Genomic DNA, 72,089 nt, shown 5'->3' on the forward strand with positions numbered 1-72,089 from the left:
ACTTCTAGCCTCCAGAACTATGAGAAAGTACACCACTGTTGTTTAAGCTGCCCTGTCTGTACTCTGTTACGGAGGCCTTAACTAATGCAAGTCTCATTTTAAAACTCATATAATCACATTTAAGATAACAAACCTTTGCAAGTTATGTATGTTTAACTGAAAGCTACCTTCTAATATGCCGTCCATAAGATCCAACATATGAAATGTAATTTCGATAATATAAAAGTTTCACACTTTTTAGTTCATCTGAGAGGGTAATTCATTTACATTTTCTTTCCTTTAGCTTTTTTTATCTGTCAAAGAAAGAGATCAGAGTAAAAATCTGTTTCTAAATTTCTCTAGCTCTAAAAATCTGATTCGATATGTTTTTCTCTGATGACAGAATTAAGCCTTCTTTCTGAGCACCTGCGAACACACACACACAAAGATGCATCACAATAGAGTGAATGTTTTCAGTTGCCAATCTTTTGACAGGTACCTCTAACTTCAATCTATATTTTAAAACATTACATTTTCACTACATTTGTAGCAAAGGCTTACTGTCTTTTTTAAATTGTACCCTTTCCTTCCACTAAAGAGAATGGCTTGGCTAGTGTACAACTAGCAGCTTTCATTACAATAAACAGGGAGTAAAGATAGGAATGTGATAAGATAAAAATCTTCAGTAGGGAGAGTCAGAGAAGAAAGTTCACCCAGCAACAGGGCAAGAAGCACAGTGCAGGACACAAGCTGTTTGATCCTGACTTGGTGTGAATCACTTCATATACATGACATTGAGTCAGTAAAAGTGAATGGTTTTAAATACACAAATAGTCATTGAACATTCACCGAATGAAGTGGTCTTTTTCTTTTCCTTACCTCAATTTTGCTTACCGCCTCCTCAACAAGTATGACGCCAAAGCTGAAGAGTAGGGAGGTGATAAAAAGAAGCGACCAAGAGGTCCACAAATCTGCAGAAACTATTCTGGTTTGATCTTGTCTTACTGCAGCCGCTGCAGATAATGGGAAGTAATTACATTTACCAACTATGTGAAAGGAAAGAAGGAAGGTGAGGGAAAAACTTTAGGGCTCGTCACAGGGGCAAATGAAACAAAAGACCAAGCCAAGATGGGAAGTAACACAAGGAGATCTCTCTCTCATCTCCGTCTCTTCCTCCTCACCCTTTTCCTCCATTCCTTTGTCCTTCCCTCCCTCCCTCCCTTCCACCTTCCAGTTGCTGGGTCACCTGGTCTTCTTTGAAGCTTTTGAGATGTCTCTCCTTCACTCGGGATCCTAATTCCTTAGGGCGCCATTCTTGTTTTTCTGCTTTTTTCATTCTTTGCTAACTGACTCTTAGTGCTTTGGAAGTAAGGAAGAGGGTAGTGGGTAGTTTTTCAAGACAATATCTTTTCATCTAAATTCTTTTAATTGTTAATTGTTTCCTCTGCCATTAACCTGGCCCCTTATTAATCTGTCCACCACACACCACACCTCTGCCAGAAAGATCTTCCTAAAATGCAAATAAATCACATGGTTATATTATTACTATACTGGAAGTCCTTTGAAATGACTCCCAAAGATGCATGGAATGTTATCACCTTTATTACCTCAGCACAAAGTCCATCGCCTCACCTCCAACTATCCCAAAATACTTCTAATTCCTGAATCATTTCACACAGAATTCTGTACTGGATTCCGATCCAGCCTTAAAAATTCACGTTGAGCCACCCTCCTCCAGGAAGTTCTCCTTTATCCAAATGGTTCAGTTATTTCTACTCTACATGTTTCACAGCAACTTTTACATGAAATTATAATTGGTAGATTTATTTGTCCCCTGCCTATAAAACTCCAAGAAGGACAGCAAAGTGTCAGCAGTGAGGAAGACATAGGTATTGGGAGGTGCTATCATGTAGCATTAAAAAATAGAAGCTCATCTCATCACATACTAGCCATGTGCCTGTCCTGACACCTCAATTTTGTCATCTGTAGAGTTGAAAGAGCCAGGCTTAGAGTAAACACTCAAGAAATATTATAATAGTTTTGGAAATCTAAATCTGTGTTTATATCTGGATCTATATCTGTGTCTTTCTAGGTTGCCTAGGAGCTGCTCCCTCAGGGCTGTATTCTCTCAGAAATGTGCTCTAGAAACCAGTGTTAGGTAAATCTATGGAATACCCTTAAAAGTTAATATGTTCAATAGATACATAAAATGTTATGGACTTGAAAAAGACCCCAAGCCAAACTTAATTTTATTCTAACCAGTACACAGTGGTAGCATCTTGTTTATTTATGGCTAGAGTAACCATACATCCCAGTTTGCTTGGGATGATCCTAGTTAATGGCTCTCATTCTAGTGTAACTATTGAGGGTGTCTCATTTAATTCTCAGTAGTGTCCTGTTGTGGAAAATTAATTATATGGCCCCTTTATTTGTGGCTCATGATCATTTTGATTGAGTGTAATTTTTTTTTCTGATTAGTCACTGCCCATGGCACACCACGAATAAATATTTTTAATATTAGATGTGCCTATCAGTAATTAAAACATTGACAGGTGACATGATTTCTTCAACTACAAATTGAATTAAATGCAAATACATTAAGTCCTTAGAATAAGAAAAGGGAGGAGAAGGGCAAGACAGGAAAAAGCCTTCAAGGATGGATCTGGAAGAAGAAAGAAACCTGGGCTCTGCTGAGGCTTTCCTCTGTTCCACCCTCTCTGACCCCTCAGACCTTCTCTTTTCCCTAGTTTCTTTTAGGTCCAGTCTCTTTTGAGAAATTTGTTCCTTACTTTATGCCTTTTCTAACCTTACAGGAACTTAAGATGCTAATCTTGTCATAGCTGCCCAGTTGTCACAGACAGTTTTCATCCAAAAGTGGAAATTCTAGCTACTATCTGTCTTTACCTGGGCATCCTCCACTGACCTGTAGATGATTTAGCTAGAAATGAATTCTACTTTACCAGCCAAAAAATTCCTTCAAAAAGTACATTTTCTTGAAAGGATATCAAGTTCCGAAGTTAAAAAAGCATTATCCTTGCCATATCCATAAGGCTGTCCTCCTAGATTAAAAGGAGAATTGTACCATTCAATCATTCAACAGAGGAAAGGGTTCTACCCCAGAATTTCTAATGGATTAATGCCAACTGAATTCACATAGTAAGAAAAGCTGTGCACACACTGAGAATAAAGTGGTCTCCAAGAATAATATGATCTTGATGTAGAGTATTTTTTACCCTCACTCGGAAGTTTAAAGAATTATGAGATCTAGAGCAGCAAGTACAGATTTCCTGCAGATACAGACAGAGCTACAGTGGTTCAAGTTGGAGCTTAACTGAGAAATTGTGCATAAATCAAAGCTGTTCTTACAGGTTTATACATCTCTGTCTGTTTAAACATGTTCTGATAGATACATTGTGACTTGAGGTGGGAAGAATAATGGAAGAAGTTGAATAATGATGAACAAGCCCAAAGACAAGAAGTAATAATAGCCACTGTATATTTAGCACTTACTCTATGTATGGGTAAACCATTGAATTCAATCTCCAATCTGCAACTGAAGCAGATCTATGTGCAAAACAGTTGCTTTATGGTACAGTGAAGTGTAATGTCAGACAAACAGCATACAAGAAAGCACATAATGGACTGTTTTTAGTCAGTTTTGAAGTAAAAAAAAGGTCAGACATGGCTGGGGTCACAAAAGCCTATGAAACCAAATGTTCTGTAATAATTTTCTGCTGTCCTGATTCTAAGACTAAGATAGTGATGTGGTTATGGGATTACTCAAAGGAGGACTTCTCAATAGCCCCAGTCAATAATCACAGGTTTAAATTTCAGAATGGAATCAACAGTTAAATAAAGGAATTTTTACTTACCTCCAAGTTCATTTGTCTCAAAAGTACACTTTGGGGGATGTATGTCTTAAATCAGTGTCACTGAAGGTGCCACTGCACAAAGTGCTTCCACATTGTGAGATAAAGAGCTTACAGAATGCAAATCAACATACTGCTTCCTTCATTGAGAACATCTCACAACCAAAATTTTTTAAGTCCATTGAATTAAATAGTGTGTTTAGGGAAGAAATTGGTCTATATTCTGGTGTAAGCTTCTGATTTTCTTGTAACTGTAGCAAAGTTTGTGTATTGACAGTAGATGACACAACATGAATTGAGTAGTATATTGTAAGATATCAAGTTTTTGTCAGTTAGAAATTATATTCAGCAGCTAATGTCAAAGACATGACTACAGAAACTTAAGTGAATGAGAGGATTCTTCTGTCACAGAAAAGATGTGAGATAACTGCACAGGACTTACGTGTCTATCACAAGCAGAGTTCTATCAGAACCGCCAAATCATAAGGCTGGGTGGGCCCAGCAACAATTCCAGAACATGGAAATGGTACATCTGAGATTAGGTGCCCCAGACCCTCATGTTACCTCCACTCCCACTCCAGTTTCTCTACCTCACCTCACACCTATGGCTCCAAGAGAGTCCATTACGAATAAGTAATGGAAGAAGAAAATGGTCAAGCTTGTTTCCCAAACTGATCCACTCAATATGGGAGTGCAGGCCAAAAATGGATAGTGCCACTCAACAGCCCCACTCAGAGTGACCCTATAAAGAAGTGGGGAAGGAATTTCTCCCAACAGACAGTGATTCAGGTTGTCCACCTGGTCATCCATTTTCTGTGGGAAGAGAAGGGGCTTGAACCATGAATAAACATGGCATAAAGTGTATATAGTAAGGTTGAAGACATAGAGGTCTGGGACCAACCTGTGGGAGTGGGAAAAACCTGTGTGAGCGGGAAAAAGGTACGGCATGTTATCCAGCAGAGAGCATGTACGTCAGAGAAAATAACAAAGGAGGGGATGGAACAACCATCAGTGGACATCAGCAGCTTGACTACCCCAGTCCTGGCACAGCAGGCACATGAACAGGAAGCCGCTGTGTCAGGATGGAGGCGGGAGCCTGAAGGCATGGGTTCCCGCTCACCAAGGCTGGTTTAAATGCTGTTTCTGCCAAAAAGTCCACATCTGCCAGTAATAGAGACCAGTGTTCGGTCCCCTGTGTGGCACCAACTCTCCAGACCAGTTTGGTGCCAAGCTGACCACATGGACTCCTTTCATCCTGGAAAGTGCAGTCATTTATCTTGACTGACACATTTTCCCAGGTCTGCCTTTCTTGCCTGCAGGACCTCAGCCAGCCCTATTGTTTAAGTGCTTACAGAATGTGTGACCTACTGACCTGGGGTCCCAGATAATATTACAAGGGACAAAAGGACTCATCTGAAACCAAAGGTAGTTAGACAATGGGGACCTGATCTAGGATCTTCTGTCTAAAAATAAAGATGCTTAAATTTTTCCTGTCCCCTGGACCAGTACTCATCGGAGTATCAAACAGGACTTGCCCCATCATTCTCTTTGACTCTGGTTTTCTAAAGCCTTTCTGTGACAATCCAGGCCTCAGCCAGAGTACTTTTTCCAGTGCTCCACTTTAACTTCCCTTGTCCTGTTCCAAACATAATTAAGGTGTCCATTTTCATTATTTCTCTATTCTTTTCATATCTTATCTTACCCTCATGGAATCCTGCCCCTGCTATATATAACACAGTTCTTGGAATCTATGTCCCAACATAATGTTGCCAGCAAGATTGAGTTAAGCAATACCCTTTTGGTTTTCAAAAACAAAATAAAAGGCAGGTTAAGCCAGACAGTACCTCCTAGCAAGTTAGGGTTACAAAATAAAACTCAGGTTGATGTATGATGTATCATACCAGGATTATTTTCCCATACCTAATATTCTCTGATCCCTCTAAATAATTGTTCTCTCTTCAGTTAATTTTTTTTTCCTTTAAGAGAGCTTTTATCTGCTTCTACAAAATAAAGGCAGGATCAAATTTGGATACCTCTGGTTTTTCCCTGTTCTATTTTAATATGTTTCCTTTTCAAATATGTTAAATTCTAGAATTAATATGCTCCTCCTCAAGATTAAGATTTTAAGAATTGAATTAGATGCAATTTCCCAAGATGCTGACTGTATGAGCATAAGTCATCCTCAATTCCTCAAAATTCACAAATTCACTTGTAAAGCTACATTTATTTTTCTCTAGCCCCCATTTCTATGCCTCTTATTCATATTTCCATTGCCATATTCTATGTTATTCAGCCAACTTAACACATCCCAGTGCCTTTTTTATCCACACAGCATTGTCTTCTCATTCTGTAATATGCACTTTTTTTCTTTTAATAAAATCTTGGCCTGCTTAGCTGTGTTCCTGGAACATCAAGCCAGAAGTTCTTGTTATTTTTTTCCAGTTATTTCTTCCAAAACATATCACATGTTACTCTTGAAGCTTACATCATTCTCTTTCATCCCTAGCAAGCAATGACTACAAATTTGCCCAATGGAGTAATTCTTAGTTATTTGATAATCAAAATTCCCATAACATAATCCCCAGGCAGCCCGTGCTGATTTATCTTTTGAATCTTTTTCTGACAATAAAACACTGCTGAAACAATTCTGTGATGTCTGTGTTTCATGGCTTCACATAGGTTTTCCCTTCCCATGTCACCCTTCCCTTTCTGCACTTAGACCTCAGGAAGAACAGAAGGGATCTGAAAAGAAAAGAAGCCCTCACATCCCAGTAACAGATAACCATTAAACTGTCTGCTTTGCCCATTACTGACCCTGTTCTTTCCTTGTTCTCTTTCTTCATTAATTCCCCCTCTTCTGTTTTGGTTTAGTGGATATGAAGCACCCCCTAACTAACGGCAGCACCAGCCAGCCCTCTGTTTTGAAGTCCTCCAGCGTCCATATCTCAGTGATAGAGCAAGCTGCTCTGCTGTGCTGTAGTGATGTTGCTATAGGTGTGTGTGCGGTGGGAAGAGGGGGCAGTTAATGGCTCTGGCTCCCCACTTAACCAGCCAGTTCCCCTTTTGCACCATGCTTCCTGCCTATACAATGCTGGGAATGCAACTATGAATAAGTGCTTGAGGCACTGTATTAAACTCATTGGTACATTCATCTAGCATTTATTGAGCACCTATTCAGTGTCACTCACTACACCAGTGGCTCAGTCAAGTGGTCCCAGCTCCCCTCAGCTCATAGTCTGGAAGAAGAAAGAAAAATAAGAAAACAGTAGGTTACAACATAGATGATAAAATCTGTAAGTATGGAATTATAAAAGAAAATTCCTACATCAGTATAAGAGGATAGAGGGAGAAGAGAGTGGAAAGAGGAGGACTAGTAGAAATTAGCAGGCCAGAACAGAAAGGGAGCACAGTGCTCCAGGCAGATGGCACAGCAAAAGGGATATTGGGGTTTCATGGAGTGAATGGGGTGATGTGCATGGTTCCATACAGTTACAGAGACAAGTTTGGGGCAATGGCTGGAGACACAGCTAAGAGGACAACAAGAGCCAATTCAGAAGGAACCTCTACGGCATGCTGAAGAGTTTGCCCTTTGTCCCATCTCATTACATATGTATGGCTATAGTCACTTTTCAAAAAATTATCCATGGTATACAACACAATGCCTTGAGTCAAAGGTGCTAGGTAAATATTATTGGAGCCTATTAGTGAAGCTCAATTACTCTATTCTCTTCCTCCTCAATGATCATAGTAGCTACTTTATCACCTCAAATTCCTTTACTATTTTATTTACATGGAAGGTAGAGACTGATGATTTATCTCTATTTCATAGAAATAAATATTTGAGTGTTAAGGAGTTCATGTAAGTGTTTAGAACTAGAATCTAAGCTCCTAACACCAATTAGTGGTTTGTTTAGATCATGCTAGATTCAGGACTTTATTCTTTGAGGAGAGTAAAAGGTAAGATTTTAATAAGTAGAGTGAAGATTATTTTTGCTAATATTATCACTGTTAGGAGGAAATAAAATAGAAAAGTTATTAAAAGTCACTAAAAATAGTAAGGTGGTTCCTAATTTTATGACTCAGGGATACAAAGACTTTGTTAAAAGAAACACAAGTTCAGAGGTAGTCTGGAGTGCTTGACATTAATTTAACCTGATTTGGGTTAATTTGCTGAAAGTCAGTTTATTCAAGGCATTGCACCATGATGGCATACCCAGCAAAAGACCATCTGGAGCAACATGTCAGCTCCGTATCCTGAGGTTGCAGGAAGCTTTGTTGCAACCATAGGAGGGCAGTTTCAAGAGTGGGACACAAGCCCACCAACATGGAGAAGGCTATAAACTTGGTTCAAGAAAAAGACCACCCAGTCACAGATAAATCATTAGCATCTGAGAAATACGAGGCATCCAAATTGTAAAATATGCATGAAATTAACATCCAGCTAAACTGAATGGGTAAATCCTTAATAAAGTGGCTGAGGTGAAAAGGCTCTAGTGCACATAAAACTTTCAAAAAAATCTTCCATAATTCATCAGTTTAGACAAATTGATCTTTCGGGAATTGATTTCAGTGAATCGAGCTGCTTTGAGTCTGTAGAAATGTCTAGCTTCTGCTGCTTACATATTCTCTCGAGGTTCTGGGTTAGTGTATGGGCTGGTCTCTGATCCAAGACTTGAGTCTATACTTTAACTCTAGTCTATGTAGTATTGCTTTTTCTTATCCTATGCCCTTCTATTGAGATTTTAAGTTCTATGAAGATTGGGACCGTATACCACATCTTATGACTCTTTATGTTCCTGACCTTCCACACTTATATTTGGTAGCCAACATGTTAGCTATTGAGCTATCAGGTGAAGCCATTTATCCAATTAACTCACCTTTGAGGGGCTGACTAGGGGAACCAAAAGATATTCCCCCTGATGGTGGTTCAGTAGTTCCATCGTCATATATGAAAGACAAAATTACAACTAAATCAAGAGTATTCTGGAGATGAATGAAGTTTTCCTGTCTAATTCTGATCCTATCCAGCTTGACTAAAGTCTTTTCCTTTTCTTACATGGGAATGGAAAAAGGAACAATGTATTACCCTTCAAATCCTACCAATTATTGGATAATTTTCACATAATAAACCTTGAATTACAAGAAGTTTCTGTTATCAATAATGCTTACTTTTAGTAAGAATTTGCATTATTTTAATAACTTTCTCATTTCATTTTGCAATGGCACAAAGCCCAACTAGACAACGGAGTTCTCAGGCTATAAACCTGAGCTTCTGGTTATTTTTATTATTTTAGATAAATAATAAGGGCTCCACCATTATTTGTTGGTTCTACCCTTCCCCCAGATATTATCACCCCTAGATGACCTGCCTTCATCACTGACCCTGGGGGAGGAAGGTCCTCCCACAACTAGTGCCTGAGAATCCTTTCCTAATTTCCACCATCCTGATCTATCCTGTAATTACCTCCTGGATGTTTCTTTGATTCTCAGCCTTGGAAATCTTTAGTCTGGTCCAGTCTTGTGCTGTTTTCTGAAACTCATTTACTAGCTTTTTATTATAGCCTAAGTTTACCCTCTTGTGAAACCTGATTAAAGCCCAATGTTCTAAGCTCTCTTCATAGCATTTTAATATTATATTTTATTACATGTTATATATTATGTATTCTGTTGTTCTAAGCTCTCTATCACAGCATTTTTTATGGTATCTTTTAGTTATACCCACATCTAACTTCCCCACTAGATTCTGGACATTCTTTTTGCCCCTTGTTCTCAAATAGATAGTTGACTCATAATATGTGCTTCCACACTAGGAATATCCACCTTTTCTGGATGTGAAGTAACTAGACTCCCCAAAATCCTAGCATGTAGTCTAATCAAACCCTAAAACTACTGGAACATAAACTGCATGAGAGCATGGAGTGTCCCTTTGTTCCTCGTCAAACCCCAGCTTATAGAACAGTGCCCGAGACTGTCAGGCTGGTCTGAGTAACACTTGCAGGACAGAAGAATACTTAATTAATATGCCACCTTCTGAAGGGAAGAGCCTATATTGGTCTTTTTAGGCATTAGTACATCATAAAGACTCCATAAAGACTCCTTTCACACCTTAAAGACAGAACAGATTTTTATATAACAGTGATTAAAATTTTTTATATCTCTGATATTTCTCATTCACATAGTCTCTCAAGAACACTCTTAGTTGAATACTCATATAATTGTCATTTTAAGAGATTTATAGATTCTGGGCTTTCTGCCTCCAAAATGACTGCCCTACCAACATGGAAACTTAAGCAGTTGCTGCTAACTTGGGTAGAAAGTGTAGAGCTTCCAGTGACTTGAAGAGTTGGGCCACACCGCCCCTAAGGCCTCTGTGTGCTCTGAGCAATCCAGGTTCTTTCCGTGACATGGAACATCCAGAGACCCTAATCTGCGTGCAGCCCAGGAACTCTGAGGGAAAGAACTTAAACCGGCCAAAACTTGGGGTGTGCCCATTATATGGGACTGATTTTCCATAAAAGACACCAGACTGGAGGAAGGAAAGTGAGCACTGAAAGAAAAATTGCTCAAGTAGAAGCAATGCCCGGCCCAGCTCACAGAGCGTGCAGCAAGGAAGCCCAGCTCCAGGCACTGCGTCCAATCATGGGGTCCGTGCCTGGAGGAGGGGGTCAGGGGGTCCGAGGGCTAACAGCAAGTGGGTAGTGAGGATGGCAGCAGGTAAGGGATGCTCACAGAACAAAGGGCTCATGGAATGGCAGATGAAGAGTAGGGAGTGTCAGATGGGGAAGCAGCAGTTCTAGGTGTGCAACCCTCCTGGCCTTCTTGGTGAAAACCTGATGAGGTGAAAAAAACTGGCTTTCCTACCACACACTGCACAGAGTGCTGGTCCCCACCCCACGCCACCTCCAGCAGGAAGAAATGTAGCTTGTATGAGTAAGAAGCATCAAACCGAGAGAAAAGGAGGGCAGCTTTAGAAGTTCGGGTCATGTCACCAGTTCAGCTCCTAACACGTTATTCAACAAAAATGTATACGCTTGGAAAAAGAAAAGCAGCATAATATTTAACAGTCTCCATGTTAAAACGCTTACGAAGGAAAGTGAAGGAGTACGGTCTCACCTAGACTGGAAATACGAGTGCAGTGGCAACTGGGCCGTGCCACAAAGATGTTCCCAGCCTCTGGACGTAAGTCAGGCTCATTCAGCAGGACAGTGGTACAGGAAACTGCCACTGAAAGGAGTGACTCATCAGCTCACTCATGCCCGGACCAGATCTGGTGTGTCCAAGGGCCAAGACTGTGGAGATACAGAGTCCAGACAGCGTGAGCCTGGAGCAAGGGCACAGGAACCCGGCAAAACAAACACAGTACCGTGCCACTGGCTGGGTCTGTCCTATGTTCTCTGAGTATTCTCATTCACTCTTAATCCTCAAAAGCCCCTATGAGGTGGGGCCCGTTTTTATACTCCATTTCACAGATGAGGAGCCTGAGGCACAGAAGAGCCGACTGACTTGTGCAAAGTCCCAGAGGCACTAAGTAGCACAGCTGAGATAAAAACTCAGGCATTCTGGTCCCTTGCCAGAAGGCCCCCCTGCCCTCAGAGGAGGCTTTTTAGTACTTACCCTGTGCTAGGTTCCCTTCCAAGCACTTTGCCTAGGTGAGAATAAGGGTGGAAGAAGATAAAATTCTGTTCTGGGGTAACTAAAAAAAAAACAAGAACTGGGTTTCACTGATCTCCACTACCGCACAACACAACCTGGTGAAGAAATGAACCAATTCAAAAAAAAACATAGCTGCAGTAAACATCCTGATTTTTAAAATCATAGGATTCTAATGTTGAACACAGTGAGAGGATTTGCATCAAGTCATAGAATACTGTAGAACAATGAAAGTGAATGAAAAAAAACATTGTGCTAAATGGATCAACCTGCATACAACCCCCAAAATAAAAATGTTGTGTAAAATATATCAAGGTACAGAAAAATACATGCTGTGTGATATCAGTTATATATTTTTAACAGCTTTATTGAGGTATAATTTAATGTACACGTTTTAGTGAGTTTGGACATACACATACACCTGTGAAACCACCACTACAATTCAAAGTAATAGATAATGTCCATGACCTCCCAAACTTTAAGTCCTTTATTTCTTTCCTTCTTTCTTCCTTTCTTCTTTGTGGTGAGAGCACAGCAGGATATTTACCCTCTTAACAAACGTCTAAGTGGACAATACTATAGGCTCTATGCTATACAGATCTCTAAAATTTACTCATCTTGCAAAACTGATACATTTACCATTTGAACAATTATAAATATTGTTTGGGTGGGAAAAGATATATAGTAACATTTCAAAGAAATGAATGAGAATGACAGCCACCAGATTCCACATGTTGGCTACTTCTGCAGAGGAAGAAGGGAATGTGAATGAGGAGACTACTGAGGGCCTTCAATCTGTTTTTCATAATGTTTTAGTTATTAGGCTGGGTGATAGGTACATGGCTGTTCTCCCTAGGTAAATCATCTTATATATGTCTGAAATATTTCTTAAAATGAAAAATCATTAAGTGATTAAATGCCTCAGAATAAATGGCAATGTTGTATTGAGACTTCCATTCAAATAAAAACCCTGTATCTCTCTTTTCATGTATGTCTTTTAGAAATCATTTCCTTCAGTGGAGCAAAAGAAAAATCTGTTGGAAGGAAAGCTATCATTGCATGTAATGCATCTTCCATCTTACTCCCCGTACTTCTGCACCCTGCTCTGTGCCTTGGAAGTCTGACCTGTACCAACTGCATCAACAGGATTTCCACACCCTTTGGGTTCCGGTTGGGTTCAGCCAATGGTGAACCTACAGGAAGTCAGATGGAAGGGGGAAAGTGAGGTCAAGATATTATCCCTTTGTTTTCCTTCCACTAGATTGCTTTAACTTAGCCTGCTCTTCCACCAAAATTCATTACCCTGCTCTACACAACTCAAGACAATTCTCTCCCTTCTGGTTCCTTCTAGTACCAATTACTGATCTCTGCTTCATCCCTTTGTGCCTGTGAGTGATGAGACTTGAGCTAGTAGTAGTCCTTTGCTCCTACACTATTCCTTGTAAATTGCCCATTATTTAAATAAAATCTGGAGTTGTACCTTATATCTGTCACTAGTTTTATTCTCCTATCTTTAGATATTTTATACCTTAGTTTTGTTTACCTTCAAAAACAATAAGAATCTAATGTTTCTTTATATATTCATGCATTCATTTATATAACAAATATTTATAATATGCTAGCCAGTTGCCTAAAGGTAAATGATTAGAAAAAAATGGTTATTGTTATCATCAGACCACAGGCTATCTTCAAAGATGTCATAATCAATGAAGAAAACAGAATCACTGTCAATTAATTCTTATTTGTATTATCATATTATTATATATTGTTCTTAAATTCTATGTCACAGTATACGCAAAATGATATGAAATTTTGAAGAAAGGAGCACTGAATTTGAATTTATTATTAAAATCTTTTAGAACAGTTCTTCAACCACACGAATGGTATACTGCTTCCTTCACCAAGAAAGTCTTGTTACAAAAATAATAATAACAGTAACTGATGAACTAAGTCTATGTGTTTAACGATGTAGTTGATTGACATTTTGACATACATGTCTTACCTTCTAATGGACCTGGAACAGTTTTTAGACCAGGATTGGACCACTTATTTTATAAAACACAACAAAAATGAAAAGAGTGAGACAATTATCTGCCTTAAAAGTTCATCAATAACTTCTTGTGTATACATAGAGATTTACAAAGTGGTTGACAAACCTTGTATACAATACTTTTGATGAGCTCCTATAATAAGACATGTGGTCACAAAAGGTAGAAATTAATATGGCTCTCAATGGTCCTTTTTCCCCTCAACTTCATCACCCTCAGATAAGAGAAAAAGGAGTCCATATCTGTGCAGTATCAAAGGTTTTCCTAACTACTGGAGGTTCAACCCAAGAATATCCTGATGGAAGGGGGACACTGGCATACCTACAGGAACAGCACAAGAAGGCTAATTCTTCTCACCTTAGTGTTATAGTCACTGGCTTTGGCTTGTCAGTTATACCATAAATATCTCTGTTGCCATAAAAATGTGACACCATCCTGTCTGGGTACCATCATCTGAAAGAAAATAAGCTCTAGTTATGGATCAGAGAAAAACTTCCATAAATTATATTAGTCAGTGTCCAGTCAGGATAACAGAGACCAGCTCATGAATTTCAAACAGAGGAAATTTAGTACAGGAAGTGAGTTACAAAGATGTTGGAAGATCTACATGAGCCAGTAGAGGTAAGTTTACCCAAAGACCAGTAACTGCAGGGGATCACTACCATGCCTAGGACCAGAGGAGTGAAGGGGGAAACGATATCACCCAGAACCAACAGTGTAGGCCTCTGAGGCTGCCGAGGACCCCCTTCTGCCAATGCTGCTTCTGGGGCCTCTGGCACCAGGGCCTGCTTGAACACTCACTGCCACTGTCATCAGAGCCTTGTGGCCTGAGTGAGAATCCTGAGCTCACTCTGGCCAGTGGCCTCTGCTACCAGATGCTCCTGTCAGAAGACAGGAGGAAAAAAATGGCTTCTGCCCTCATCCGAATTCCCAATCACTTGCCCATGTCTCCCACCAGTGGAACTTAACAGGAAAGCAACTGGCAAGGTACTCTGGGGAGAGTAGTTTGCAGGCTTTCAGCCCCACATGTGGAAAGGAGGATAGAGAAGGGCAGGGGTAGAACTGAGAGATCAGATACTCTCAGCAACTAACTAAAGCATATTTTACACTTTCATATGTTTGTTTGCCTTCTCAGTAACAAAAGAACAATTAGCTCAAAACTAATTTTTAGGTTTCTTCTCCCAGAAATACATATATACATGTAGATACAGGTATACCCCACTTTCCAAAAGTTCACATTATGCCTATTTACAAAATCCAAGATACAGAAACAACCAAAGTGTCCATCAGTAGATGAAAGGATAAAGAAATGTGGTATATATACACACTGGAATATTATTCAGCCATAAAAAAGAAAAATCTTGCCATTTGCAACAACATGGATGGACCTAGAGGGTATTATGCTGAATGAAATAAGCCAGGCAGAGAAAGACAAACATATGACTTCACTTACATGTGGAATCTAAAAACAAACCAAACACAACAGCAATAGAATCAGAGACACTGAGAAGTGACTGGTGGTTACTGTGGGGAGAGGGGTTGGGGTGGGTGGGTAAATAGGTAAAGGGGATAAAGAGGCACAAAATCTCAATCATAACATAAATTAATATAAATCAGTTATGGGGATGAAAGTACAGCATAGAGAATATAACCGGTGGTTTTGTAACATCTTTCTATGTTGACAGATAGTAGCTACACTAGTTGGGGTGAGCATTTAATAATGTAGTTAGCTATAATCACAATATTGTACATTAGCTCCCCAAACTTGTTAATCTTACAACTGGAAATTTGTACCCTGTGACCAGTATCTCCATATTTCCTCCACCCCCAAACCCTGGTAACCATCACTCTACACTCTGTTTATCTGAGTTTCTTTTTTAGATTCCACATATTAGTGACACCACACAGTATTTGTCTTTTTCTGACTTATCTCATTTAACACAATGCCTTCAAGCTCCATACATATTGTTGCAAATAAGAGATCTTCCTTGTCATAGCTGAGTAATAGTCCACTGCATATATGCACCACATCATCTTTATCCATTCATCTGTTGAGGACACTAAGTTGTTTCCATATCATGGTTATGGTGAGCAATGCTACACTGAGCATGGGGGTGCAGATCTCTCTGAGATTCTGATTTCATTTTCTTTGGCTATATACCCAGAAGGGACTGCTGGATTATAAGCTAGTTCAATTTTTAATTTTTGAAGAACCTCCATACTGTTTTCCATAGTGGCTGCACCATTTAACATTCCCACCAACAGTATACTAGGGTTCCCTTTTCTCCACATCCTGGCCAACACTTGTATCACTTGTCTTTTTTTTTTTTGAAGTATCATTAATACACGATCTTGTGATGGTTTCACATAAACAGCAGAGTGGTTTCAACATTCACCCTATCACTTGTCTTTTTGCTGATAGCCATCCTAACTGGTGTGAGGTGATATCTGATTGTGGTTTTGATTTGCATTTCCCTAATGATTTGTGATTTTGAGTAACTTACAATTACTAGTGAACATATGTTTTGTTGATAACTAGGTTTTACACTTTCCTCTACCTTCCACCTGATCATGGAACTAAAAAATATCACTATGTGCTTTATTTATTCACATATTCTCCTTTATCTGTTAAGATTAAATCAGTGTCAGAGACAGTGTGTTTTATTGTCTTATTTATTACCTAGAATTCTCAAGACCAGACCAAAAACTTGGTATATAATATCAAAGATTTTACTCTTACAAATAAGTATTGCTTAAGTAATTACATAAGCAATAAAATATAAATATTTAAGAATGCCATAGAAAATTTCCTCCAATAAAAAATACCATAAAATAACATATTTCCAAATTTTAAAATCATTAGCTTTACTAGACACTTTTACAAATTTCTAACATTATTAAATACTAGAAAATTTTCAAGATCTCTTGTTAACCCTTTCATCTTTAGTCAGGGGCCTTTTGGTCAAATCCTAACTGATATACTACATGGTATTTTTATTCCCAAATAATTTTGAAAATAACATTTTTTTTTCTGTCTCTTGCTTGTACTAAACGTCTAAACTATGTGTAATGAGGGGTAATTCAGGAGTGGCTCCTCAAAGACTATAGCCCCTTACACTGAATGCAAGTAAGAGGGCGAAAAAGCTGAGGATGAGGGCTGGGAATTGTTTTGGGAAACAAGAAAGCCATTGGTGACCTGCCCAGCTGCGGGGTGGAGCAGGTTGTGACAGTAGAATGCAGGTTCAGAAGTCAGGCTACCAGAGTTTGAATTTTGGTTCTACCACTTGCATATCTTTGATATTGTGCAAGTTACTTATTTCTCTGTGTCTCATTTTCCTTATGTGAACAGTGGGGAAAATAGCACTATCTCACAGGGCAGGTCGGATACAACAAGGCACTTAGAGTTCTTAGAACAATATGTGGCAAATAGTAAGCGCTCATTAAGTGTTTGCTGCCATCAGTATGAATACAGTGAGTTAAAGAACAGTCATGCACTGCTGGTAGCACTCCATGGAAGGCAGTTTGGCGTTCGCTTGTTATCTCAGGAATCCTGCCTTTGGAATTTAACTGCCAAAACTAAGGGCCTCAGGGAAAGGTCTTATTTGCATGTTCTGTTCATTTCTATGCTGAACAGAATTTTGTTCTCAAATCTGGTGGAAGGGATAGTTTTAAAGAACAGGTTTTATGAAATGGACCAAATCTTAGAAGAAAAGTCGTATCAGCCCCTTATCATTCATTAGAATCCCTTCATATACACCCAAGGAGTAATACGAAGCACAGAAGATACTAATAGCCAACAAGATTTTTCTTAGCCCCATAGACAGTTACCAGGAGCAGTGCTTGCTCATCTCTATCATATTCAGTACAATTTTTCATACTCTTTTTCTAGAGGATTATAAAAAGATTTATATTCTGATTAGTGGGAAGACAGTCAAATGTAGTGACTGCTAATGCAGGTTTTGGAATCAGACTCACAAGCTACACGATTGCATGAATACTACTTAACTTCCTTGAAACTAAGTTTCATCTCCACAGGGTTGTTGCGAAGATTATAAGAATAGGTCAAGTACTCAGTATAGAACCTGGCACATAGTAGACACTTAAAATTAGCTGTTAATATTACTATGACATTTTACAGCCAAAATTGGTGATTATGTTCATATCACTGGTGATTGACAAAGTCTAAAATGCATGCTCTGCCACAGCTCGTCTCTGGGGCAGAACTATATGCCCCTGACCACTTGTAAGTACTGCCACAGCTTACGTCAAGCCTGGTATCTTCCTCTGTGTGCTTATCTGATAGCGAACTACTAGTAGAGCCATGCAGGAAATGAAGCAGCCCCTACTCTCAAAAGAAGTTCTAAAAAATGAAGCTTGTAATACACATTTACTGAAAACATGATGGTCTCTTATGTCATCATTAAATTGGGTTCCATACTGCCTAGAAACTATCAGACAAGTTCGTCTGTAAATGTTTCAATAATAAAGTTGTAACAGTCAAAGAAGGGGGAGGGGGCAAAACGAAATAGCAGGAGGAAGAAAAAAACACCAGGGAGGAGTAAGAGCAAGAGAACAACAGCAAGAGGAGTAAATCCATTTAAAACGTCAAAACTGGGAAATGAAAGGAAAAGCAGCTTTGCTGAGTGTAATCTAGACCTGTGAGTGCATCACAGGAGGAGGAGTGAGATAAACCCCTCAGTCAGGCGCACGTGATGTTCTGGCCCTGGCCAGATCCTCTGTTATGCTGATGTGTTTACAAGAAATTGTACAGGTCTGCGTTAGTTCCTAATTAGGTTAGGATGGCTGCCAAAGAAAGTAGTAGTATTTTTAAATGAAAGGTTATGCTTACAAATGGACATCAAAAGCCTTGACACTTAAGTGGCCATGACAATAGCTGTCAGCTGAAGCTACATAATTGGTCCCCTAGGGTTGAGCCAGTAACTTGTGTTTCATTCTCACTGGGGCTGTGTCTGAAAGAACCACAGCAGAGAAAACATGGTCTGATGTTAACTCATGAAATTCAGTGATGCTATTCACTTGGGGTGGGATGAAAGTTGATTTAAAGTAATCATGGACTTCATTTTACTATTGACCCCAGCACTCACCTGGAAAGAAGGTTCTTTGACTGTGGTTTCTTTACAAATCTCTGATTTGTATGTACCCTGGGAGGAAAAAAACTAACTGCCTTTATATAAAACATATAGGGCCACTTTTTTTCCCATACAAGCCATTCCAAGAAATAAAGTAACTGACTGAATTCTCCAAATCAAAGTGTTTTTTCAGTGAAATTTGCTCTTATTAACCAGGTAAACAAATAATAGGAATAGACCATTTGGAATCCTCAGTGGCACTGTCTCCTGTGAATGGTGCAGATGGAATTCTTGCAGATCACAAATCTAAAAGCAATATGCCTTATAATCCAACAAAATGTCATCAAGAGGCTCAAAGAAACCATTTTTACATTGCACTGCCAGGGAAAAATGGGCAAAGTTCAAAGTGTCTGGACAGCAAAGAAGTCCTTTGGAACCACTCTTGCCAATTAGCCCATTTATTTTATGTGAATAACATTTTTCTACCATTTGTTTTCCCTAGTTCAAGGTTTTGCTTTTAATGAGCCCTAAAAATATTTATTGAGAATGGCACTTACTGTTAATGAAAATTCCTTCTTTCCTCCTGCAGAATTCAGTGCTGGATCAAAAGTAGCAAGTGAAATAACATGCAGATGCAATGTGTCATTATCCTCCACTCCAGATTATACCAGGGGACCCACTGAAGGGCTGCATTTGTCAGCATAGGCATATTGTCAGCATTGTGAAAACATTAATCTCATTTCTAAAGAACACACCCACTTAGAGGTTGCAGGGGTCTAGTCCATTAAAGCCAAGGGGATTCCTTTAAACTCAGTTTCACAGCTCTCAGGAAAGACTCAGGGAACTGTGTGACCCTTGTGCAGAAGAGAGTGACTTACGATCATTCTTTGCCTAGAACAGTGCTTCTCAATCAGGGGCTATTTGTCCCCCATGGGACATTTGGCAAAGACATTTTTTGAATCACAACTGGGAGTAGAAGGGGTACAACTGCCATTTAGTGGCTGGCATCTAGGAATGTTGCCCCATGACCTACAGCGCACAATGCAGAGCCACCACCCATCAAAGGGAAACAAAACAAGATGAGGGAAAGTCATCTGGCCCGAAATATCAATAGTTCAGAGACATCCCCGAGACACTGTTAGAAATATTCTAGAGCTGTTTTACTGCAATCATGGGAATCCATTAGTTTCACTTTCATTTTTGCCAAAAGCTACATCATCCAAATCCTCCACGCATTATCTTAACTTCAACAACAAAACAGCTCACCCTTGCTGGACAGAGTGCTATCCTAAGCATTTTCACACACTGTTCATATCCTCCCAACAGTTCAATGAGGAATAAACTGTTGATTGTTACCATTTTACAACCAGGAAAAACTGAGGCATAGGGAGGCTGTGATGTGCCCAGGTTACACAACCACACAGCTGTGGGATGCAGACCCAAGCCCATCTGACTCAGATGCAAGCCCTCAACCCACAGAGCACCCCTGAAATAGCAACAGAAATAGAAACCAGAGGAGAAAACTTACAGGCAGTTCCCAAAATAAGAATAAGATTTTTTTAATGATATGCTGGATGAGACTAAATCATACCGCATCAGCTCTTTTACCGCCTCCCCCCCATACCAGTGCTCAACCATGAGGAGCCCAGCCTCCTTTTTTAACACATGGGAAAGACTAGAAATGGCCCCCAGTGCATATCCTGAATTGTCCAATTTCCATCTGGGTGGTGCTCCAAATCTCTCTAGATTCACTTAATGGTTTAAAAAAGAAAAAACTGTTTCTAAACCAATTCAGAGCTGACTTGTCTATATAAAAATAACTAACATTTTCCATGGAATCTTGAAGCAAAGTTTTTGGCCTGAATGAAGATGAATGGGTGGGGAGCAGCAGGCTAACAGTTCCTCCAACTATTTTGCTTTGTGTGGGAGATCCAATTAGAACTACTCTAAACCAGCTTTAGCACTGTAACCTAACTTAGGCTAAACAAGATAGTAGGGTGGGACGCTAGAGCCACTATCATTTAAATGGTACACACACAAACACAACCGTAATTTGAAGTGAAAACAGAGCTAATTGCTGCCATCTGTGACTAAGTGAAACCTCCTTAGCCATGGGCATGGGGCAGACCTGGGCCATGAAGGGAGCACAGATAAGTTATGTAAAAAGAAAAGGGTCAAAACTATTCTCCACAGTAAGTGGTTGTTCCCATCTAGCTGGTAAGAACAACCAGACAAGATAGAGTTAACAGGGCCGGACCATTGAAGGGCCTTCAACTTGATGGTTAATAAAAACACAGGTAATTTTTAAAGTGTAGAATAAGAGTGATAAAAAGAGTTTGCAAGATTAGACCTACATGAGATGAGTGTTTCTAAACTATGTAGGTCTGCTGCACCCCAAATGGATTTTCATCATTCTATGATTATTCTACCAATGTCCTGATTCTACCACTATGCTACCTCTTTTGTGTCCCTCATCACATAGAATTGCATGTGTCTACTAATTTGTTAGTCTTCTTCATTAGGTTATGAATCTCTTGAGAGTAGGGACTAGGCCATGTTCATATTTTTATCCCTGGGATATAATATGGCATTTGGCACACAATGGATGCTTAGGAGAACATTGGCAAATGAAGTAATGTCATCACGAAGGAAGATCCTAGGGAAATGCAACAAGCCTATTACTGTTAAATATTTTTTATTAATGACTTGGATGAGGGTATAGGATGCCTGGTCATATCTTTAAATGGCACAAGGACAGAAAGGTTGGTTAGCTAAATATGTTGAATGGCAGAAATAGAATTTTAAAAATATCTCCATAGGCATGATGACTGGGCCAAAACTAACAAGATGCGATTTAACAGACATAAATGTAAATCCTACACTTACGTTCAAGCACTCAATGACACAAATATAAGCCAAATTTGTCTTAGTTTAGTAGTACTTTATGTGACAAAGAACTTCAGGGATTTCACTGACAGAAATTTTAATATAAGCCAAGTCCATGCTTTGGCTGCTAGAAAAGCTAGAGCAATCTTAGGCTGCCTTAGCAGAAGTGAGTTATTTACAATATGCAGCCCATTTAATGAGGTAACAGTTCGGTGTGGCCATTAGCAGCAGTGTAACACATAGAGCAAGAGATGGAGAGGGCCCGCCGCCTGCAGTGCAGCCATGCCACATCAGTGCCCTCTGCTCGGCTCTGAGGGCCACATTTTAAAAGGGATATTGACAAACCCAACTGTCTCTAGATGACTGCCAGTTGGAAAAAGCTCCAGAAACCAGATTTTATGCTCCTATGCTGGGCAGTGGAAAAAACTCTCAATTTTTTTAAACTGGAAAAGGAAAGGCTTTCTTTGAATATTTTGAAGATTGGGTGAGGAAATTGCACCCTGTTCCCTGCCTTGCAATCTCCACTGCTAGGGCCACCTAGGCACCATTTTTATTAACTCAGTAAGTATCTCTATTGTGCAACATGTGAAAACATGAACCCTGTCCCTACCAAGGGCAAACTTAAAGAGCCCTGATTTCGGAACTCAGCTGTCTCGTGGTCAAGTGAAATTGGTGAGCCCATGCTGACTGTATGGACTCCTATCCCCGGGACCAAACTCTAACCCATTCCCCATTTCAACATCTGAGTCCTTGCTTATTCTGCATGCTTTGCTCATCTTCTTGATGATGTTCTCACCCGGCTGCCTTCCTACCAGGATACCTGTGTTTATTTCATTCACAGACTCCCTGTCACTGTGCTGGAATAGACATCACCTGGAGGACCTCCTCTGTAGGTAATGGTTGACCCTGGAGACCATGCCACCTGCCAGGCTCATAAACACATCTACTCTCCAGTTCTCATCTGCTTGTACAAGTGCTTTCCTGTTGTCTTCCTGCACTTAAAATCTGTGTGACTGAGAAGGCTGGACAGGTCATAGGGAGAGAAAATAAGGTGGAGTTTGTTTGCTTGTTTTTCATTTCAGTTACATAGGAAAGGTTTCTAATAACCCAAGCTTTTTAAAAACAAGATGAGCTGTCTTGTGAAAGAGGAAGCTCACCAATAGCAGAAACACCCAAGAAGCCTAGCCTGAAAAAAACAGTACTATGAAAGGATTTCTATATTGTTACCAAACTAGGCTGAATTGATTCTAAGGTAGAGTCTCCCAAGTTTTGGTGTATCAAAAATCAGCCAGAAAGTACATTTTTTTTAAATGTAGAATTCCCAGAATCTAGTAGGTCCAGGTTGGAGTCCAAGAATTGGCATTTCTGACAAATCCATCCCATAGTCCCAGGTGATTCTAACACATGCAAGCGTAGGTCACACTTTTTAAAACACTCTTCAAAGGAAAGTAACCCACTTTTACTGAAAGTCCACTTTGTGTTAAGGGCTTTATATATTTTTTCATAATTAACCCTCAACATAGTTCTGTGTAAGCTGTGGCATAATTATTAATAATTATGCTCAAGAATCAGGCTGCAAAGTTTCAGATTCCAGCTTCTCTATTTCCTAGACTTTTCTGTGTCTTAATTTCCTTTTCTGCAAAATCGGGCTCATATAGTAACAACCTCATAGGGTTGTTATAAGGATTAAACTCTTCAATTCATATAAAGTGATTAGAACAGTGCCTGGCAGACAGTTAGCCTCCACGTTATGATTACTCCGAGGTGGTCCTGTAGTTCCCCATATGGGGAAACTGAGATTCAAGGAAATGAAGTCAGTTTGCCCTGGATCCCCCAATTAGTGATGACTTCAGTCTGTCTTCAAAAGTTGTACGTTATGCTGCTCTTCTCAACTCTGAGATTCTGTGATCCTACCAACCAAAGAGATCACTATTGATAGGATTGAGTGGGAAATTGATTCTAAAGATGGGGAATAGACAGTATTTCATATCCCACCACAAATGATTTTACAAACGAGGAAAACTTTGGCTCAGAGAATAATGTGATATTGACAGGGTCTCAAATCAAGAAAGTGACAATAGTCTAAATTTGAACCCATGTTTCTTCTGCCACCTACCCTGTGGCTGTAACCTAGAGTGAGTCACTAACTGCCTGGAATTCCTTTCAATCTAATAAACACAAATGTTTTAGAAACAAAGGTAGGAAACAAAGTGGATTCAGGGTGGAACTAGTACTTGTATAAAGACACTGTTACCCACAAACATGGAAACGGCATGTTTCCTGAAAAATATTTATTTGCTGTCACACAGCCATAGCCTAAGAGACTTAACTACTGACATCTCAAGAAACCAAAACACAGCCATGTAGGGAAAGAACTTGAGTCTGAAAAACAAGGCAAACTTAATAAACTGGCTTGGCTTTGGAAAAGGATTGGCTTGGAAACAGGTGACCTTGTGTTTGAAGCCTTCCCTCTGTCACTTACTAACAGTTTATTTGGCCTTTCTGAAATTCTGTTTTCTCATTTACAAAAATGGGGGTGATCATGCCTACCTTGCAGAGTGGGAGGTTTCCAATGACATTTTAAGTAAAACCTCCAGCCCAGTACTTGTCACTTGGAAAACGCTCAATGATGGTGGCTGCTAATCCAGACCTCTAAAACTGTGATGATAAGTAATCAGTGCTCATCTCTGGAGAGAAGGGAGCTCATGTAACCAGTGGGCAGAAAAAAGGGAGTCCAGGATGCTGGTGCAGAATGTAAAGAGAAAAGTTCACAATCTGCGGGCATGCACCAAACCTTGGGATGGAGCTCTTCATAGGAAAGAACTTAGTGGACCTAAAATTACTGTGGTCTTCTGCCCAAGAAAGCATTTCTTTATAAAAATTCTTAGCATGGCTGTCTTAATAACATGCAATCATTTCATATAATCACTTATGGGACAAACAACTTGTCCTACACATCTCTCTATCTCTAATAGTTCAGTGGCAATACTCAAGAAATGTTTTATAGAATGAAAGAATAAAAGGATAAATAAATTAATAATTAATTAATTACTGGAATTCAGCCTACCATAAAGGAGTCATCACATAACAATACTCACAGCAAATACACTCAAGGATTTCCTTTTTTTTTAAAATTGAAGCATAGTTGATATATAATATTATATTGGTTTCAAATATACAGCACAGCAATTTCAACAGTTATATATACATTATTAAATGCTCACCCCAACTAGTGTAGTTACTGTCAACATGGAAAGATGTTACAGAACTATTGACTATATTCTCTGTGCTGTATTTTCATCTGCATGACAAATTTATATTATAATTGAGATTCTGTGCCTCTTTATCCCCTTCACCTATTTCACCCACCCACCCAACCCCTCCCCCATGGTAACCACCAGTCACTTCTCAGTGTCGCTGAGTCTACTGCTGTTTTTTCATTTTGTTTTTAGATTCTACATGTAAGTGAAATCATATGGTATTCTTTCTCCACCTGGCTTATTTCACTGAGCATACCCTCTAAATCAATCCATGTTGTTGCAAATGGCAGGATTTCTTTCCTTTTATGGCTGAATAATATTCCACTGGGTATATGTGCCACCTCTTCTTTATCCATTCATCTATTGATGGACATTTTGGTTGCTTCCAGATCTTGGCTATTATAAATAATGCAGCATAAACACAGGGGTGCATATATCTTTTTGAATCAGAGATTTTTATTTTTCCTTTGAGTAAATTACTTTAAGTGGAGTTACTGGGTCATATGGTATTTCTATTTTTAGATTTCTGAGGGACCTCCATACTGCTTTCCACAGTGGCTGCACCAATTTACATTTCCACCAACAGTGTAGGAGGGTCCCCTTTTCTCTACACCCTCTTCAACAACTTGTTATTTCTTGTCTTTTGGATAGGGGCCATTCCAACTAGTGTGATGTGATATCTCACTGCGGTTTTGATTTGCATTTCCACTCACGGATTTTCTAATCCAAGAGCCAGCAAACTTTTCTGTAAAGAGCCATATAGTAAATATTTTAAACTTTGAGGGGCATAAAGTTCCTGTCATATATACTCAACTTTGACACTGTAGCAAGAAAGCAGCTATAGACAATGTAAAAATGAGTCAACATGTATGAGTGATTGATGGACACTGAAATTTTAATTTCACTTTCATTTGTCATAAAATGCTCTTTTTAGAATACTTTTCAACCATTTAAAAGTGTAAAAACTAGTCTTAGCTCATGGGTCACACAAACACAGGCCGTCTGTCCTAGAGTCTAGCCACAAGCAGCTGTGAATTTTTTCATGCAATGCTGCTTCCAATTATTTCCAGTAGGACTGACCTTAAAGCCATCTCTCCAAAGCACCTAAATTTTTTTTTTGGATACATACAAATGGAAACATTATTCTAGTTTTCAATCTCTAGTGGTTGATCTGATATGCCTGCAGAGAGACATGAGAGTCTTTATTGTGAATGAAAGTAGAAGAATATACTCTGTTAAGAGATATATTCCCTTAGATGCAAACATTTCTTCTTCTAAGTGATCACTTATTGGAAAAGAATCAATGGTTATTCCATGAATATAAGCGTAATCAAGTACCCCTCAGGATCTTCCTGAGGGAAACTAAATTTTTTTGTTGTTATTCATTTTAAACTCATGCACAGAATCTAAGTGAATTAACTATATATGTTTACAGAGTTCAGATAAGCATCCACCTTGTTATTTATATTGCATTTCTGTTATCTCTGGCTCTGTCTTCTGTAAAATGTCAACACAGGAAAACACAGGAACAGGATATCTGTGAGATTTAAATCTCTGCTAACTTACTAAGTTTATACATTGGCTGTAGAAAGCAAACTGAAAATCAAAACTATGAATAATGAGACAACCTTTAGCTATTTTAAAAATCAAACAAGCATAGTCCTGTGCATTCATTTTTACTTTAAAACAGCATTATTTATGGTTTTCTAGGGGGAAAGGCATAATCTTACAAGAGCTAATCTTAGTACCCAAAATTTAGAAGGAGAGGGAGAATTCTATTGGTTGTCTGGGGCCCTTAACTTCACCACTGACTCACCTGAATTTTGGCAAGTTGGAATCTTCTGAGTCACAATTTCCTCATTGCTAACGTCTCATAATTATTTTGGTTCAGTTCTGGTGATTCAGAGAATACTCCGATGCCTTGTCTTTATATAGAGAGCAAAGCTGGATGACAACCTAGAGCACAGAAGGTTGTGTTTTTGATGCAAGCATCCAGGACTGACTCTTTCTGATCCCTACCATTAGATAAATCTTGAAGAGTCTGCCTTCAAGGTCCTTGCTTGCCCGCTGCTTATTCATTTTTTAATACTAATTCAAGTTGGCCATGAGTGTATAGACTAGTTATTAAACAGCAGAGAGGTGCAGAAAAGAAAAATTTATAATCTCCTTTGACACCCAATAAATCCCATCTCAAGAGATTACCAATGTTTTCCTGTATAGCTCATCTTCCATACCAGTCTCTGAACTCATCAAGGCATAGTCCAACATATATATATATCCATATATTGATTTTTGTTTATTTCATTTTTTTAATTCAGATAATTTTTTATATGTTACTCTGTAATTGTTTTATTTCATTTAAAAATGTATCTTGGACATTCCTGTAGGTGAATATATAATTATATGTATGACATTCTGTTTTGATGTCTGCCACAAAGTAGATTTATTAAGAAAAATATTTTCAGTAATTCTCTAAATGGATGGATATTCGGATTTTTTTCCAGGGGTTTCCGCTACAAACATCCATATATATCTTTCCTTAAGCACTTATACAAGTATTTCTCTAGGTCATAGTTCCAGAAGAAGAATTTGCTGTCAAATAACCTTCCTGAAGAATTAAATGAGCTCACTCCAGGTATGTGTGAATGCTGATGTTATCAAGCTCTTTAATGTTTTCTACTATAAGTGAAAAACTCTATTTATTACTTGATCATGCATTTTCTTGTCTACTAGGAAGGTTGAACAGATTTTCAAATATTTATTGGACATTTGACTTTATTATTCTTTCTCTTTTAGGTTTTTTTGTCTTTTTGTTAATCAATGTGTAGCAATACTTTAAATATTTGTAATAAAAACCCTTTATTTGTCATTAGAATGGAAAATATTTTCCCTGAATTTATCATTTGACTTTTTTGTGATACAGTTCTATATATAGAAAAATAGAGTTGTTTCCTCTAGTCATCCATCAGTTTATTTCTTTAAGGGCTCTTTAGGGGAAAAACTTTAAAAGTTCATTTACTTAATAAATATTTTAAGAAAGCAAATGTTTTTAATAAGGAGATCAATTTTAGGGCTGGTTTATTACTACATATAATGGCAACTGACATTTCCACATAATAGTTTACCAGAGCCACTGCAGAAAACAATGGATTTAGCTAATGTATGTCTTGGTCACTTTCAGAAACAGAAGTGAATAGATCCCCATGGTGTCATATTATTTTGCATTTTATGACAGTTATTTTTCTATGTGTATAAGAAGAGTTATAGTAGTTATATCCCTTTTGACTTCAACTTTCTTTACATGATTTAAAAATTCATGATTACGTTAATACAGATAAAGTTTTCTAATTCTATTTGCTAAATTACTGCTGAATTCAATATCTATTTAATGGTGAAGGCTTCTTCACCAGCAAAATAAGATATGTAATTTCTTAAAATAGAAAGTCACCACCTGAATTCCAGATCTTCCAGAATTTCTGCCCCTATTCCTGAGGTTTTCATAAGCCAGAAGTTAAGGTCCAAAAAGAATATCAGACATTGCCTGGCAAACATTTTTTCTTTAATTTTCTCTCTTCCTTATTTTTAGAGCATTGGCAGAACTAGTCTAATTCCTCCTTTTACAAAACTGAACCACAGAAAACACTTTGTGTGTGATTGTGTCTTTACATATTTTTATTACTTTTTTTAATGGAGATAGCTCCATTGTAATGGTAAACTAAACTAGAAATTGCCATCCTACTAAGTAAATAAGCTGTTTACATATGATGTTTCACAAGGAATCAAATTGTAGTATTTTTTGACAGTCCATTGTTTTGTACTTTTAGTGGCTGTATGGCTCTAGGCAATCATGAAGTTCTACCTGTCTCAGTTTCTTCATTTGTAGAAAGGAAATCATAATTCCTCTATGTAAAGTGTTAATTCATGGGACCAAATGGGGTCAACACAACAATGTATGCAAAAGCACTTTGTAAATGTTTTTTTAAAATGTTAATACAAATACACTTTGCCAGAATACATATGACAAGCTTTGGCACAGGGATTGCAGAGGAAAGAAATTTAAAATTTTTAAAAAATCAAATAAAACTAATCAAATTCACGGTAGCTTCTTTGGTAGCAGCTTAGAAAATTAGTCATACAGCTGCTATTTTGTTAACACTATTAGTGAGAAAGAATTCAGAGAGGGGGATACAAAAATTCAAAGATAATTTGCATTAGGTTTATTTTTTACTCCAAACAGATATGCATTTCAGGAAATATATAGTCTGTATTCTTGGAGTTCTGATTAAGAGACATTTTAATTCATTTTATACATACTCCCCACCAGTAGTAATTATTTTATTTTTATTTCATTTTACTACTGTCTCAAATTTATTATCATACCAAATGCACCTTTATCAAATTCTTCCTGAAAAATTCCATGATTTCTTTCTCAGCTTCCACTGCATGTTTTTACAGTTAAGTCTGTGTCTATGTCAGCACTTCTATTATACATTTGCTTTTTAGGAGTTTAAAACTCATCCATACAAATTAACTAAGGCTGAAATTTGGCAGACAACTTAGAAGCACATTTTGTTTTTACCAACCTTCAAGAAAACCCATATGGCTGTTTCTCAATTCCTGTGCATCAGGCTTAAATAAAATAATTCCTGGCCAACATGAGACACTTATTTGGGCTAATCCACTTCAAAAACAGGTTTTTTTTCTAATGCAATTATCCCATAATTGGCTCTCATCTCTCCTCCAAGTCCCTCAGGCCCCTTCCTGAGTAGATACCCTGTCACCCTGGTGGCTGGCCTGGCTGAACACCTGTAGTCCAACACTTGTAACCATAAGATGCATAGCTTATGTTGTCTTAGGACTGGAAAGTTTTCTGGGGCTGCCAGGTGAACTGTTACATCAGAAATTTCTTTGGCTCAGCTCTGCTTCCCCTCTGCCCCACCCAAAGATATGTCCCTTTTAGTACTGTGCTCACATCCATTAGCCCCCAAAGGCAGTAGATGAAAAATTACTTCTCACCTGTGTAGGTAGAGTTGCCTCTACTCTAACAAATCAGGCCATTGCTTTGAACTGTTGGAAAAGAATTCTCCACAGGTTTTTCCTGTTTCTACACGTCTTGCAAATGAGGCCCTGACTGCTCTTTGTCCAGACCACTTTTTCAAAGATGTTTGTGTAGTGAATAGCCTTGGAAGACAGAAATAGGGACTTCCTTGGGGAGAAAAGGCAGGCATGTCTCCTCTCCAGTATTAAGAGGGACAATGTCTCTCTCCAAAACAAAATGGCAGATATGCTTACCAACCATATAGACTCTGGCTGCTAAACTAAACAGGAGAATTCCTCTTCTGCATATGCCATACATATCGGACCCTCTGCACACTCATCCTGTGGGAACTAGAGTTGAGGGAACTTGCATATAAATGCTGCCCCTCTGGTAAGTGTTATTATTATGAGTAATGAGCTATCTCTGACCCACGTGTCTCATCTCCTCTAATAGCGTTCAAGAGACTGTGGCAGACTAGCCTGCTTTGCAAGTAGGGTGATACTCAGAACACACAGGCTGTCTCTTCTATGGGCATGTAAGCTCCTTGCAAGCTGAGACCACGTTTACTGTATTTATCACTGTGTTCCCAGCACTTAGACCAGTACCTGGTAAACAGATGGTGTGCAATAAATATGTTTTGAGTCAATGTCAAGTAGAGACCTAAATTTAAAAAATGGGGCAACAATTCCTGGGGGCCCCCTTGTGACAAAAGTTTTCGTGAAAGAAGTGGGATTTAAGGTGAACCTGATCTCTCCCAGCAAACAGTCTCCCCTCTACTTGGGCTGTGAGAATTTGAAAGTATCGTTCGGAGCAAAAGCCTCTCCAAAAGCACTTTTGTCTTTTAGCTTTCTAGTGGAAACATGCCTTCCATATTTACTTCTTTGCTTCCAGTGGGTCACAGAATGTCGCCTCAAAGATTCTGTTTCCTTTAAGTGAGAACGTGTGTGGTTTTGCTTCTCTTCAACCTCAGCTTCTTAACCGTTTCTGCTCTCACCCGCAAATGGCAGAGTGGGAGCAACGAAGCACATGGTCATTTACATCTCACCTTAAAAGCTGTCTGTCAAGGGACAATCAGGTCGTGCTACTTTAAAATGCTGAAATTAATTTTTTTCTGAATCTTTTTTTGCCCCCAAGTTTAAAAAAACCTGATAGTTCTTTGGTCTGACTTCATGACAATGTGTAATTGACTACACTATTGTCAGAGAAAGGCTTTAAACTCCAATGAAGGTTTTAGGAAGTTTGAGGCAAATATGGAGACCCTTTTAAAACTGAAGGAGTCAGTGTGCTTATGTTCGAGAGCAGCAGCCAAGTTAGGCAGAGGCAGGAGAGAATGGCATGGTCGGTGGTTTCTCTCCCACAAACAGGAGGGACAGAAAGTGAGGGCCTGGCTTGGCCTTGGGCAGAGGCTCTGGTGTGGGACAGCAGAAAAGCCTACTAGGGAAGAGAGATATCTTTCGTCTCAAGTATAAAACCTTGCTAGATGCATGTTGTTATTGGATAAGAAAGCTCCTAAGGATTCATGGTACAGAGAGAATAGAATTTATCAATATCCCTCAGTCTTACAGAACTTATCATTCTATTTTCCACTTAAAGCTGTTTCAAAAGCCTTCCACTTTTCCCATTACCTTGAAAGTCTCAGATGGGAAACCTTTAACATTCACACCTTACTTCCAAGCCGCAAAAAAATAACAGTAACACACAAATGGTCAACCAGTCTGTGAATACCCTCGTGAGATGAAAATGAAATGTTTTTAAAGGTCAGACCCCATCCCAGTCAGCAGTTGTACTTACTGATCAGCCTCCTGTTTTAAATCTTCACCAATTCCAACTTCGAAGAGCAAATACCTAATGAATTAGTTTTAAAATAAAACAAAAATTTGACGTGGATTTAACGTTCACAACAGAGAAGGATTAATGTGGTTGGCCTGCAGAAAGCTCTCGGCCAGGCAGGTGGCCGGCAGGATTCCATCGGCAGAGCCGGCGCACCTCAACTGGGCCCTGTTTACTCAACCCCTGGCCTCCTCTTCAGCAGACATGCCAGTTAGCGCAAGCAAGCCAAATGCTGTGGTGGTTTTCTAATGAGGCCAAGCAGGGAGAGAACGAACCAAGTAAATTTCTCTTGTGGCCAAAGCAAGGCTAAGTTATGAACTGAGACCTCCATAGGCGAGAGGCTTACGGACTCACCAGCTGCCGCTTCGCTGCTCTTCACACGCAGCCCCGTAGTATGGTCATGCACAAAATACTCTTAAAAGTGAGGCCGGGAGTTCCCTTGAAAAAAGCTTTTCTTCTGGGCAGGGAAGAAATCTCTGGGTGTGAAGTCACGTTTGAGGTTTACAAGCTATTGCTGACATCAATAAAAGGCTGCATTTGTTATCTCCTCTCAGTGTCCTGTAGGCATACTGGCACTCATTAAATGCTTCCTAAAAATAACATTTGGCAAACTTTCATGTGTTCATAAAGGCGTACGTGCTTCATTGAGGGGGTCATTTTAGGAAGCTGCTGTACACATGTAAGCACATGCATTCACTGAACCAAGTTATTTCATTTTGATTAATAGGCAAAATTCTTCTCTCTGCCCTAAAGCACAGTTTATGCTCCCAAGGCCTGCTTTTGGAGCTTCCCCATGCCTCTATGTGACTTCACGGCTCTTTCAAACTGAGCCGAAGTTACAGGTCAGTGTACCAGGTTTCCTCAGATAATGCTTGAAACATAAAGTGCAGGACACTTAAGAATTCGTCAGCAGGATGTTTCGCCAATTAATTTGTCAGTTAGACGTGCTTGCCTACTTTCCCATCTGTGTGTCATAAGAGTCCAAAGCTGTCTTTTCCAGCTACAGCTAGAGAACAAGAACTTTTTAGCGCCAGGCTAAAAAGTAACCTAATGACCATCTTGTTTAACTAGTATGAGTAAGTACTAAAGAACATTGATCATTATAACCCTGGGGGTCCACAAGAAAAGACATCAGTGGAGTGGAAGGATTACCTCATTGCTGAGCTCTCTTTCCAGCCCTATGTCCACCCAGACAGCTGATAGAGAGAAGGCAGAAGTAGGAATAAACAGAGTGAGAGTCGGGGAAAAGAAGAGTGAAAGTAGGGTGACTGGTTGAAAAAATGTTTGCGGAATACTTGCATTAGCTGACTTTTCCACTCCTTCATGTGCAGCAGGTCATTTGCACCCAAACTAAAGCAGAAAATACTGTGAAGAAGGGGCTGACAAAACTGGAAAGATCCATTGGCATAATCATAGTATATAAATGACAACATCATCTGGGTAACAGAAGAATCATTTGTCCATTAGACCCTAAATTGTTACACCTTTCTTTTCCCTATGAAAACGAGATGCAGAAATACTTTTAGACATTAACATGAAACTATCTGGAACATTATTAATATTTCTTAGACCAATCATGCTTTATCAACAACCCAAACCCATGTTTTCAGAGTATGCTAACATTATGTGCAAATACATTAATATGCAGCTCTGCACCGTCATCTTTTACTTTTGGTGCAATTTGGTAAGAAGTGGGTATGTGCGTATATATAAATGCTAAAGGTGAGCAAAATTAATTTACCCAGATTCTGTTTAAAAAGAAAAGAAAATTATGCCATGAAGAAATTGAGCTATCTGCCTTAAAGGAAGTAGGGGACTAGGGCCACATAATGGGTCTTCATTGTGTAGAGGAATCTTATGGGACTGGAGATGAAGACTTCTGCCTTTGTGTCCCAAGCCTATACAAGCTAGAATGAGATCTAGCAGTCAACAAGCTGTTTTGCTACACAGCACTTAGCCCACCCTCTCATTCAGGACACAGCCTGGTAAAAGTCAGCACCTATCAGTCTGAGTCATATCAATTCTTCATTCACAAATATGAATAGTAAACCAAGGTCATCAGATATGTGAGGAAGACTAGCAACACTAAAGAAAAGGATAAGGCTGAACAAATAGAACTGATCCCAGAAGAAAGAGAAATAATTCAGATCCAATCAAGGGAATTTTTAATTATTATCATCAAAGATACTAAGGAAGATTTTAGTAACACATAAAGAAAAGGTTTGAAAAGGAAAAAGAGAAAGAAGGTGGTCTTAGGAAAGAATAACCTGACAGCCAAAATTAATTTTCAATAAAAAGTCAGAAGAAAAAGTGAAAGTAATGTGCAAATAAAGAAAAAACGTATAATTACTAAAAATATGAGAGAAAAATGACAAAAGATAGAGAATCAATCAAGGATTTCCTCCAATTTCCTCTTAATAAGAGTTGCAGAAACAGATAGAAAGTAAAATTGAGAGAAGGAAGTAGTAAGAAATACTAGAATAAAATTTTCTAAGAAGTGAAAATAGAAGTTTCAAACGAAAACATTTCACTGGTAGCAAAGGGGGATAAATTAACTCATGTCCACACCTAGGCACATACAAAACTTCGGAAAAATGAGACAAAGAAAATTAATGAAAAGCCACAGGAACAAAAAGTTACCTACTAGGAAGCAAAAAAAGAAAATAATATCACATTTCTCATCAGCCACTCTGGATGTTGAAAACTAATAAAACAATGCCTTCATAGATAAAATCATTTTCAGGGAATCATTTTCAAGTTAGAATATGGTACCTAGTCAAATTGTCAATCAAAATGTGAAGAAGTTATAAAGACACTTTTGCGCACACAGGTAATCAGGAAGTGTATTCCCTTTCTGTAAAAGAAAAAATTATTTGATGCACTATAGCTAAATTAAAAATGAAACCAAAAAAAAGTCATTAAAATCCAGGAGAGCCCAGAACAGTGCCTCTGCAGCAAGCCTGGGACACATACTCATGCACCTAACAAACAGTATACTTAAGAAACTAAGTTGTCTTAGGCATGCAGGGTGTTTTTTTTAAGGCATAAGTTCTCTCTGGAAAAAATACCATTTTTAATATAATTTGTTTATATATAAATTGAGGCTCAGGTAAGGTTAGCTGTGACAGACTGAACACAGAAGCAGAGATGAGACCCCTCCAGTCTTGTATTAATCCAGACATTAAAAAATTCTACAAAAACACAGGAAAATACCACTCCCCTCACTACCATGGAAAAGCTTTTTCAATATTTTAAATAGCATTTTTAAATACCAACATGTAATGAGTTTATTATTGTTGTTTTTGAATTAATTAATAAATGTTATCATTTTCTCAGTTTAAATTTCTAATATAAATATTCATAGATTAGCAAAAGCTCTTTGGGGTCTTCAATGACTTCTGAGAGCCTGAAAGGGTCCTGAGACCAAAAGGTTTTCTCTGAGGGGTAAGATGAGGTGCGGAAAGGAAAAACTCCCCATTCCCATACTTACATATCTAGATCACCTTACCTATTTGCATGTGCATACATTCCTTTTTTTATATATATATAATTGACATATAACATTATATGAGTTCCTGGTATAAAACAATGATTTGCTCTATGTATATATTGTGAAATGGTCACAATAAATCTAGTTACTTTTTAATAGCAATTGTTGAACGTACACACAGAAGACAGTGGCACTTAGAAAGGAGAGGCCCCAAAATAACAGCTAGATACCAATGATGATGAAAAGAGAGCTCAGATGTTCAGGAAGTGGAAGCAATTTTCCAGAAAAGATTATTCTTTATTGAAATAAAGCAACAATTTCTATCGGTGGAAAGCCTTTAAATGAACCCAAATAAGCAATCTCCTTGTAGACTCTTGGTATCCTTCTGGGCAGAGGAGAAGATTTGGCTAGACGACTCTGGGGGTTCCTTAGGAACTCCAGGATACAGTGTTCCCCAGAGTGCTAATCTAATGCCCTTCATGTTCAATAACATCTATTTAATATCTCTCTTTAAATTTTTTTACAGCATATTGATAGGCGCCACACAGTCACGTATGAAGATAATAATGCTGTGTTTGTCACACCGTTTTCTTTCATGAGCTTAAATTGCCTCACAAACAGCACTTCAGTCCAGTTTTTCAGCCAAAAATGATACTCATCCAGAGCCAGAACATATACTCTCCCTATCTCTTTCCCGTTCTTTCTCTGTCTCTCTCTTCCCCACCCACTTCCTAGGTTTTTAAATATACTCTTTTAGATACTGTTAAAAAATAAATCACAATTCTTTTGAAAATGTCAATATTTCCTAAGCAAAATCTATTATACTATTTGTTGCCAAAGTCAGGAAACACCAATTAAACTGCGATTTTAATTTTGGATTTAAGATGCCAGAAACCATAGCCAAGATTATATTTCAGCAATCTAAATCAATTGAGCTTTAAATGGTTGTTCTAAAGGAAAGTAGAGAGAATGATATTGGTAACTTTATTATGTTATCTTGTGTTATATGCATCAGGTTACAATCGTTTCATTTTCATATTTTAATGAGCATTGTTTGTGCCATGGTTGATGTTTATACTTATTTGTCTTCTCTTTTCAAAAGATCAAAGACAAATGGCAAGAGTGACAACAGGCATATTGAGAAATTATATAACCTAGACTTTGTGTCATGAGGTGTGTCTACTCTATTTCCAAAGACATAAAAGAATTACACAGAAAGCTTGCTTTCCAGCTAATATTTGATATGAAGATATCATGATTCATTGGAGGCTTGGAATTACAACAACAACAAGTAGCTTTTTTTGAAAACCTACTAAGCACTAGACATTGTGCTAAGCACTTTATATTCATAGTTCATCAGTCCTCACAACCACTCTAGATTAGATAAGAAATATCATGCCCCAATTTATATATAAACTTCCCCAAGGTTTCATAACTTCTTTGTGGCAAAGCCAGAACTCAAACCTGGATCTACTTAATTTCATAGCCCATGTCTTAACCACTTTGCTAAACATGAAGACTTATGGATGACATCCTGTAAATACGAGCAAGAATTGTGAATCTCCAATTGTTTATCATCTATCGTTTAGAATGGACACTTTACTCTGAACCCAATATACACAACATATGCCATCTTAAGGAACATTTATTGAGTATCTTTTATAGTCAAGACACTATAGTAGAAGATGCTAAGGAAGGCTCTAAAGAGGGACAAGTAAGTCAGCTGATCTCAGTGGGGTTTGTAGTCTAGTGACAGAGAAAGCCACCCTAACACGAGATAGAAGTAAATAAATGGAGAAAGAGGCATGCATCCTCAAAGTGCAGAGGGAAGCTTCATACTAGATGTTTAAGTGGGATCTCAAAGTGTGAATGGGATTTCTTAATTGAAGAATCAAGGACAGAGACGCAGACTGAGAGCAGAACATGATTAAAGGCACAGATGAAAGAGGTGCAGCAAGAGTCCAAGGGACACAAACTGTCCAATAAGCTGGCTGTATAGACACTGTAGAGACAAATGCAGCTAGAAAGATATTTTGGGGCTGGACTCCAGGAGAATTCCTATACCTTCATAAAGAAATTGGCAATTTCTCCTGGAGAAAAAAATGAGTTTATAGAAAGGGAAATCAAGTGATGCCATCAGAGACATACAGAGAGAAGCCTTGCCTGTGCTGCGATAGCCAGCATGGGAAATGAAGACAGTCTGAACTGCGCGATGACTGAGGAAAAACAAGGAGGAGAATAACAAGACAGCTAGTGAGATGCGGTGATAAGAAGACAGCTCCTTAGATGCCTAGAAACTAAAATGAGAAATGCAGGAGAAGAAACGATGTAACAGATGTGGTTTGAGACATAATAATTTTGAGGTGCCTAAAGGAAAATCCATGCAAAGGTATCTAGTAACTGTTGGAAACTACGGTCTGGGAATTGAAAGAAAGGTCGATGTGAGAAGCATTATATTAAGGATCAGCAGAATCAGAGCAGCCTCCCCTAGGTGGAATTTGAGGAAGAAGAGAGGGTAGGATTCTAGTGAACACTGATTTTGAAGGGGAAGACTAAGGAAGAGATGCTCGTTAAGTAAATAGGGCAGGAGACATCAAGAAACTGTAGTATTTTAATAGAATACTACATAGAAGGGAAGAGTATTTTCAAGAAATAGTGAGTGATCAGTGCTGTATACTCAAGACAGAGAAGAAACATAGACCCGAGATGTCCCGGAAAGCTTTATGCAATGTCTTGCCCTTGCTTTCATTCACAGACACCACCGGCTTCCTCCCTGTTGCCTGTAGGTATCCTCAGAAGAGAGGTAGAGTTTCACTGTTCAATAAACATGTGTTTGGGTGGTGATGATGATGACATCGATTGCCTGCATAGGAAGCATTACATCCAGGATCTGCTTCTGATTTAGATCTTAGGAATTTAGGAAGAGATTCATTTTTTTTTCCCCAGTTGGGCCTTTGTTCTAGTACAATTCACCATCAGGTGTCTATTATAAGCAATTTGCAATTTCTCACCTGATCTTAGCATATGTTAAAGCCAGAACTAGATTCTTTGTGCTTCTGAATTGAAAAATAAATATTCCTTCTTATAGTAAAAGAGCTATATAACATTGTTGGCTTTACTCTCAATTCAACCATTCATTCTCCGTCAAGCATGCATCGCGCACTTGAATGTGCATACAGCTGTACGTGTGGTCATAAGCAGGACAAAGCCCCTACCCACAAGGAACTCACATTCTAACGGCAGAGACAAAGAAGGAATGAATGGATGGATACAGATGTGCAATCTCAGACTCTACTCTCTAGAGGCTCTAGTGCCCTAGTGAAAACAGTAAAGCAGACAGTGTGGCCTGCAAGACAAGACCTCTCTGTCTGAGAAGACATTTGATCTAGAACAGGAATGAAGAGAGTGCATGGTCCAGACCGGAATTTGGGGAAGGAGCATTCCTGGCAGAGAGATCAGCAAATGCAAAGTTCTTGAAGCTTAGCACGGGATACTGGCACATTCAAAGAATAGCAAGTCCATTTCCATTGGATACATCCCCAGAAGTGGAATTCTGCATTACTACGGTAGCTCTAAGTTTAATTTTTTCAGGAGCCTCCATACTGCTTTCCATAGTAGCTGCACCAATTGTAGCACCAATTGTAACTCCACCAGCAGTGTAGGAGGGCTCCCTTTTCTCCACATCCTCATCAACACATCTGTGAGGTGACAGCTCATTGTGATTTTGATTTGCATTTCCCTGATGACTAGTGATGTTGAGCACCTTTTCATGTACCTGTTGGCCATGTATGTCTTCTTTGGAAAAATATCTATATTCTTTGACCATTTTTTAATCCAGGTGTTGGGGGATTTTTGCTGCTGAGTTGTATGAGCTCATTATATATTTTAAATACTAACACCTTATCAGATACATGTTTTCCAAATATTTTCTCCCATTCCATAGGTGACTATATTTAATAATATTATATGGTATACTTGAAATATGCTAAGAGAGAGATCTTAAGTGTTCTAACACACACACACAAGGTAACTGCATGGTAATGGATGTGTTAATTTGATTATGGCAATCATTTCACCATGTATACGTATATTAAATCATCACATCGTACAGATTATAAAAACCCTGTTAAGAAACCTAAATATATGCAGCTTTTATTTGACAATCTTCCCTCACTGAAGCTGGTGGGGGGTGGGGGTGAAGGGAGGGACAGCATGTTCTTGCACAGCCTCAAAGAAAAGGTGAGGAGACCTAAAGGACTCAGAACACATCAGGTGGCATAGTGCCCTGTTGGTACCACTTCCTCCAGCTTGGCCTTCTTGTTCTTTGTTAGCTCTCCTCTCACCAATATGTCAAATTCCTCAGATTTTCTTCCCCAATACCAATTATCAGAAAAAGGGACCTTTCTGATCTAATTCATTTATCTAACAAAATAAGAAGATGACTCAAAATCCTTGCCTCTGGGCTGCTCAAACACAGATGATTAATTTGCTTCAGTAGTAAAGTCTGGTGAAGGACTATGGCCCTGTCCTTTGAAATGGTATTCATGGAAAAAGATGCCTTCAGAGAAAGAGGCAATGCTAATTTATTGTCTTTTTTAGACCTTACTGATGCACAGCCCTGACCCCTAACTTCTCCCAGCACTGGGACCTGGTCACAGGTACTCCATTGCACATACTATATATTCATGGTTGTCCAGGAGAACAGCTAATGATTGGCCACTCAGGGGCTCCCCCATGGTTCCATTTGCTAAACAGTTAACAGGTGGGAATAAATAATTTAGCACATGTGGCTAAGACACAGTTTGCTGGAGACAGAAAAACCCAGAAGATGTTCTAATCCTGAACTAAAACAATGTGTGATTTACACTTGTTAGGGGTAGATAACTTGCTCTACATTGTGTAGGACTGTAGGGAAAACTATTAACCATCCAAAAACAAAATGGCCCAGAAGTAAAATCTTAAGGATGGTCACTAGGGATTAAAATTCACATTCCCTGGTTTTCCCATTATCATCCAAAGAGAAAAACATAAATTCACTCTTCAAAAGTCAAAAATAAAGAACATTTCTCATGGAGCTGTCAGGTATGAAGCTTGGTTAGACAACTGAATTATTTAGGCGGGGGAGGCAGCATGCACTACCCAGCTTCCCGCCCTCACAGAAGATGATCTGTCTGTTTCACATAGATACTATCTATCCTTCAGTTTCAGACTCAAGGAATAGACTGATAGCCAGATCTGAAAATAGAAATTAATGTCATGAAGAGGTATTTGTGATATAATTAAAATGTGTCTTTTTCCAGTGGAAAATATACATAAATAAAAAATGAATACTAAAAATACCAAATATACTAAATACCAAAAAAACACTAATGTTTTAATATAATCAAATAATAGTTAAATACTAAAGTATCAAAAATATAATTAAATGACTTAGATAGACAGATTCCACAAAGGACCCACAAAGGAAATGGTACTAGTTCTTCCTGGAAGCAGAATTTTACCAGATACTTAACAGAACATTCAAATCAACTCTTGGCCCTTTTTTATGCAAGGGTTTGCTCACTGTTAAAGAATGAACAGGAGTAGACGCCCACAGATGGCATCTGAGGCCCTGATAACGTGCAGTTTGGCAAAACATCCCATGAACTACACAAGGAAAGGAAAAACAGGTACAACATATTCTGTTATTTTATATAGCCACGTGTTAGCATCTCCTGCCACAGAACATTAGACCATTGATTCCTGTAAGTTCCCAGAGAGTGGGATCAGACAGACTTTCTATTTGCTCTCACTTCTTTCAGGAATGAAATGGGCATTGACACATTTGTCATTCCACATCCCATCAGCAGGAGTAAATGAACCAGTTAGATATGTCCATACAATGCAACTGTTAGCTATAATCAGAGTGAATTTGTGTACTTTTATGTCATGTTCACTATTATGACCCACTTTACTCCCCTAGGATAAAATTGATTCTTTGCAACTTTGAAAGAAGGAAAGCGCTTCAGATTAAAGTTTAAGAAAGGAGGGTCATTTTACTAAGATTCTTCCTCCAAACTCAAAGTCTCCAGAAATTTGATAGGTGTTCTTTGCTCCATATGCTGTCTCACTAGAACAAATCTTAAAGTATCCAATATTGGGATAGTTTAAGCTCTGTGGAGTTTTGAATTTGCATTTCATGAGGAGGAGTGGGGTCATCTATAAGAGAAAGTCAACACACTTCAGGTGTGCTTTACAAACCAGAACTTTGGGAAAACAGGAGCAAGGAGTGTTGTCAGAGACCTATTTTTCAGCCAGGTAAACCTGGAGTGTCTGATTCTCAGCAAAAACAGTACATAGTATATAGGAACTTTATAATTACTCAGCTCTAATTTACAGAGGAGTAGAAATATGTTTCATGATCTCTAAAAGTAAATTTCTCAACATCAAAAAATAAGCAACTGGAAAATAAACCATTAAAAAAGATTTCTTAATGAAGTTCTTCATCTGCAATTTCGCATGTCTTACTGAAATAAAACTAAGGAAGAATATAGGAAGGTAACAAATTCTGTATTTTGAACATACTAAAATCTATCAAGGCCAAATACATAAATAGATGAATTATATTTTTAAGAGTCAGAAGTGTCCAATTATCTCTTTGTTAAAATGATCAGTAATTAAATAAGTAGTATTTCAAAGAATGAACTCACTATTAATGGCAATCCCTAAAAAACTGAAGACCTGCCATGGTTATTTATTTCATAATTAATGTTATACTGCTGTTTAAGTATTTTTCATATAATTAAAGTAAATTTTTAATGCACTACGATGTCTAACTGTCCCAGCTTGCAGAGAGAGCTGTCCCATGTCCCAAGAAACCCCTCAGGCCTGGGCAAACGGGGATGGTTTTCTGACTACAGCTAAAATTCCAGAAGCTCTATATGATCTCAATAACAACTTTTATAACTCTCCATAAGAAAACTAGGTTAAACAAATATTTGGGGCCTGCATCCTCCTCATGATAAATATATAGGCAATTATCTGTGATCGGATAGCAGAAGTAATTTAAGTTGACAGGAGTTTAAGGTAAACTTGGAAAGTAAAAAGATAGATAATGCAAGCTAAGGAAAACAAATGAATTTCCACATAACATTCTTTCCATCAGTATTCATAAACTATGCTTTAAACTGAGAAAATGTTAGTCCTAAATTCTTTAGAATAGAAATCCTAGTATTAATAATGTGGAAAGAGCAAAGAAAGCATGGAAATTTCCATAGGAATATCAAATTTTCCTCAATCATATTGATTTATTGAAATGCTTAACAATGGACTTCTAAAATATATTCTTACCACAGGCGATTCCCTAAAGGGAATTACTTAAGAGATCAAGGTTATCCATTTTAAGTGAATTTGACAATAATAAACTGTTTAGTAGTTTTATGGTCAACATAGACAATAATTTCCAGAGAATTTTTGGACCCCCAGCTAAGGAGCATAGCCAATTTTTTGAAAAGTCTAAATAATGTGCAATTCCTTCAGTACCTGATGCCAGTGAATCTATTATTTCTCAGTTTAAAGCCTTTGTTGTATCTGCTTTTCATTTAAACTCAGGAGAAAACATTTTGTTTCTGGAATTGTTTCTTGGAAAAAGGAGTAAGTCATTCAGTACACTACCAAAACTGAAAGCTTTATTTCCTTCCCTTGCTGCAGCACCATATATTGCTGCTTGAAAATACCCCACACATGTGGCCCTGTCATTTGGCAATAAAAACATCTGATTCAACAGTGACAAAAGATCAATGTTTGAAAGAAAGCAATCTAAGATAATTTCACTGCTGACACTTAAAGAAGATCCAAATAAACTCCACAACACAGCCAGTATAGGAGGTACATGAACAGGGAGAGAGTATCAGTACCACAAGACACATTGTGTCCAAGTACTTTTCAAAATGAGAAATTTATGCCAATGAAAGTGATGAACCCCTTTCTTATATAGAACCAAAGGGAAATCAGGGGTTGATGTGAAGGACACTGGGCTAAAACACTAATCTGTTTTTGATTATTAATGTGTTGCTCATTCTAAGGCAAACAGACATGGCAACATTCAGAAAGGAAGGGAAAAGCCTTCCAAACTTGAATTGTTTTTCCTGAATAAATAATCTAACAGATTATTCCTTAGGTGGTTTCTACTTTTTCTGCTCCTCCTGTAATTATTCATATATTTTTTTTCAAATACCTGATGAATACATTTCCATGTGACTGTCTGCTATGCCCAGAAAGCAGAATGGATCTGGGAGTAAACACTGCATTTCAGCTTTCCTTGGGTTCCAAGGGGAAGAGACATATGATTCCATTTATCTCCTATATGTAAATAAAGTTTGTACCAAAGCCTAACAAGTGTGGGAAAATACATGTTTGAATACAGTCTACTGAACTCTAAGTAATTCCAATAGCATTATTAATATCTTACATTATAGTTTTATAAAGCACTCATATATATATAATTTCATTTGAACATTACAGAATCCTTCTAAGGAAATGGAGTAATACGATCATCCTTCATTTATAAATGAGGAAATTGAGGCTCACAGATCCACACTTTTTAAAACCTAATTCAACATTCATGCCACTACACAATGCCACCTCTTTAATTAAATTAGCATACATTTTCTGAAGGTTTCGTATGCCCTAGGCACTGTGTCAGAGAGCTATGAGGACAGTGGTGAACAAAAAAACCTCAGACCCTGTCCTCAATAGAGTTTAAATAAAAATTATCATTTAATTATTTACACAAAATAAGTTATATGGCAATTAAGTCCTTTGAATGCATACAAAATTTACTGGGTTAGCTGGAAAACAGAGCACCAGAAAATCATTAAGGTTAGAGAGGTTTCTTTATAGTTTGAAATTTATTTACCAGCCTCCATTAAGAACAGAGGCCTATATAAAGTAACATGTTCTTACACAGACATAATTCAATGTCATTAAAAGAAGTCCGTCTCAGGATGTCAGTATCAACATCATGTAGAAGTATCAAAACTGCTTATGACACTTTTTAGAGACTCACAGAGCATACTGGCATGGTTTCAAGAAGTCTTACATCAAGAAATTGGCTCAACTAAGTGTTCTCCAAACTTCTTTCACCATGGAAACCTTCATACAGTATAACACCTGTTAACTTTAAAAATGCTAGTTAGGAAGGTAGGTTTTGAAATTAGAATGACAAGGTCTGAACCCCAGCTCTAGCAGTGTATTCGTTAAGGTAACAGAATCTATTTGCAACATGTTAATCTCAAATTTTCAGTGGCTTGACACAATATAATTTCTCTCCCCCTAATGGAAAGTCATCCAGAGACTAGAGAAACTGGGGAAAGGAAGGTAGCTCTATTCCACATAATCATTCAGGAATCAAACAGGCACAAGTTCAGCTGATTTAACAGGTGGCTCCCAGGGTTGCCAAATGGGAAAAGGAGTGAAGAAAAATGAATGTTTTCTATAGGTCCAATTATCTACCTATAGTCCATTGTCCAAAGCTGTGTTTCCTGCCAAACTTAACTCAAGGGAATTTGGAAAAGGTAGACCAGTGGTGCACAGGGTGAAAAGGAAAACTGATTTTCTCAACACATCATTTTTAAGCTGTGTTATTATGTTATATGCCACTAAGAAATACGTAGACGTATATACATATATATACATAAAACACTAGACATACACACACCATCAATTGCAAAAGACATCCTGACTTAGCAATGTTAAAATATTAGGGGGACGAGGCTAGATTATTGGAAAATTAAATAAAACAATGTCCTAAATAATAGGTCATGCTGCAGAATCACCGTGGGACTCTTAAGTTATCAGTCAACTAAAAAAATGTCACACCTCAACCAAAACCATACCCAACCTACATAAAAACAAATCTTGGTTTGGAAATAAGGAGCAGATACTGAGGCATTCTTCCAACTGTCCGAGTCATGGCAGACAGGCCCTGAGTACCACCACTCCCTTTCCAGTCTTTCCTATGACCACCACTCCCTGTTGAACCACCAAGACTGAGGAAGAGGAGAGGAAACCAGCAGACTGCAGCAGACAATAGTTCCCCTTCTTGTAATGTTTGCTGCAGGAACGCTCTCTGACCTTGATATGGCTCACTTGAAGTCCTAAGTAGAACAGTGCTTAGCTTGTGTTAACCTTAAAAGTAAAACTGTCAGTTATTTTACTAGCAAAATGCATTTACTTGGGAATAACAAAGGCTTGCAGTTAAGAACAAGCAAGCTACAGCAAAACCATACAGAGAAGGAAGGAGAGGAATGCTCTTTTATAGAGGAAAGGGGTAAGCTGGGAGGGCTCTTACAAACAAAAAGTCCATTGGAGTAAACTACGAGTTCGAAGTATGGTGGTTTTCATCCGCTGAGTTGTGACAGTCGCTCCTTGTCTGGGCTGTTGCCAGGGGAAGAGAAACCTTTCTTCCTCCTGCTGGGGTGGTAAAGTAGTATCCATTTTCAAAGATAATCTCCTAGGAGTTCTGCAATTGAGGACGATTGGTAGTGTGTGGGAGAGCTCCCCCTTCTGGCCTCCCCACTCCATTTTAGTGAGGTTTCCCCTTATTAATTTTCACAATTATGCAATGAGGATTGTGTTTATACTTCGAGGCAGAACAATGTAATGGCCCACAGAAGTTGCCTCTAAAGTCAAATTACCTGAATTTGAATTGCAGATCCTCCAAATTACGTACCTTCCCAAGGTCTCACTATCCTCACTCGTGGAATGGGGATAGTGATGGTACCCATAGCTAGATGTGAAATGCAATAATCTATGTGAAGTCCTTTGCACTGCATACTGCTAAGAGTAACTACTTAATTAGCACAGCTGCTATTTGGACCTACACTTCCGGTCCTCTCCTTCTGTGCCTTAAGTCTTCTTGGTTGTAAGTTACCACCTATCAGGAATCACACAGACTTGCAAAGAGCCACTGAAGCACTGCTCTCCACATTCTTCTCCACTTCTCTATGTGAACCCAACAACTAGAACAATAGCACTGCTTTCTCTGCAGTCCTGGGTCCACCATTACTTTACCCCTGTAGGCTTTTCCCAGAATTGCTGGGAATGAGATCCTATGTTCCTGTGTTTTGTCTCATCAGCATTCTACAAGTCATGACAATATTGTCTCATTCCTTAGACCAAAGTAAAGACCTTGAAATAACCATCAAGCAAAAACTACACCCCATAAATCACTAGAACTTTTGTGGGGTTTTGTTTGTTTTCCATTTTAAAACCGTTACTGACAACATTTATCCATCAAGGAGCTAGAAGATGATGATAGATGATAGATAGATAGATATAGATAGATAGATAGATAGATAGATAGATAGATAGATAGATAAAATGTCATGATGCAAGGCCACCATAAGATTCTAAGCAGTTACTCAACCTCAAAAGATAAATTCATCTACCAACTGAAACCACACATATATGCACACATTCTCTATCTATAGAGTAATAATATACGATCTACTGATCATTGGATGGAACGTAGAAGGAACATCTGGTGATGTGGTTCTGTTGCCCAACATTACTCACGTTGATCAATAGGCTCATTATTTCACAGGATGTTGGTTAGCAACATTAGGTCAGGGGGCCCTGGGTAAATAAATTGCATCCTATAATTGCTGATGACATGAACTATAAGTAGTTTAGTAACTAGTCTATTGGTGTTTTCATTAGTAATAACCTCACAAATGAATTAGTGCACCTCAGGTGTGAATCCTGCTTCAGGTAAAGGGAGACACCACCTAAAAATCAGATGATCATTGCTAATTTTCATAATTTTCATAAAATATTCATTTTAGTGGATTAGTGTTTAATCTCCTCTGGCACAAACAGCATAATCCTACAAATAGGCAGTCACACCCCCTAGTGAACTATCTGGGTATCTTTTCTCCACAGGACAAATCCACAAAATAGTTGCTTCCAGTACTTCATTACTAGTGAGCCTACCACAGAAGTATTTTTTTAAAACACAGTACTTTTCTATTACAAACATTCTATCTCAATTTTTCTGATGATTAAAGGAGATTTTAATTATACAATCAATGAGAAAATAGATAGAAACCATCTGGACATTCCTCTGTTTTCTGCCAAAGAATTTTCTTTTGTTTTACATGTGAATGACTTAAGCTAACAGAAGAATTTCAGTGCCAGTCATTTGTCCTTGGCAGGGCTAGATCTTTTTTATGTTATGAAAGATCTTTTAAATTTACTGATTGAGAGTCAAATTATCCCACATGGTCAGTGAATTAACCTCAACATTTTCCTACACATAAACTAAGAACAAAGGGTATTTCTAATTACTTGATCTTTAGAGCATACAAACTTTAAATCATTTTGTGCTTCAATGTTTTTACTAATCAGGGTGGTCAAAACTCAAAAACACATTCTCTTTTTTTGAGGTACTGATGGGAAATGCTTAACTAGTAAGATACTGAGAAAAATACTCTTGGTTTTAAATGAAATAAGAGAATGGAGAAGGGGATGGCACTCAAGAAACAAAGAAAGTCTTCCAGAAGTTAAATTGCAATAACGCTGGGTGGCCAGTCTGTACAAATTAAACCCCTAGAACTCTCGCATAGAAGGGTCTTTGGGAGGGACTGCCCAGAAATCTAGCTCCAAGTGTGAAGCATAAGTGTGAACTACGCCACAAAGAAAAATCACATAAAAGCTCAGAAACCAATATCTCTTCTGCTGTTTGTCCTAGAATGGAAGAAAAGAGGCATAGTAGCAATGGACTTTGCTTAGAACTTTGCCACGTTTCTTGGTTGAACTCGGTAATTCTTACTTTGAAAGGTGGGTTTTGTTTCTTAACTCCACTCTTTGTAAGGAAATACACAAAATAGAAAATAGGTCCTTCAATGAAGGCAGAGAAGCAATAAGATTTGTTCAACATTCTATAGTGGCATCTCTGTAACAGGCAGGATTTGTTGGCTTAATAGATGGGTCTAGAAAACCAATACTTTCTGGGACTTGGAAACTTAATGGCCAAAGAATTCTAAAGAATTACATTATTTTTTACATCGGGGGGAAGAGCCACTGGTATGAAAATTCTATTCACAGCAATATATTTTAGAGATAATTTGTGGGACTGACACACAACAGTTTCTCAAAGATAGCTTGAAGATTTCAGAGGAGAGAACCAGAAATTGGTTTGAAATTCATTGAATTGTCAACAGCTCTGCACAAAAAATCTGACAGAGAAACATTTTCCCCCTTTGGGATCTCTTTTTAAAAGAAAAAAACAAATAAAACAAACTATGATCTGTTTTGGGCTAGGAACAACTGTGGCAACTTACAGCAAAAAAATATATATATATATCAAGGAGAGAAAATTACATTTATTTTTTTTTTAAATAATTATTTTTTATTGAAGGGTAGTTGACACACATTATTACATTATATTAGTTTCAAGTGTACAACACAGTGGTAGAACATTTATATACATAATTCTAGGTTCCAGCTATCACCCTACCAAGCTGTTACAATATCTTGACTATATTCCTTATGCTATACATTACATCCCGGTTACTTATTTATTTTACCATTGGAAGTCTGTCCTTTTTTTTTTTGTGAGGGCATCTCTCATATTTATTGATCAAATGGTTGTTAACGACAATAAAATTCTGTATAGGGGAGTCAATGCTCAATGCACAATCATTAATCCACCCCAAGCCTAATTTTCGTCAGTCTCCAATCTTCTGAGGCATAACAAACAAGTTCTTACATGGAGAACAAATTCTTACATAATGAATAAGTTACATGGTGAACAGTACAAGGGCAGTCATCACAGAAACTTTCGGTTTTGCTCATGCATTATGAACTCTAAACAGTCAGTTCAAATATGAATACTCATTTGGTTTTTATACTTGATTTATATGTGGATACCACATTTCTCTCTTTATTATTATTATTTTTAATAAAATGCTGAAGTGGTAGGTAGATACAAGATAAAGGTAGAAAACATAGTTTAGTGTTGTAAGAGAGCACATGTAGATGATCAGGTGTGTGCCTGTAGACTATGTGTTAATCCAAGCTAGACCAGGGCAATAAAACATCCACGTATGCAGAAGATTTCTCTCAGAACAGGGGGGGTGAGGTTCTAAGCCTCACCTCTGTTGATCCCCAATTTCTCACCTGATGGCCCCCCTGCGACTGTGCCTGTCTTAGGTTGTTCCTCCCTTGAGGAATCTTACCCGTCTCTGGCTAACCAGTCATCTTCCGGGGCCATACAGGGAAATGTAAAGTTGGTAAGTGAGAGAGAAGCCTTATTGTTAGAAATGGTTAGCTTTTTATTTCTTTGCATATTTATGCCCTGTAGCTTCCATGCCCAGCATTTGTCTTGAGGTGTCTTTACCACTTGGAAGAATTATGATACTCGGTAAATTTGATACGAGGCACGAATTCTATTTAAGGGTTGTAATTAGGAAGGAAGAAGAAAAGCTATAGAAGTAGCAGGCGGAAGAAAACATGGGAAGATTGATTATTTCTTTGGCATATCTTCTTGTAGAGTACTTCAGCATGAATAGAAAATTACATTTAATTTGTTACTATGTTGAGATCACTTTACTATCCTCATTTAAAAAAAAATTAACCTCCCAGTTTACTATAGTCAGATGAACTTGTTTGATTATGTTATTGCTTTCAAGAGGTGGCTCCCAAGTACTTCCTCAAGTAAACGGAGGGCAGAATTTAATGACTCTTTAGGGGGGTCTAAAAAACTGATCTCAATCTAAAGATATATATTTTAGTATATTGTAAGGGTATTTAATAAAGAGATTCAAAATTAAATTAGTGAGCTCCTGATTAACATAACAAAGTTATTTTGTCTTCACCTTAATATTTACAGAGACTTGACGATGGCCAGATTTTAAGTTGTACAACTCCCTGCAAATACATACAACATATTAAAAGGGATGACGTAGGTATTTTAAAACAAAAGAAACACATTTCCAAAAAGCTACATGATAAGGCATGTTTTAGGAATATCTGCTGAAGGGATACTAGAAATGTTAATATGGGAAACTAAATAGAATGGAAATGATGGAAGGCAAGGATAGGATGTGGCAATGTTAAGGGAAGAGCATGGCCTTCGACCATAAAGTGCTTGGTGCTGGAAACCTAGCCTGGGCTCTTGCCACCTTGGACAAGTGGCTCTGTGCCCTTTAGTTTCCTCCTTCTTCTTAGCACTGTTTTGAGAGTTAAGTAAGGTTATGTATGTGCTCTTCCTACCACAGTGCCAGGCACATCAAAGATACTCAATAAATGTGAAAGCTCTGTCCCCTAAATTGAAGGACTGAGGTAGGAGAAGGAAGGAATGAAGGGGAGGAATAGGCAGGGTGTGAGTGGATGATTAGCTCTACCTGAGATAACAGAGGTGGGGGTGGAGGCTGTGCAGTGCTTCCCAGAGCCCCTGTTCCCACAGCCACCAAGGACAGTGACTGCTGACAACCCACAGCTTAGTCCCTTTCAGGGAGTGACCCCCGGCTAAAGGGAGGTGTCACTCCCAAAGTCATGCCCGCCCCTGGAGGCAGCGCGATCAGTGACCCAAGGCAAAGGGTACAAAGGCCCAGTTCAGGACATCACTGAAGCGCCATCCCAGCTGCCCAGCACCAAGTGGGATCAGTGGAGACTTCTGTTGCAAAGGCATTACAGATCAACTCCTCCGGCTGCCCGGCCGGTGTCCTTCCTTCCTTCCCAGGGGTTGCTCCCCAGAGTACACCCACACCCAAATAAATCTCCCATCTCAGAGTCCATTTCCCTAGGAAAAAAGGTAATTCAGGAAATGCAAGGGATGAGTTGAGCTGTGAAAAAGCAGGGTTTTTCCAAGATGAGAATTGATTAATCTTTTAATTTTACTAGGTTGTTTGAAATATTTTTCTTTTCAATTCCATGTGAGATTATCCGCATTCAGTAGATTAAGAGAGGCTATGTGTTTGCCTAACATCACAGGGCCAGCAACTGCCAAACTGAGGTTTCAACCCGAGTTTATCCATCACTGAAATCTGGGCTTTCTCCGCTACACCATGCTGTCTCCCAACCACATCATTGTAAGCGAGAGGCATGTCAGATGCAGTAGGAAGATGGGGGAAAAGGCACAGTGGCTCTGGCTGATTCCCAATCACAAATCCCAACTTTGGTTAAGGTGGCTCAGCCTCCACTCTCATTTGCCTGGGCCTTTGGGTTTTTCTCTGGGGCTGTTTCTTGGTCCCATGATCCCAGATATTTAGCATACAAATTTTCTCTATATATAGTTTCCTTCTTTTTGTCTGTGCATCTTATTTGAAAGGAAGGTAGTGTTTTAGAATTTAAAAATACAAGGACATGAATTTTAAAGTCCAAGAACTGAATTTTAACCCCAGCCCTGCCATTTACTTTCTATGTGGTCTGAGGAGACTTGCTGAACCTCTCCTAGCTTCAGTTTAACCATCTGTGAACTGAAGTAGTAACAGCCACGGTGAGGCTCACCCGAGATAACCTATATACAGCACTTAGCGCAGTGGGCATTCCACATATTCTCATCCATATGCCCTCATTCTTGTCTAACAAGCTTCCTGGTGGTACCTCTCACCCAATCACTCCATTGTCAGCAAATAAAATTATAGGAAGTGAATTATTTGCCTTCCCAGACTGTGTCACACCCCTTTTACAAATTATCCATTCTGATTCACAGGACCTATATACATTACAATCCAAAAGCCCTCCCTAGCACCTGCAGGTCCTTATCATCATGCCTCTTATGTGGCTTCTAGATGTAATATAGAAAACCCTCTGAATGGTTAGACATCTAAGCAGCCACAGTGTCCTTTCCTGGGAAGATGAGGGCTCTCAGCTTCCTCTCTACTCAGGATAAAGAATCCCACCATACCCAGGGGATCTGGGGCTTCAGAGGAACAGAAATTATTTCTGCTCAGAAAAATAGGCTGATTCCCCTGCATTAAACATTTAAAATCCCATATTGAGATTTCAACCCACAAATTCATTTCCAGCAAGAGGCACACTCCCTCAATTCACAATCACTGTTCAGGTAGGGAAATGTTTGCCACATTTTATTTTGGACTGTGAATTATAATCATATTTATTTAACATTTACTATATACTAGACACTCTGCTAAATGTTTTACATACATTGTATTATTAACCCCTCATGGCAAACTGTTAAAAATACATATGTCAGTAATTTTTCCAGCAAAAATGTGTTTACTTGGGAATAGAAGAGAATTGCAATTCAGGACAAGCAAATGAGAGAAATGATCTTCTATAGAGGAAAAGGAGGACTTGGAAATGGCTCTTACTTTAAAAAAAAAAAAGTCCACTGGAGTAAACTGGGGGGTTCAAGTGTCACGGCTTCTCATCTGCTGAGTTGTGACAGTCTCTCATTGGCTGGGCCATTGTGGGAGGTGGTGACCGTCCTCCTGATGGGTGGTAGGGCAGTAGCTAACATACTATCATAGGCTGTGACAGCTCCCCCTGCTGGGCCTCCAGGCCACCTGTCAGAGAGGTTTCCCTGTATTAATTTTCACAAGACCTAGCTGAGTATTATAATAATCTCAATTTTTTTTAATGGGGAACATGCTCTTTATGTAGTTTCTTTCAATAACTGGAAAATTAATTGATTGGAAACAATTAGAAGATTAATTGGTGGATGCTCATAGTTCATCATAGAGACGTTACAAATGATGAGTGTGATACTTTTTTTTTTTTTGAGAAGGCATCTTTCATATTTATTGATCAAATGGTTGTTAACAGTTAACAACAATAAGATTCTGTACAGGAGACTCAATGCACAATCATTAATCCACCGCAAGCCTAATTCTCATCAGTCTCCAATCTTCTGAAGCACAACGAACAAGTTCTTACATGGTGAACAAATTCTTACATAGTGAATAAGTTCTTACATGGTGAACAGTACAAGGGCAGTCATCGCTGAAACTTTCAGTTTTGATCACGCATTATGAACTACAAACAATCAGGTCAGATATGAATATTCGTTTGATTTTTATACTTGATTTATATGTGAATCCCACATTTCTCCCTTATTATTATTATTATTACATAATAATCTCAATTTTATAAAAGAAGGAAAATAGAGTCAAAAAAAGTGTCATTTCCCCAAACCAAGGTGGGATGGAAAGTTGGGGTCACTGTCATTGTCAACTCAACCAGACTGGGCAGAGAGCTGAAGGCATAAGAGCTAGAAAGAGCCATCAACAAGAATAAGCTTCTTTACAAGAAGAGAAAAGGGAAAAAACCATGTATTTCTGTACATCAGTCCATATTTGCACTTTTTAGCTAAATAGTAAGTAACATTGACTTTATTATGGAGGTTTTTCCCTGGGAAAGAAACTGAATTTTCCTCAATCCCAGTTCCTTTCTTAAGTAGAAGAAAATGGAAAGAGCTATACCTTTACTCAGTTGGAATGTTTGGTTTGGTTAAAAAATAATAATACTCTCCCAACAAAGAAAAGGCCGGACGCTTAGAGAGGAACATCAGTGAGCTCGCAGTGCCCAGACTGCAGGCCAAATCCTGAAACCAGATAGTTTGCCAAATCACTAAACATCATTATTGTGAGTAAATTTATTCAGCTGGGTGTTACTTCTCTCTCTCTCTCTCTCTCTGGGCCTTTTCCTAAGTATTGATTTAATTTTTCTTGGACCAAATGAAGTCATTTGCTTGAATTGGTCACCTCTATTTACCGCAAACCAGATGACTTATCTGTTTCAGGACGTTTAATATCATAAATCAAATTATGAACAAGCAAAACTAATTGAGTTGAAGAAAATGAGATCTTTGATGATTCAATGAAGCAAAGAGTTGTTCATTTTGTCACTTTCCTTCCCATCGCAAAGCGTTGCCACTGATGCCATTTTTCCAAAACGCTTTAACATCAGTTGTTGGATATTTTGTATATGCAGTAAGCTTAGTCACTATCCTGTGACATAAGGAGTGTAGGAAGATCTTTAGCCCCAATTTTACAGACTGGGAGAACTTGAGTCCCTCTACTAGTTGGACATTCAGTGAAAAGTTAGTTGCTTCCTCTACACACTAAGTGGATTGGGAGGGTTCCCAGATACACAGACATGGCAGCATCCTGGAGATGGCAATGGGTTTATCATCCCATGCAGAGAGGAAAATCACATAACGGTAACACCCCACACCCTTCCCAGTGGCCCTTCTACTTCACAGCCCAAAGTCAGAAGCAGATCTCTCCATGTGGTTCAAAGTTCCAAAGGTCTTAAACTAGCAGGTGGTTCTAGACCCCTGTCCCTGAATTTTGTCTCACAAGATGAGAATCTTGAGTCTTCTCATCTTAAACATTTTTCAAGGGCATAGTGATCTGGCTGTCCCCCCTGAGCAAAAAGTTATCTTAGAGGCGCTTCCTTTTCGGTAGCCATCTCTTCTCTATATGCCATTACTCTCCCCCAACACTTCTTTCTCAGTTTATCCCCAAAGGACACTATGAACCCAGCATCAGAAAAGGATATGTTTTAGTGTTTGATGTTTCTGTGTCTTTCCTTTACTTTTTGCATCCTAGATTTAGTGCTTCAGAAAGAACCTAGACCTGGGTCAGAAAACTTTTTCTGTAGAGAGTCAGATAGTAAGTATTTTAGGCAAGGGCCATATAGTCTCTCAGACACCACTACTCACTCTGCTGTTGTACTGTGATAGCAGCCCAAATCAGTATGTAAACAAATACACATGACAGTTCCCCAATAAAAGTTTATTTACAAGAACAGGTGAGAGATCAGTTTTAGCCAAAACTGATCCTGATCTAAATCTAAAAGGTTCATGAGGGCAAAAAATTACCTCCTCTTGGATCCCTAGCACCTAGCAACAGTGGGTATTTAAGTCTGTATATTAACTAAATGAATAAAAATAAATTTCTAAAGATCACAGAACAATTCTGGATTAGGTACAGTGTTTCACACCTGTCACTGTGGTACCAAGTAATGGGTCAGTAGAGAAGCATGTACTAAATAATTGGAATTCAATTCTATTTCATACTAAAAATCAGTCTCTGGCTTTTATGCTTCACTTATCCACTGGGTTATCTTTGGGGAACTTATTCTTGGTTCAAACATCATTAAAAGATGAATTAAACTTAGGCTATGGCCCTGCATGTATTTGCTCCTTTAAAAAGGGATCCAAGCAGAAACAGGCACATTGAAGAGCTGTTGCTTTTCCATGTGTTCCACTCACATGTTGTTTTAATCTCTCAGTTTCATCAAGGCAGGTAGGCTGCCATCTGCTTGATTTTTGACAGTTCCCAGAGGTTTTAACTGATATTTTGGCAGTGGATTTTTTTTTTTAATGAAGGCAGCCAATGTTTTGACAAAATTTGACCCTCCATCCTAGAGAAATTATTGAGCTTTTAGAACTTGTTTTCAGACCAACTTTTCCCAGAAAGGATTCATATCTTCCCTTCTCTTTCAGGAATTCTCCCTTTTTGCAATCGACTGTCACAGCTGAAGCTTAGAGGCTATAAAGGGACTTTTTAACTTTCAGCACAAAAATAAACAACATGATATGGCAAGTAAACCTTATGAAATGATAAGCATAGTATTTTTTTAAATTTTATTTTGGTATCATTAATCTACAATTACATGAAGGACAATATGTTTACTAGGCTCCCCGCCACATCCCTGTTCACAGTCACTGTCCATCACCATAGTAAGATGCTGTAAAATCACTACTTGTCTTCTCTGTTTTGCACAGCCCTCCCCGTGCCCCACACACACTACACATGCTAATCATAATGCCCCCTTTCTTTTTTTCCCGCCCTTATCCCTCCCTTCCCACCCGTCCTCTACAGTCCCTTTCCCTTTGGTAACTGTTAGTCCATTCTTGGGTTCTGTGCTTCTGCTGCTGTTTTATTCCTTCAGTTTTCTTTTGTTCTTATACTCCACATATGAGTGAAATCATTTGGTACTTGTCTTTCTCCGCCTGACTTATTTCACTGAGCATAATACCCTCTAGCTCCATCCATGTTGTTGCGAATGGTAGGATTTGTTTTTTTCTTATGGCTCAGTAATATTCCATTTTGTATATGTACCACATCTTCTTTATCCATTCATCTACTGTTGGACACTTAGGTTGCTTCCATATCTTGGCTAGTGTAAATAGTGCAGCGATAAACATGGGGTGCATCTGTCTTTTTCAAACTGGAGTGCTGCATCCTTAGGGTAAATTCCTAGAAGTGGAATTCCTGGGTCAAATGGTATTTCTATTTTGAGCATTTTGAGGAACCTCCATACTGCTTTCCACAATGGTTGAACTAATTTACATTCCCACCAGCAGTGTAGGAGGGTCCCCCTTTCTCCACAACCTCGCCAACATTTGTTGTTGTTTGTGTTTTGGATGGTAGCCATCCTTACTGGTGTGAGATGATATCTCATTGTAGTTTTAATTTATATTTCTCTGATGACAAGCAATGTGGAGCATATTTTCATGTGTCTGTTGGCCATCTGAATTTCTTCTTTAGAGAACTGTCTATTCAGCTCCTCTGCCCATTTTTTAATTAGATTGTTTGCTTTTTGTTTGTTGAGGTATGTGAGCTCTTTATGTATTTTGGATGTCAACCCTTTATTGGATCTGTCATTTATGAATATATTCTCCCATACTGTAGGATATCTTTTTGTTCTATTGATGGTGTCCTTTGCTGTACAGAAACTTTTCTGCTTGATATAGTCCCATTTGTTCATTTTTGCATTTGTTTCCCTTGCCCCGGGAGATATGTTCAAGAAGAGGTCACTCATGTTTATGTCTAAGAGATTTTTGCCTATGTTTTCTTCTAAGAGTTTTATGGTTTCATGACTTACATTCAGGTCTTTAATCCATTTTGAATTTACTTTTGTGTATGGGGTTAGACAGTGATCTAGTTTCATTCTCTTACATGTAGCTGTCCAGTTTTGCCAGCACCATCTGTTGAAGAGACTGTCATTTCCCCATTGTATGTCCATGGCCCCTTTATTGAATATTAGTTGACCATATATGTTTGGGTTAATGTCTGGAGTCTCTATTCTGTTCCACTGGTCTGTGGCTCTGTTCTTGTGCCAGTACCAAATTGTCTTGATTACTGTGGCTTTGTAGTAGAGCTTGAAGTTGGGGAGTGAGATCCCCCTCACTTTATTCTTCCTTCTCGGGATTGCTTTAACTATTTGGGGTCTTTGGTGTTTCCATATGAATTTTTGAACTATTTGTTTCAGTTCATTGAAGAATGCTGTTGGTAGGTTGATAGGGATTGCATCGACTCTGTATATTGCTTTGGGCAGGATGGCCATTTTGACAATATTAATTTTTCCTAGCCATGAGCATGGGATGAGTTTCCATTTGTTAGTGACCTCTTTAATTTCTCTTAAGAGTGCCTTGTAGTTTTCAGGGTATAGGTCTTTCACTTCCTTGGTTAGGTTTATTCCTAGGTATTTTATTCTTTTTGATGCTATTGTGAATGGAATTGTCTTCCTGATTTCTCTTTCTATTAGTTTATTGTTAGTGTATAGGAAAGCTACAGATTTCTGTGTGTTAATTTTGTATCCTGCAACTTTGCTGAATTCCGATATTAGCTCTAGTACTTTCGGAGTGGAGTCTTCAGGGTTTTTTATGTACAATATATTGTCATCTGCAAATAGTGACAGTTTAACTTCTTCTTTACCAATCTGGATTCCTTGTATTTCTTTGTTTTGTCTAATTGCTGTGGCTAGGACCTCCAGTACTATGTTGAATAACAGTGGGGATAGTGGGCATCCCTGTCTTGTCCCCGATCACAGAGGAAAAGCTTTCAGCTTCTCGCTGTTCAGTATGATGTTGGCTGTGGGTTTATCATAGATGGCCTTTATTATGTTGAGGTACTTGCCCTCTATACCCATTTTGTTAAGAGTTTTTATCATGAATGTATGTTGAATTTTATCGAACGCTTTTTCAGCATCTATGGAGATGATCATGTGTTTTTTGTCTTTCTTTTTGTTGATGTAGTGGATGATGTTGATGGATTTTTTAATGTTGTACCATCCTTGCATCCCTGGGATGAATCCCACTTGGTCATGGTGTATGATCCTTTTGATGTATTTTTGAATTCTGTTTGCTAATATTTTGTTGAGTATTTTTGCATCTACGTTCATCAGGGATATTGGTCTGTAGTTTTCTATTTTGGTGGGGTCTTTGCCTGGTTTTGGTATTAGGGTGATGTTGGCTTCATAGAATGAGTTTGGGAGTATTCCCTCTTCTTCTGTTTTTTGGAAAACTTTAAGGAGAATGGGTATTATGTCTTCTCTGTATGTCTGATAAAATTCCGAGGTATATCCATCTGGCCTGGGGGTTTTGTTCTTTGGTAGTTTTTTGATTACCACTTCAATTTCATTGCTGGTAATTGGTCTGTTTAGATTTTCTGTTTCTTTCTGGGTCAGTCTTGGAAGGTTGTATTTTTCTAGGAAGTTGTCCATTTCTCCTAGGCTTCCCAGCTTGTTAGCATATAGGTTTTCATAGTAGACTCCAATAATTCTTTGCATTTCCGTGGGGTCCGTCGTGATTTTTCCTTTCTTGTTTCTGATTCTGTTGATTTGTGTTGACTCTCTTTTCCTCTTAATAAGTCTGGCTAGAGGCTTATCTATTTTGTTTATTTTCTCGAAGAACCAGCTCTTGGTGTCATTGATTTTTGCTATTGTTTTATTCTTCTCAATATTATTTATTTCTTCTCTGATCTTTATTATGTCCCTCCTTCTGCTGACCTTAGGCCTCATTTGTTCTTCTTTTTCCAATTTCGATAATTGTGACATTAGACCATTCATTTGGGATTGTTCTTCCTTCTTTAAATATGCCTGGATTGCTATATACTTTCCTCTTAAGACTGCTTTTGCTATATCCCACAGTAGTTGGGGCTTTGTGTTGTTGCTGTCATTTGTTTCCATATATTGCTGGATCTCCATTTTGATTTGGTCATTGATCCATTGATTATTTAGGAGCTGTTGTTAAGCCTCCATGTGTTTGTGAGCCTTTTTGCTTTCTTTGTACAATTTATTTCTAGTTTTATACCTTTGGGGTCTGAAAAGTTGGTTAGTAGGATTTCAATCTTTTGGAGTTTACTGAGGCTCTTTTTGTGGCCTAGTATGTGGTCTATTCTGGAGAATGTTCCATGTGCACTTGAGAAGAATGTGTATCCTGTTGCTTTTGGGTGTAGAGTTCTATAGATGTCTATTAGGTCCATCTGTTCTAGTGTGTTGTTCAGTGCCTCTGTGTCCTTACTTATTTTCTGTCTGGTGGATCTGTCCTTTGGAGTGAGTGGTGTGTTGAAGTCTCCCAGAATGAATGCATTGCATTCTATTTCCTCCTTTAATTCTGTTAGTATTTGTTTCACATATGTTAGTGCTCCTGTATTGGGTGCATATATATTTATAATGGTTATATCCTCTTGTTGGACTGAGCCCTTTATCATTATGTAATGTCCTTCTTTATCTTTTGTTACTTTCTTTATTTTGAAGTCTATTTTGTCTGATACTAGTATTGCAACACCTACTTTTTTCTCTCTGTTGTTTGCATGAAATATCTTTTTCCATCCCTTGACTTTAAGTCTGTGCATGTCTTTGGGTTTGCGGTGAGTCTCTTGTAAGCAGCATATGGATGGGTCTTGCTTTTTTATCCATTCTATTACTCTGTGTCTTTTGATTGGTGCATTCAGTCTATTTACATTTAGAGTGATTATTGAAAGGTATGTACTTATTGCCATTGCAGGCTTTAAGTTTGTGGTTACCAAAGGTTCAAGGTTAGCTTCTTTACTATCTTACTGTCTAACTTAACTCGCTTATTGAGCTATTATAAACACGGTCTGATGATTCTTTATTTCTCTCCCTTCTTATTCCTCCTCCTCCCTTCTTCATATGTTGGGTGTTTTGTTCTGTGCTCTTTGTAGGAGTGTTCCCATCTAGAGCAGTCCCTATAAGATGCCCTGTAGAGGTGGTTTGTGGGAGGCAAATTCCCGCAACTTTTGCTTGTCTGGGAATTGTTTAATCCCTCCTTCATATTTAAATGATAATCATGCTGGATACAGTATTCTTGGTTCGAGGCCCTTCTGTTTCATTGCATTAAGTATATCATGCCATTCTCTTCTGGCCTGTAGGGTTTCTGCTGAGAAGTCTGATGATAGCCTGATGGGTTTTCCTTTGTAGGTGACCTTTTTTTTCTCTCTGGCTGCCTTTAATACTTTGTCCTTGTGTTTGATCTTTGCCATTTTAATTATTATGTGTCTTGGTGTTGCCCCCCTGGATCCCTTGTCATTGGAGTTCTGTGTACCTCTGTGGTCTGAGAGACCATTTCCTCCCCTAGTTTGGGGAAGTTTTCAGCAATTATTTCTTCAAAGACACTTTGTATCCCTTTTTCTCTCTTCTTCTTCTTCTGGCACCCCTATAATGCGGATATTGTTCCGTTTCAATTGGTCACACAGTTCTCTTAAAATTCTTTCATTCCTCGAGATCTTTTTATCTCTCTCTGCATCAGCTTCTCTGCATTCCTGTTCTCTGTTTTCCAGTCCATTAATGGTCTCTTGCATTTCATCCATTCTGTTTTGAAGTCCTTCCAGAGCTTGTTTTATTTCTGTATTCTCCCTCCTTAGTTCTTGCATATTTCTCTGCAAGTCCATCAACATGGTTTTGACTTTTGTTTTGAATTCTTTTTCAGTAAGACTGGTTAAATCTATCTCCCCAGGTTCCTTCTCAGGGGAAGATGTAGAAGATGTCGAAACTGTCTGGGTTAGTCTTGTCTGGATCAAATTTTTTTGTCTTTTCATGTTGTTAGGTGCAATGGTGAGCTATTGACTCGTCTGTCAGCTGGGAGAGTCAGGCCCCTTTCCACTTGGCTCCTGGCCTTTCTTTACTGGGACAACTGCGACCCCTAGTGGCCTGTGTTGGGCAATTGCGTGTAGACTGGGTCTCTGTATATTGCCCGGCCGGTATGGAGGAAGCTCCCTTGCTGTGGGCGTGGCCAGCCTCAGGCTGCTGCTCTGCTATGGCGGGGCCCTGGAGGGGTAATGGAGGGGGGCGCTGTTTGGCTGTTTTCCTCTGTAAGGGGTCTCAGAGCTGTTGCCCAGGGGGTTAGTGCGCCTGGAGTTCCCTGGAATATCCAGCTGCTGGATTGTGACCCGGGATATTTCAGTCCAGCTGTGGGCTCCCTGTCCCTTTAAGACTTTCAAAAAGCACTCGCTTTTCTTTGTCACAGGGCCTCCAGCTTCAGGACCTGCTCAAAGGTCTTACTGCCCTGTTCCCCCAGTATCCAGCACCCCACGCATGCACTGTGTCTGCCCTCTGGTGCGGATGGCTGGGGCTGGGTGTTCGGCAGTCCTGGGCTCCGTCTCCCTCCCGCTCCGACTCCTCTCCTCCCGCCGGGAGCTGGGGTGAGAGGCCTTGGGTCCCGCTGGGCTGTGGCTTGTATCTTACCCCTTTCACCAGGCGCTGGGTTCTCGCAGGTGTGGATGTAGTCTGGCTGTTGTCCTGTGTCTTCTGGTCTCTCTTTTAGGATTAGTTGTATTTGTTGTATTTTCAAAAATATATATGTTTTTGGGAGGAGATTCCCACTGTCCTACTCATGCCGCCATCTTGGTTCCACCTCTCAAGCATAATATTTTTAAAGGCATTTTCATAATATCCCCTATCATTAGATGCCCAGGTGGCAAAGTAAAAGAAATCAGCTTATAATCACCCAAAATAAATTGTTTTTCCTGTGGTTCAATAGAGAAATGGTAGTTTTAAATGTTTATAACCAAAATTTGCCATAAACAAAGACCTGTATAGTTTGTCTTTTTTTTCTGCTTAGCTTTCTTCAACTTTTTCCCAGCTTTATTGAGGTACCAATAAAATTGTACCTATTGTGGGCGTACAACATGATAATTGACATACATATACATTTTGAAATGATTACCGCTATCAAGCTAATTAATATAAGCATCAGCTTTTGGTGTGTGGTGAGGACACTTAAGATCTATTATCTTAGCAAAATTCAAGTATACAGTACCTTATTATTAACTATATCCACTATCCTGTACATTAGATCTCTAGAACTTATTCAACTTACACCTGGAAATTTATACCCTTGACCAACATCTCCCTTTTCCAGCACCACCCAGCCTTGGTAACAATCCCATTTCCTCCACTGTCCCCAGCCTTTGGTAGTCACCATTCTACCCTTTATTTCTACAAGTTCAACATTTTAGATTCCACAAGCAGAAGCCTATCTAATTTTTAACCAAAAACTCTCAATATTCAGGGGAGAAAAAAATGTACCTGACTTCCATTCCTTTTTCTTATTTGTCTTTTTTTTTAAAGCACTACTATGACATCTTTTCTTTTCTTCAAATATTTTTAATCTAAAGGCTTCAGAAAATGAGCAGTGGGAAAACTAGCAGTGCCCTAAAAAAAAAAATTATAGGCTGCAGCTCCCTTATCCTACATTCAAGCCCAGATATGCCTGACTATTTGAAATTATCTGGTCCGCTTGCAAAGCATACAGATGACTGGGCCCCACTGCAGGGCTGGCCTGAGGAATCTGTTGGTTTTGACTGGGATACTATTCAGGTGGACCTGGTAACATTTCAGATTTGGGAACCCTGCCCAGAGGGCTCCTTCCCAGCAAGGCTGCTGCATCTGGTCAATGCTTTAATGATGATTCAAAATGCCCCAGATTCCTTTTCTCAGCAGTGGGTAGATTTTCTTTTCATCCTTTTGATCTTCACCAAAAATTAGGTGCCAGTTACAAAATCCTATTTACTCTTACTGTAAGCCCAGCATCTGTGTTAACAACAACCCACAGACCCTCTTTCATTCTGTAGCTGTTCCAATCTTTGAAAACAGAGATATTCACACACTGAGGTGTACTTTTCAAAAAGCCACAAAATAAAGTGACTGTTTCTAGTTCTGAGTGAAGAAAAATTATGTGTCAGTTTAAATATCTCCTGCCTCGATTACACACATCAGTTTTTGAAAATATTTACGGAACCTAAGCATGGAATTCAATGTAATAATGTGAAATTCCACTACACTTGTGAAATTCAGACAGATAAGTACTAATGATAAAAATGAAGCAAACAATGATAATCAAATATTTCCTGAGGATCTGTATGGGCTGGGCAATCAGAGATGAATAAAAATGTTTGGTTTTTTTATAACCACATTTTAATAAGAGATTTCAATGCCATGATTAATGAATTTGTTCATTAAATTTCCCAGCAAGTATTTCAGTTCCCTCAAAGTAGTAATATTTGAGCAAAGTAAATTATTTAGATGTGGACATGGTTGGTTTTTCTTTTCTTATTGCTGAGATTTTAAAAATATTTTTGTTATTGCAGATTCAACAAAACTGTTGATTTATACTTTATATTGTACATAGCTCATTAATGCACCTTTGGTAATTCAACCAAGTTTCTGACCATAACAGGTTTCTTTTGTCTATGAAAAGTTTAGCATATGCTCTTGTTTTCTTCAGGTTCTCTGGCTTAGCTTATGAGAGAGCTTATACACTAAGAATAATTAGAAAGCTATTTAATGCTTTTCAGAAGCAAGACACCAAAGGCTGAAACTTAGACAACAGCAGTGATGAGGGTGCAGAGAGGCAGTGGAGAAAGGAACTATGTAGTAAGTCTTCAGGATTGATTCTGGTTGACAGAAACCTGGCAAAAACCAAGGAGAGTTGTGATACTGTGTCTATCAAAGTAAAACATACAAAAAGGGCAGCTCTGGTGTGATTGAGAGGGGTAGAAATGATGACTTCAGTCATAACCACATTGCACGTGTAATGCCTACAGGGCCAAATGCCTTCAGGTGAGGTATTGAACTGGCAGGAGAAATTAATATCCCTAGTTGAATTCTCAAGAGCAAGGTCAAATGCAAGATATGCAAAAATGTTCTAAAAGATTATGTACCAGTTATCAATTTGCCACAATGATGCTGCATAACAAACAGCTATGTAATTCATGGCTCTAAATAATAAGCAATTATTTGTGTCAATACTCTACTGGTGACTGGATGGTTCTTCTGGCCTCAGATAGACTCACTCACACTTTTATAGGCAGGTGTCAGCTGTCTTGGCTCTGTTTAAAGCTTTGGCTTCAACAACTGGATTGACTCAGTACTGCTCTACAAGATCTCTTCTCCAACAAGATCATTCTCAAAGAAGTGGCTAGTTTTAGTGAGGTTTACAAGGCCTATTGAGGCCTGGCTCAGAGCTGTGCAGTGTCACTTCTGCAAGTTATAAGGCCAACTCAGATGCACAGAGTAGGGAAATAGACTCTCACGACAGGGAGAAATTCAAAGTTACACTGCAATGGGTATGATGCAGGAAAGGGTAGAGAATTGGGGCCATTTCTGTAATTACTGTATGAGAGATCATAATTCATTGAATTAACCTATTCCTTTTTCTTCACCTTAGAAAAAAGAGAAAACTTAAAACTTAAGAGCTGAAAAGGAACTGAGTGGTTATGCTCTCAGATCCTTTTACTTACCCATATGGAACCTGAAGCCCAAAAAATTTATGACTTGTAACCAAATAGCTAAATAGTTACAAAGCCAAGGCAAAAATAAAGATTTTTCTGTATTATTATATTTATCTATATTATATTCTTTATCTTATCATAGTATCTTAATTTTATTTTTATTTAATTTATATTATATTACTTAAATTCTATGAAACTTCTTTATTTCAATTCCTTTGTGGTCTTTACTACTGCCTACAAATTCCTAACAAATGTTAATTTAACAAAATCTCAACAACATTGCAGGGATATAGGCTCTTTCCACCTTGTTTCTCTGCCACTTGCTGGAAGTCTTGCAATTCTCTAATGCCAGCTAGAGAAGGGGAAAAGATAAAATAGAGAAGACATGGCACTTCTTCACCTCCTTAGTCCAGAAGTGAAGTAACTCATGTCCCCTATTACCCACTGGTGAGAACTAATGACAGAGCCCCACCAACATCTGGCAGGCAGCTGCTTCTCAGAAAGAACTTGACACCGTGGAGGGTGGAACAAAAATCTCTGGTAGATAGCTGGCCATTCCTGCAATTTTATGGGGGCATTGGTGGGAAATTGGCTCTTTTTCCTAACACATCAAAAAAAATACCTGATTGCAAATGATCTAACTGATGATTCTCTCTGGGTATCAGAAAAACTTGGTCTTCACTAATACTTCTCTTTAAATCCTAGGTTCTCTGAGACGTGTGTGCTTTTGAAACTAGAACCCCTCCTAGCCTTAATTCAAATAAATTATGCTGACATTTTGTTTCTTAGAACTACATCATAGTTGAAACCAACTTGTGTGAAACCATTTTCACACATATATAAACTAGCACCCTTTTAAGGCTTGTTAATTGATTCAACAAACATTCTTAGAGCATCTACTATGTCCTAGGGTACATACTATTCAAGAAACAATGATAAGAGAAGATCTGCCAAGTCCCTAGAGGAAGAAGCTGAATTCTATAATTAATCTAAATTGAGATCCTAAGAATAACTAAAAGAATATATTAAAACAATCTGTTGCAGAATTTTACATTTGAGACCCAAACAATAGAAGTGCCTAGTATCCAGCATGGCCAAGCACAAAACTGTGGACCAAGAGTGACTGAAGGTGAGGTTGGACCTGGAAATAAAAGAGACAGACTTAACAGATGTTTCAGATGTAGATTTAATAAGATTCTGTGATAAAAACAATGACTCAAAGCTATCCAAGATGGAAAACTGGGTGAGTGATGGTGCTATTGATGGAATTAGAGAAGCCCCACAAATGATAGGGTTTGAGAGTGAATGCAAGTTTCATCAGAGTATGTTGAGTTTGAGATAACTGCCACTATCTATCTAAAAATTAGCACATAAGGGTAGTTAGCTACCCACAAGCAAGTACAGTTTTGAATTCAGGTCTTACTCTTCAGGCTTCTTTTCTTAAATTAGTGTGCAAGAGGGGAAAAAGGAAAGAAAAAAACAAGAGAAAGTAGAAATCATTGTGTCTTTATGATACTAGATTTGGCAAAATTAAATCCTCTTTTTCAGAAGTTCTACTACATTTTGCATATCAAGCCAATTTCTTATAACAAAATCAACTGACTTGGTCTTAGTTTGAATATTGAATATTCATCGTACATTTTGAAACACCAAAAGGCATGCTGCCTTTCAGAGACCACCTACACATTAAAACAAAACAAAACAAAACAAAGGTACCAGTTTCAAGCAAATCTGGATTCATTTTAGGTTTGGTGTGTAACCCATAAATGTGGTGGTTCTGCTCTATTTCATCTCCTGGAACTTATATTTTGATTTCAACTGCACATAGTTTTTGGTTATTCAAACCCACATACCAGGATCAAAATTCAAGGTGAGGAGGGAAATGGCCTATATTAATAACATTTTTAAATAAGCCTAACATAAGCTTTTCTAAACTCAGGCAGTCAAGTTGGCAGTATTTTATTTGTAAACATTAATAATAGCAGTAAACATCTGTGTAGTGCTCGCATGTTAGGCACTATTCTAATGCTTTACACAAATTAATTCATGCAACCTTTACAATAGCCCATAACATAAAAACTCAAATAATTATAGTGTTAAAGATGAAAAAACTACACAACAGAAATACAAAGAATTATTAGAGAATTCCATCAAAAATTATATGCCAATAAATTGGACAACCTAGAAGAAATGGACAAATTCCTAGAGAAATACAACCTTCCAACATTGACCAGGAAGAAACTGAAAGCCTAAACAGACCAATTACTGGTAACAAAGTTGAACTGGTAATCAAAAATCTCCCAACAAACAAAAGTCTAGCTACCAGAGGGCTTTACAGCTGAATTCTACTAAACATTTAAAGAAGAATTAATACCCAGTCTTCTTAAAGTATTCCAAAAAGTAGAAGAGGAGGGAATACTTCCAAACTTATTCTGTGAGGCCAACATCACTCTAATACCAAAACCAGACAAAGACACTACAAAAAAAAAGAACATTACAAACCAACATCCATGATGAACATAGATGCAAAGACCCTCAACAAAATATTAGCAAACTATATTCAAAAATACATCAAAAGGATCATCAATCACAACCAAGTGGGATTTATTCCAAGGATACAAGACTGGTACAATATATATAAATCAATCAATGTGATACACCACATTAAAAAAAGGAAGGATAAAAAACATGATCATCTCAATAGATGCTGAAAAAGTATTTGACAAAATTCAACATCCATTCATTATAAGAAGTCTCAACCAAATAGGTATAGAGGGAACATACCTTAACATAATAAAGGCCATATATGGCAAACCCACAGCTAACATCATACTCAATGGCAAAAAGCTAAAAGCTTTTCCTCTAAGATCAGGAACAACAAGGATGTCCACTCTCACCACTTTTATTCAACATAGTACTGGAAGTCCTAGACACAGCAATCAGACAACTCAAAGAGATAAAAGGTATCCAAATTGGTAAGAAAGAAGTAAAACTGTCCTTATTTGCAAATGACATGATACTATAAATACAAAACCCTAAAGACTCCACTAAAAAACTATCAGAACTAATAACTAGATTCAGCAAAGTTTCAGGATTCAAAATCAATACACAGAAATCTGTTGCATTCCTATAACTAACAACAAACCAAGAGAAAGAGAAATTAGGAAAACAATTACATTTACAATTCCTTCAAAAAGAATAAAATATCTAGGAATAAACCTAACCAAGGAGGTAAAAGACCTGTACTCTGAAAACTATAAGACACTGATGATGAAAGAAATTAAAGAAGACACAAATAAATGGAAATCTATCTGGAGCTCTTAGATAGGAAGAATTAATATTGTCAAGATGGCCATCCTGCCCAAAGCAAATTACAGATTCAGTGCAATCACTATCAAAATACCAATGACATTTTTCAATGAACTAGAGAAAATAATCCTAAAATTCATATGGAAACAGAAAAAACCTGAATAGCCAAAACAATCCTGAGAAAGTACAAACCCAGGAGTATTATGCTCCCTGACTTCAAGCTACACTACAAAGCTACAGTAATCAAAACAGTATGGTACTGGCACAAGAACAGACCATAGATCAATGGAATAGAATAGAGTCTAAATATAAACCCACACATATTTTGTCAATTAAAATATGATAAAAGAGCCATGAATATACAATGGGGAAAAAACAGACTCTTTAATAAATGGTTTGGGGGAAAGTAGACACTACATGCAAGAAAATAAAACTATCTATTTAACCCCATACTATCTAATTCCATACAAAAAAGTAAACTCAAAGGGTATCAAAGGCCTAAATATAAGATATGAAATAATAAAACTCTTAGAAGAGAACATGGCAAAAATATCTTGAATATAACCATGAGAAATTTTTTTGGACACATCTCCCTGGGCAAGGGAAACAAAAGCACAAATAAACAAGTGGGACCACATCAAACTAAAAAACTTCTGTACAGAAAAGGACACCATCAACAGAACAAAAAGGCAACCTACAATATGGGAGAATATATTCATAAATAATCTATCTGATAAGGTATTACCACCCAAAATATATAAAGAATACATAGGCCTCAACACCAAAAAACAAATAACCTGATTATAAAATGGACAGGCAATCTGAACAAACATTTTTCCAAAGAAGGAATACAGATGGCCAACAGACACATGAAAAGAAGCTCCACATCACTAATCATCAGGGAAATGCAAATTAAAACTGCAATGAGATATCACCTTCCACCACTATCCAAAAGATGAGAAAAAACAAGTGTTGGCAAGGATGGAGGCAAAAGGGAAGTCTCTTATACTGTTGGTGGGAAAGTAAATCCCCAATTCGAGAAGATATATGCACCCCTATGTTTATCACCACCTTATATACAGTAGCCAAAATATGGAAGCAACCAAAGTGTCCTTCAATAGATGAATGGGTAAAGAGGTGGTACATATATACAATGGAATATTATTCAGCCATAAAAGGAAAGAAAGCCTGCCATTTGTGACAACATGGATGGATTTAAAGGGTATTATGTTAAGTCAAATTAGCAAGGTAGAGAAAGACAAATACCATACGATTTCACTTATTTGTGGAATTTAAAAACAAAACAAAACAAATTGAAAAGGTCTACTCTGAGCAGTAGACTCAGAGATACTGAGAAGCGTCTGGTGGTTACCATGGGGGAGGGTTTGGGGGTGGGTGGGTGGGAGGGTGAGGGTAATAAAAGGGCACAAAAATCTCAATGATAACATAAGTTGGTCAGAGGGATGGAAGTGCAGCATGGAAAATACAGTCAGTGATTCTGTAACATCATTCTTTGTTGACAGATACTAACTGCACTAATTGGGATGAGGATTTAATAATGTGTGTAACTGTTGAACCAATGCGTTGTATACTTGAAACCAATATAATATTGTGTATCAACTATACTTCAATAAAAAATAAATATATGAATAAAAAAAAGAAACTGAAACACAGGAAAGCTAAGTTATTTGCAAAGGGTTCCACAGCTAACAAGTAGCAGAGGTTATTTTTTGTCTTTTGGATAGTGGCCTTTCAGACTGGTGGGAGGTGATAATCTCAATTTAACCCCTAGTGGTCCAGCTTTGGAACCTGTTCTCACAACCCTTATGCTCTATTGCTTTTCCACTTTACAATAGTATTCTTCTTTTTCTGTCTTTTGTATATTTGAAGATTTGCTCTGACACGCTCCAAGGGCATACTGTACAAAACCCTTTATTCACAAGGTATGTAATCCAAACTACCCTTGCCAAATAAACCAGATGCTGGACCCTAGTCACCGTGATCCCCTTCCTTTTCCAATCATCTAATTAAAAAATAGTGACTGGTGAGAGTTAACAGAACTCATCTGTTGGGGAGGAAGTGGCGAAGATAACGGAGAGCAGGGAGGACCCCCACCGCACAGCTGCTTCCTTCCTTCCTTCCTGCAGTGCTTAGGAGACAATGACTGCCTGTCAGAGAAAGGTAAGGAGGCGGACCATGGTGGCAGTTTCACACTAAGAATACATAATTACGCCCTTCCACAGAGAGAAATGTGGCTCAGACAGGATAAATAACTTGCCCAAGATACTAAGTCAGAATTTTCACCCAGCTCTGCTTAAAGTCCAGGCGTGCTCTTTACACACTAAGAAGCAGCTGCAGAAGGGAGAGGACAGTTCTGAGGATATCTGTACCTCGCACTGAGTCTTAAGTCTCCTTCTGTAATAATGACATAATGAATAATTTTCAACACTGTTTCCTAGTTGGTATTAACAGTAAATACTTACTGTCTGTTATTGTAATTCATAGTGTGCAATATATGAAGAAGTGGCTTTAAAAGCAATCTTGAGGGAATGGAAAGTAAGCAATAATTAAGGTAGTGATGTAGCGATAATAGCCATATATTTTATTAACTGCCTATACTGACCTGGAATTCTTTTTTTTTTTTAAATTATCTCTCAATGTGAACATATGTGCTTGCTTGACAGATATTTTTGTTTAATATAGCCACTTAAAAGTTTAAATAGTTATCCTTATTTTGTCCAGATTAATGTATAATAGGATAGAATTGGAAACATTTCCTAAGAAAAACAAGCAAGTAAAAAGCATCGATTTTTAAATTTAACAAATGTCTGCAGAAGGATTTTTGAGAAAATAAATGGGTTAATATATTTAGAGTGCTTAGTATAATGGGAGGTTATAAATGACCAGTTAGTGGTAGAGATTTTTATTAGGATATACCACAAAATTCAAATATTAAAAGTACTGCTTCTTGAAATGTTTTCATAGTATTTTAACCCATTTAAATTATAAGTTTTGACTCCTGTAAATAGCAAACTAACAATACTTTTCCAGTTATTTTTTTGTGTACAAGTTAAGTACTTTTCTAAGGTTCTTAGTGCCTACATCTATAAAATAAGTGTTTTTATTTATCAATGGTACAATGATTTACCCAAACAAAAGGGATAGCACATAATTCCAGATAGTCTTCTCAGAATACTATGGGATCACTTCCCGCATTTTCAAAAAACAAGTTGCAGAGATTCCAAAAATATCTTTCTATTGCTTTATCCTGTTCTCCAATGCTATGAAGACCAGAAGATACTGGTTTAAAAAGTAAAGTTCTGGACATACTTGCAAGCAAACATACTCTTGTAATGCCATCATTAGAATCATTAGGGTTATGACCACACACAAGCATCAACCAAAGTGGTTTGTGGGCTGTCAGAAACACTCCTGAAGACAAGGGAAGGGAGCAAGATTCTGTTGCATTTGTGACCTCTAGAGGCCAACATGAACGTGATATATTTTATTCATTCAACAGTGCCTTGAAGTACAATCTTTAAGAGTTTAAGATTTATAGGCTTTAGAAAATAGAGCAAATTCAAGAGAAGAGAGGCTCCATTTTAGGTTGACAACCACAAACCACAAATTAAAGTTTTAAATAATAATCTGAAAAAGCATCAGACTCTTGGAGAACCTTTATGGGAAATGAAAACCTTGCCTACTTCATAGTAAAGCTGTCCAGCTTAACTCCTTACTGTGAATAACCATCATATTAAGGATGAACACAGCAAAATGCACCCACTGGACCCTAGAGTTAAAACTCAGTTCTTATGTTTGCTAGTTATGTGTCTTAGAAAAATCTGTGACTTCTCTGAGCTTCAGTGGCTATTTGTAAATGAAGTAGTTGGAATAATACCCACCTTACGTTGTTGTTTAAAGATTAAATGAGAACATATATTAAGAATGTATCTTGAAAACTGTTGAGCATAAAACTAGTAGCACAGATTTCATTATGATCATATCACTTTTGTCCAGATGCTTCCATTTTTTGTCTAAATAACGTTATTTAGACAAAAAATGGAAGCATCTGGACAGTGATAAATCCAAACCAAAATATTGGTCTAATAAACACTTCTTTCAGTTAAAAAAAACATTACTTTGCAGTA

General features: G+C 38.2%; 1 long non-coding RNA gene across 2 annotated transcripts; it reads right to left on the reverse strand.

Moving 5' to 3' along the window:
* Positions 1 to 11,576: 11,576 nt before the first annotated feature.
* LOC118928419 (uncharacterized) lies at positions 11,577 to 32,217 on the reverse strand. 2 transcript variants are annotated; one of them, XR_008992090.1, is made up of 3 exons: positions 31,612 to 31,993; positions 13,868 to 13,999; positions 11,577 to 12,691 (listed from the first exon to the last, which is right to left on the reverse strand). It is a non-coding gene; the product is annotated as an uncharacterized LOC118928419 (long non-coding RNA). The 2 variants fall into 2 exon arrangements; XR_005031225.2 differs by lacking the exon at positions 31,612 to 31,993 and adding an exon at positions 32,005 to 32,217 and having other exon boundaries at positions 11,579 to 12,691.
* Positions 32,218 to 72,089: the final 39,872 nt, after the last annotated feature.

Source organism: Manis pentadactyla, chromosome 10, assembly GCF_030020395.1.
Source record: "Manis pentadactyla isolate mManPen7 chromosome 10, mManPen7.hap1, whole genome shotgun sequence".
NCBI classification, from domain to species: domain Eukaryota; kingdom Metazoa; phylum Chordata; class Mammalia; order Pholidota; family Manidae; genus Manis; species Manis pentadactyla.